We start from the raw sequence: 54,067 nt of genomic DNA on the forward strand, positions 1-54,067 counted from the left end.
ATCAAAATACAGGATTTGGTGTTTCGAGCATGATTTTTATGCTCCAAGTACTGAGCAAAGAATTATGTCTTAAAAAATAGAGGACGGTTGTCGTTCTCGGAGACATATCAGGTGAATGTCCTCAGTCTACTTGTTTTGGTAACACACAAGAAAAGACAAGATACCATCTATTTTGTATAAATTTGAAATTTATGTGACTTAAGGTAGATAATAGGTATATATTTCTTGAGACAGAATTTTCTTATACTTTGCCAAAATGAAGATTTCACTATGTTTCTTTCAAAAATATAATAAAAAGGATGGGTCACCGTACTATTATCCAAACTACAAGTCGTTGAAAATTGCCTAAATTTGGTTAGTTTGTTCATGACAAAACTAATTTTTGTGTATAAAAAAAAATCTATGCGATAGAATTTTGAAATAAATTGCGAGAAGATAGGTTTTATAATATGTTTTAAGAAATAAAAAGAAAAAATGGTGTCACCGAACTTGTTTTCTTGCTTGAAGTAAAAATTGAAAATTTTCCTGTCATTCCAGTATAATTTTTTTACTAAAAGAGTTATCTCCCCGTAAATGACATATTTGAAAAAAATGATTTTAAAAAAACACAAAATTTGATATTTGTTTAAATATTTTGAGTTATAAAAAAAATCACCAAGTTTTCTTTATATATTAAATAAACAGTGTAATCAATAAATTGCAAATCTGTCTCCAAATTTACAATGTAAATAAATACATTTCCCAGGAAATATTTTATATGTACTAGGTTTTCTGGACATTTAAATATTTACTTCCTTATTATTGAAATGATGGAAAAAATGTTAATTAAGGAAGATTTTGGTCATAAACGAAAGCAGACAAAATGTCTCATACTTTGTCAACCAGCTGGTTGTATCGTGCTATTTCGAAGAATATGATAGCATTTATAGGTCACTGAGTTCGGTTTCAATTGGCTGGGTTGCAAAAAATGACACAACTTGTACACGGAAAGGAATTATTATGCAAAAAGATAGAAAATTAAATGTAATCTATTCCGTTATATTTTGATTTTCCCTAATCTATTTCTATCTTTAGTAGCTGTGGTCAAGTTTGTTGAGCTAGTTTGAAGTACTATTTTTTTTATAAGTCTTTGGTTAGCAATGCATAGACATTTCTTAGGCGGTATTACGGGTTGGGTTCGATAGTCATATATGACATATATAAGTCCGATACTTGTATAGTATGTATCGAGGTGCTCACAGTTACTTCTAAGTACAACACATTCTGCATAGTATATTATTTGCATTACATTGTAATGATACAGTAGAATAGCTAGATGTGTTTGTTAAGTCAGAGATGTTTGTAATGTTCTTATTATCTTTATTTAAAAAAATGTTGCATCGCACAGAAAATAATAAGTTATTGCGAGCAAACCAAGCAACATCGTGTACAGGGAATAGGCATTGATATGTAAACAGATAGAACATTAAATGCCATTATATAAAAAAAAAAAACCATTTACAATATTAGACGATATCTAAAGTGGATTTCAAAATTCTTTAAAAATAATAAACAACAATGAATCATCATTATATTTTGCATGCAATGATATAACGTTAAAATCATATGATAATTATTTTTCTACTTTGGAAAGAAAATCTTACTAATGCATTGCTGTCTCCCGACTTTTCCTATTTACTAAACAATTATCTAGACCGGATGTTTTACTTTTTTACGATAAATGTAAACGGAAAATACAATCTCTGGACTATTTTAAAAGACTTTTAATAAAGATACGTATTGGTCTATCTAGTGAATATGACATATTTGCCACTGGACGTTACCTAGCAATACTCAATCATCAATCAATCATGTGGACAGATACCAACAAATGTTTTTTTTAACAGATACAATTTTTACAGAAACAAGCAGTAACTTTTGTAGGCTCCTGATTAACATTTGGTCAATCAAGTATTTCTTTCACATTTCTTCACAGTATATTTAATGTCCCTCTTTCAGAATGTTAAGGATGCCATTATAATTTGGAATCTTTGTCCAATTTTATAACATATGTACAAGAATTTTGTCAAAGCTCAATCCCGCCCCCTCTCCTCAATGATGTAGATGTTTGTGTCATAACTTAATCTCCCCTCTCCTCTATGATGTTGTTTATGTTTTTGTTAAAGTACAATCCCTTCCCCTGCCTTCTATGATGTATATATTTTAAGTCATAGCCACAATCCCGTCCCTCTTTCCCCGACGATGCTATTCTTGTTTTTGTTTGTTTTGTTATAGCCCTTATCCGTCCTCTTTTCCTCGTTGATGTCTATGTTTTTAGTCATAGCCACAATCCCGTCCCTCTTTCCTCGATGATGTATTATTTGTTTGTCATAGCACAAAACCCATCCCCCTATACTCGAACATGTATATGTTTTTGTTATAAACCCAATCCAGTCCCACTTTCCTCGATGATGACATATAAAAATGCATGATATGTCATTTATTGCTTTATACATTTTTGATAACATTCAAATATACGTGCAATGTCGAAAACACACAATTCAGTCAAAGTGCCATGCCAAAGTTTGCCTTTTCGGGTTTTTCATGCTATTCCGATGTTTCAATTGTTCATACTTATCAAGTGAATTTGGTGACCCATTAACATTTTTATCGATATAACTAAAATTGTAGAGGTACATGTATAACATAAATACATTGAAACGTTGTAAAGCGCTATTTCTGCTTTTAAAAAACGCCAAATTGTCATTGGCCTATTATCACCAATATTTAACAATTTTTAAATGGTTTTGCATTTTTTCCCAATTCACTTTGTGTTCACGTGTATAGGATCATTTATCAGTGTATGATATGGCACTATCTTCATATAAAAACTTCACATCAATTTTATACAGAAATATGAGATAACTTTTTGCTTTTAGTTGTATTTATGAGCAAGTGTTAGTTCAAATCATTGAACTTTTTTTAAAATGAGGAAAAGTAAACTCCTTCAGTCTTGTTTTATCTAATCAGTCTCCGTTGTATGAAAGCTAACATCCGCAGACAGATAAATCCACTTCAACATGAACATCTTTAAGTTTCTGATCCTGAGCAACACCCGATGATTGTAATAGATATCTCTTTATAAAATATGAAATCTTTTTTGAGTAGGGTTAAATTGTTTGAGATACATCTGTATAACAATAAGTTAGTTCGCCTTATCCGGTGTGACTAAATTCATATGTAAACATAATCGATGGTTACGTGACAAAATCTGTAGACAAACAATATTCAAGTTCTTAGTCATTATCTTTTATAACAAATTTAAGTCGAACATCGAAGTTCATTAAATGGAAATAATTGTGTTACTTTATATATCCAGATATGGAGAATGGTACGAATCTATCATTTCTTTTGCTACGAGGAAGCTCATTCAGGTACTTGCCTACTCATAGATTGCCCCATCCCCCCCCCCCCAAAAAAAAAAATTAATTAAAAAAATTGGAGTATGGTTTTGTTACCTATTCTGACATCGGACTCGGACTTCATTTAAAAAGAGTTTACTGTACGTATTGCTGTGTGTTTGTTTTTTCCACATTGGCTAGAGGTCTAGGGGAAGGGTTGAGATATCAAAAACATGTTTAACCCCGTCGCATGTTGCGCTTGTCCAAAGTCAGGAGCCTCAGACCTTTATTAGTCTTGAGTGATTGTTAATTTTAGTTTCTTTTATATATTTCGGAGTTAAGTATGACGTCCATTATCACTGAACTACAAATGTAGTAACATTTTTGTTAAGGGACCAGCTGAAGCACGCCTCCGGGTGCATGTTTTTCTAGCTGTTATCAGCTCTTTGGTCGGGTTGTTGTCTCTCTGGCACATTCCTCATTTCCATTCTCAATTTTATTTCGCCTGTTTCTCTTTGATATACAAATTGATATTGCAAAGGTAGAACCTTTTTATGTAAGACACAAAAAATCACATTGTGCTTAGCATACTGTTTGGGAAATTAGTGTATTTAAGTAATTAATAAATATTAAAAAAACACAAACTGTTTTACCAAATCTACTCACTATGAAACCCTAATCCCTCATGCCCCCACAATGGGTTTAATTACTATTTGATTTTTCTTAAAAGTTCTCTATTTTTGTGATTTTACTTTTTTTTTGTTAAATGCTAACAGTACATAAACATATATATCAAAAATTCTCTCATGACATTTCAAATACTTTAAGGAAACATTTTCAATTTCTTTGATTGATTTGTTGATGTTTGTGTTCGTTTCATGAGAATCATCACATTTTCTCGGATAGTTTGACCTATGAATCGTTAACCTAGATCTAATAACACTTGTCCACTTTTGTTAAACAACAATAAAACTTAATTTCCTGATCTTGAGGAGCATCCGTTGATATAACGAGATATGTAGATAAAAATAGACAATCTGTTAAAATCTAGAATAAGAGGACATAATGTTGTGACAAACACTGATGTCCCCCCCCCCCCCTCCAATTGTGTTGAGATTCGTGTTAACGTTACTCCGTCTCTATCTTTCTATGTTCTGTTTTGTGTGTGTTTGTCTCTTGTCCTTTGTCTTTGTTAGCCATGGCTTGTCAGTTTATTTTCGACTTATGAGTTGCCATTGCTATCTATCGCCTCCCTTTGTTTAACACTTGGTGGTAAACGAAGAGTTCCCTACAACTTTACTAAAACTTTCAAAATTCTTCATACCTAAGGTATCAATTTGATCGGTGCATAATTCATTTTCATACTGTTCAGGGTCACATGCTGTCTTCTATTTATTTTAGAGTTTTATAAAAGTAGTCAAGAATTTTTTCATAAAATATTGCTGTTTTTGTTTGCCACAAACTTTTAATTGACCTAAACTCTAACAACGAACTACGACCATGAAACCACTTGCTCAGTTTTTTTTTTAAACTTGAAAAGATTAAGTTTGTATTTAAAAACTGTATGTATCACTCCTTGTCTGTAGTTTTTATCGTTGGGTTGTTTTCTCATTGCTATTTATCTTATGGATGTACTTAGGTGAGGTAAGGTGGAAAATAATAAATCAAGAATTTAAATTTGATACTATAAGCTGGTAGAGCATTCTTTAAGGATAAAGATAAGCTAAAAATATTGATAGGTCATGGATCTCCTTTTCCAGATATTTGAGATTTAAAATATGTCTGGAAAAGGCTGAATCGGACTTTTACCTTATGTTTGCATTGGTATTATTTAGGTCCTAAAACAAAAGAAAGAAAATTAAGAATATTCTAAAATTTTGGTAAATGACCTTTCATGAGCTATTTAGTCTTATATGAAAAAATAAATGGGTGTTATGAGCTAAAATATTTTACCCTTTTTGTATGGAAAAACACCAAGAAGTCCGAAAATTTGACACAAATTCCAAAACTTCACCTAAGTACATCTTATACGAAGATATTGCGTCAGTATTGATTTATTTAGGAAACCCTTGAGATCTTATCAAATGGTTTGTGAAGTAAAAATGTAAAAAAAAGTAACAAATATTTATAGTTTCATCATCAAAAATAAACTATTATGCTTTAAATATAACCATAACATTTATAGATTATTGTTACAAAGACAATACACGATCATGTATAATTGATACTTAAACCAATATTAACAAACTATTTCCGCCACTTTGGAATGTCTATTTGAAATACATGTTGGTGAACGTTCAGTAAAATAGAAAGTTTTTGGAAATAGTTATTTTATTTTATTTTTAACTATTTTTGATATTAAAATGGTCTGTGGCAAAATATTTTGAATACACTGCTTTTAGCTTTTGACACGCCAGAAAACATAAAATCAATAGCACTTTTAAAATCGTCCATGAGAATATAATTTGAAACTTAAAACATAGTAAAAGTAACATACACGTATATTTTGTCTAAAATACTAATACCTGTAATATTTACAAGTCTGAGCAATGACAAAAATATGGACAATCATTCAAAAAATTCAAGACGAAAGTTCTTAAAAGCAGTAAAACATATATGTCATGTCCTTGATTGTCTATTTATAAAGTTACAAAAAAATACAAAATAAAAATGATAATATACAAATGAAAATGAAAAAAAAAGAAATATAATATATAATGAAATATGACTTCCAATGTAAACATTGAATACATTTGGTTATTCTTTGTATATCCCTGAAGGTCATAACGCTTATTTGTCCTCAGCTTTTGAAGTTTTAGATTTGAGCATTCCTGATAAAGGAAAACCACAAAAAGTGCTTCGGGCACACTGTATTTGTATTTTTTTATTTTTATTTTCTAGCACCTGGTCAAAACTCTGTTAATGAGCTGTAAGTCCCCATGTGTAAAATGAAAGCTTATTAGTTAATGTATCGGTACTTACACCATCAATAAAATAATTATCCTTATTTAATTTTCCATTGATAAATTAGAAAATTTGTCAAACTTCCACACAAAAAACAAATAAGGGCAACAGTAATATTACGATGTTTAAACCTCATAAATGGGTTCAAAACCAAACAAAGCTATACAAAAACGGAGGGAAATTACGTAAATGTGTGGTGATGATGACGATGATGAAGACGACGATGACGATGACATCGACGACGATGATAGTTAGGATGATGGACGATGATCATCGATGATGAATGATGAATGATGAATGGTGATAAGGGTTGATGAATGTTGGATGAATGATAAATGATGGATACTATTACTTAGAGACCACACACAGTAAGGCACATGTATCAACCACTAGCACCAATTCGGAATTGTTAAACAAATGATATCTTGCTGCAAATATATTTTCATAACATTTGTGATAAGTTATCTGGCCATTTGTCAGTCGCTTATGAAATTAGATCTCCATCTAATAACATAAAATCATATTATTTCATCTTGAACGTTTATGACACATAAATTGTTGCCATTACTGTTACCTTTCTGTAAAGCACTATGCTGAATGTATCCTCCGTTATTGGTGATATTTGTTATGTCATTGCCATTATTGTCATAAGATATTTCTGGAACCACTTCGGTATCACCACGCAAATTATCTAACACTGGAAAAATGATATTAGTCATCTGTTGTGATCTATTTTGTAGTTCGCCATCTGACATTTGCTTTAAGAAGTTATTTTGGATTGTTTGTTTCGGGTTGTTGATATCAAAAACATACCCATTAAAACGCATTCTTAAATTATTATTCATTAATACCGGTGGGGTATCTACGGGGGAAATACGAGGAGATGTAACAGTATAGTTACGTAGTAAAGAGTAGTCAATGCTGTCACTAGTTTTGAGCGTAGTATTACCATCAATGTATTTATCAGGAAAATCTATTCTTTCAACGCTTGATATGGATTCGGATGAACTAAGACTTTCTGGACTTCCCTCTAACGATTTATTCAAGTTAAAACTTCCAGGATAAATCTGTAAGGTAAGTGGTTTTTTATGCTTATAGGCCAAGACGGTATAACTGGTTGCCTGGATAGCCAATGAAGTGTCTGTTGAACAACTAAAACTAAAAGGATAGGAGCATGTTCCAATCCCAGAACTTGCGTTTTGGTCGCAAATAGTATTCATAGAAACATATTCACTATTTGAGACTATTACTGTTGGTGTTTTCTTTGGAATAGCAGCATCTGTGTTCTCGTCCTTATTTTTTTCTTCTGACATAGCTATCACTGACGTGGGTAAAGGATGTGATACATAGCTGTTTATATTCTCAGACTCCACTTCTGACATAGCTATCACTGACGTGGGTAAAGGATGTGATACATAGCTGCTTATATTCTCAGACTCCCCTGTAATATCTTTTGACACACTTGAATTTGACCCATTGAAATTGTTTTCAAGTAGCTCATCTAGCTTTATGGAATATTCGTCGGTCAGACAATCAGTTTCATTTTTCTCTTTAGGTGGACTGGCTGGATATGTAACAGTAATCAACGAAATCAATGCACTCGAAGAATTGTCTGGTGTTACATCATCTAGTGTTTGTGAAGTTCCTTAAATGAAAATAATATATCTACATAAAAAAGGACAATGTTTACAAGTTTTTTGTTAAATTTAATTGAAAAGGGTCAACTTGAACCTGAACGTATGTAATGTAGGAGTGGATATTCTGAAACCAAAAGACAACTGCAGAATCTTCAAGGAATTTTTGCAAGAGTTTCTTAACAATATAGTGAGAGTGGCATGTGAAATCGGACGAAGCACTTATATTTTCACTTAGTATGGCCACGTATTAATGGATATATCAAAGCTGAACGAAAATCCCTAGCATTTATAGATCATACTTATAGGAAAGGTTTTTATGATTTGGATGGAGAAATGTCTCACTAGCACTCACACCACATTTTCTTAACTATATTAGCAAATAATTGTTTTCTTGCACTTTAGTTTCGATGTTTAGAAAACACCTTCGAATAATGTGGAGATCTTGAAAAAGACATTTGTCTAGATCTTAATAACATAATGTGTTCTTCATTGAAAGATTATTGCTACTTTTTTTTTTTTTTTTTTTTTTTATGAAATAACAATATCAATACCTTAAAATGTCATCAAATGTCACCCAAATATGATTTAAATGGTTAAATTAAAATTCACTATTTGAAATATCTTATAGACAATCATAAATCTTTCTTATTCCGTGTGAACTAAGGAGTAAGGTTTTCAAATTATGTCTACATTATTTTTATAAATATGTTTGTGTTTAACAACTCTTTAGTAATGGACGTTTTCGAGTCTCCTTCTTTTCAATTAAGCTAATGTACCAGTTTCATACCTCCGTCGTATTAAAATAAAACCTACCTTGGTTCGGTATAGCAGAATCTATAGTATGAACTGCATGTAAATCTTTCATGGTTAAGTAGTCTGCCACAAGAATTTGTTCATCTGAGATATCAACCAGACTGTGAGAACTATTTTTATTCTGTTCTTCATTATACACACATTCACTAATTGCATTTACTGGATTCTTGGTTTGCTCGTTTAAAATGTCCTAAAACATAATTACAAGAGAACATATGAAACATTTTATCAATATGAAAGCGTATATTTGTAATTGGATTCATTTATTCTCACGGGTATCAAATTTCGTGGATTTGCAAAAATCTGCATATATTCCTATATCACAGTTTTTGTGATTTTAAATTCCTGGTTCTAAACTCCACCGACGAAATCCACGAGCATTTGGTATACATGAAGTTGATATGAATCCCTAGTGCAACATTTGCCATTAATTGACTAAAACCAAGTGATCATTAAACTAATATATATTTTGAAATTAAAGTAATTTCTGTACACAGGTTCACCAGTACTGTAGTATATAAACTTTAACATTATAAGTCTTATTAACCTTTTATCTGTTGGGCCTTTAGAATGAAATTCAAAACAGTGTGGCTGTGGCCATTGATTGACATACTAAATTCATCCATTGACGTAGACAATGTAGGTGAACGTTTGTATGTAACGACCACTGCTCATTATGTACTTTTTAAAGACACTTAAACTATGGGGTCACCAAAGGTTCTCAACACTTTAATAAAGTAATTCGAAAAATTAATGAGAAATAACACAATGTTTTGAATTATATCAATTATATAAATCAAAACATAAAGGTTATTCCTGATTAATTTTTCGAATTATTTTATAAATAAAGGCGTTAAGAAACCTTTGGTGACCCCACAGTTTAAATGTCTATCGTAGGTACGTCGTGAACAGTGGTCGTTACAGACAAACGTTCACGTAAATTGTCCCAGTCAATGGATGAATTTAATGTGTCAATCAATGGCCACAGCCACACTGTTTTGAATTTCATTCTATATATCTTTTCAATATAATAGATGTTGAGAAATACCTAAACTGAATCAAGGAACAGTTTTGCATTTATCAAGTGTATAAAAATTACAATAAAAAAAAATACTGGACTCCGAGCAAAAGTCATAACGGAAAGTTCCTATAATCAAATGGCCAAACTAAAAGCTCTTGGCATTTAATCGCATGAACAACATATGTCATATTCCGGACTCGGTACACGCATTTTTTCGTGTAGAAAGTTAGCGAATTTAGCCTGGGGTTTTAGCTAGCTTGTATGGCAGTCGCATACCATTCCATTATAAAAGCATCAATATTTGAACAAAAGTTAAAATAAACAATAAATGTGACGTAACATACCAGAGATTTATTGTCATGTCCATATAAACCTCTATTTATGCTACAGTGTTTGTATACTCCACCTTTGTCTCTCTGCAAGAAAAGTAGGACAAAAATGGGATTAACTTTCGATAACTGATAATGAAGGTCGTTTGAATTGTTGCAATGAAATGGTAGACTATAATGACCTTGGTAAGAGGTCATAATGGTAACTGAAAATAACGCTGTACTTTTGAACATTTTGAATAAGATGGTGAGTTGTCTCATTTACACTCATGCCACAACTTCTTATTTCTATAACTCATTGTATGTTCAATCAGTCTTTTAAATGTTTTAGAGAAAAACAAACCCCTTACATAAATACAACAGGTTACCTTATGTTATAATATTCATAAATGTCTACCTCATTAACGACAGGATGAAAATATAAACAGATACTGTCGTAACTTGAATAACTATATCACAATTTATATCCCAACTCTAATTTCAATAACCCTTTAATTATTAAGTTTAATGTTTGTATTTTTATTATACTGGTATTTTTATAATTCACATAACTTAAAGGTCAAAATGACCATTACATAAATACGTTATATTCTGCAATGTTGTATTTTTAATTATTTTCCATAAAGAAATTTTCATTTTAAGTTGTGTTTTGCTTGAAGCACACACATTAACACACATATAATAGAAAAACAAAAGTTTGTGTTACATCCATAACGCAAAATCAGTACATGTAAAACAAAAAACAAAACAAAAAAGGCAAAGGAATCACGGAGCAAAGAGAAACTCTCTCCTCACTGCAAGGCTTAGGCGGAATTCCCTGCAAAAATATTCGGATCTACCTTATAAGATTTTGTACCACCTAATCGGAAAAGAACATACTGGAAAATAGCACAGAGGAAAAACAAAATAGTTCCTGCGCACAGGTGTAAACCTTAAACTCTGAAGCATATATACGTATGAGCATATCTTTAGGAGCATTACATAATTGAGGAATCAGTTGAAAGGGGCAGAACTACTAAATAAATACTTGTTGAACATACATTTTCCTGATAATTTTGAATCCTTCAAAATACAAAATGAATTCTAAAATTGAGGGCATATATAGCCTGTTTCTCATAAAAAAAAGTGCCTGGTTTGGTGTATTCAAAATTCTAGTTACAACTACAGTATTGTATCTATGTATTTATATGGGAATCTTACCAAAGTAGTATCCTTAATATGAATGGATGGTACGTCTATCTCATATGGTCTTGACATTTCTTTGATCTTTCCACACATATGACACCTGTTAAGTACAATCCAGTATGTATGCATTTGACTTAGAAAGTAACGACTTTCAAATATGTGTAAGAACTACGAAAACAAACTCATCATAGATACCAGGATTGAATTTTTGTTTATGCGCCAGACGCGTGTTTCGTCTACAAAAGACTAATCAGTTACGCTCGAGTAAAAGAAATTAATAACGAAGTGAATAATAAATGGGTTGTAAAATGGTTGGAAATGTTTTGCAGTTACTTTCAGGGACATTCCAACAGTTAATATCAGCCTTGTTTATCGGATTTATATATTATAAACATTGCGCATTGCACTGTAACTTTCATATTTACAGCTTGCATTCGATAGCTTTTGGTTACTTATTATTCTTTTTTTCTTTTTCGAGGGAACAGTAAAAATTAAAATAACGAAAAAAACGAACTCCAAGTAAAATTCAGTTGGAAAGTCTCTTATCACACGGCAAAAATTAAAAGCTCGGACGCATCAAACGAATGGAAATTTACCTATGTGTCAAAGTTCAAAAAACACAAATCAAATTTTCAAAAACAAAACCTGAGAAAATAACTCTATTTCAACAGCTCTAGATTTATTTGTTGAGAAAAATTATAAAATGAATACCTGATCTCTGCTGTAAGTAGACATAGAACTATCACTAAAGCTATTATTGGTAAGACAATAGCAACTACTAAGTTGTTGTCACCTGTATCTGCAAATAAAAAGCTTTTCAAATAAGCTAAATCTACATAAAAAAACAGCTAGATTCATTAGTGCCTTATAATAGATATTTTGTGTTATACATAATTATGATTTTAAATGCGTACCAATGATAATTTTCTCTATACATATCTATGAAAATTGTGTATGATCGTGTATCAATGATCATTTTCTCTATAATTATCTATCAATACTGTGTATCAAAAATAATTTTCGGAATGCATATCTATGAAAAGTACGTACAATTTATCCGTTTCTGTACTTTTCATTTTTGGTTCTACAAATGTATGCAATGCTTTTTGTCTGGTTATTGGGCTTAGTGTGGTGATTTGTGGAATTTTATTTGACAATAAAAGAGGGACGAAAGATACCAGAGGGACAGCCAAACTCATAAATCGAAAATAAATTTACAACGCCATGGCTAAAATGAAAAAGACAAACAGACAAACAATAGTACACATGACACAAACATAGAAAACCAAAGAATAAGCAACACGAAACCTAAACTGTTTTTTTTTGCCATATGGTTTTCTATCGTACTTCAAGTGGGTTAATTCCTCCGGGAAATGAGTAAAATACTCTATCGTATTTTGACTAGCTGTATATGCAAAGGTTGTGAATAATTATAAGAAACTTACCAGACTGTAATGCATCCATTGTTGTAACATTATAGTTTTTCTCCCCTTCAAGACTTTGCTTTCCAGCAGACGACACTGCCATTAACCAAACGACATACCTCGTTCCACTTTTGAGGTTTCTTATTGTATATTGCATTTCTACTTTAATTATAGATGAGTTGATTCTCGTGGAGGAATTTGTACCTAAATAAAGCAAATATCGTGTCATTTCACTTTATTAACTACATTTGAGCTTGAGTGCATAGTTGTATAATTGTAAGCATACCAAATCTCCTCACTTTTGTATTATATAAACATTAAGCAGTAAAGTTTATGTGTGACACTATTGAGGTCTGGACGTAGTGTATCAGGTAACGACAATTCAAGGGTAATTTCCATGAAAATAAATGTGTGATATCAGTGAATATTTGATAAAAAATTCATTGTACTGTATGTAGTAAGGTTACAAAAAAATAAGATCATACTTCAAAAACAGCATAGCGTTATTATAAGGAGTGTGTTTCGTCTTTTTTTAGACATTCTAGGGTCATTGAAACGTAGTTTATGCATCTAGACAATCGAAGTTCACAGACGGTTTAATTCAATAGCTTTATAACGTATTATCTTTTGAAAATAATAGGAAAGTAAACTTGTTGTATCGAATTTTATAATTTCTTCATTTTACAATCGATAAACATTGTTCCTTTTAAATATTGTAAAAGCATGTCGTGTCAAAAATCAGATTCCCGTGCCACGTTGAATTTTCTCAATTGGAAAATCAGGCAAACTAGAGGCTGTTTTAATAGTGAAAAACTATTTTTGGCAACTGAAGATCCTTAAACAGTCACACCACCTTTATTGGTTCCATCTTTACGTTATTTACCATAATTTTATATTCTTACCCAATAAACATTCAGTGCCTTTTTCATCCGCTTGGCACCAATATAAAATATAAAATTCTACGAAAGGTGAACGTTCACAAGGTCGTGGTCTTGCCCAGACAACTGATATCAATTGTTTATCCCGATCCTGCACCGTTACACTTGTTGGCCTTTGAGGAACTGCAACGCAAGAAAATAATAATAAATTGTACAAACCTTCTTTAATTTTTAAGAACATGACACATATGTTAGAACAATACACTAAATATATCTTTTACAATAGCTTAAGAGAAGATGGGTCGACTATAAAAGATCATCAAAAGGTTCAAAAGCTGACATACTCATTTCCATTAGTTACCGGTAGTTTAATTACATGTTTTACATTACATTGTCGGTAATTTAACATTCATGATCAAAGTAAGCTCACAATTATAATCAAAGAAATACTACGATCGTTTGGTTTACATTGATTACAACTGATATTGGTTGTATTTTTTTTGTACAAATATGGCGCTTTAAAAAAGATAAGGAATGATTTTTTTAAACTTTATATATAAAACATTCAATGTTTCAAGATATATGAAATTACTTACTTTCATTTCGAATGAAATAACAGTTTTCCCACGAGAATCCGGTACTTTTGTTGTCACTGTCCATGGAAAGCCCAAATAAATAAATCTTTTCAAAATCCAAATTCTGTACAGTATAAGATTTTTCATCAACTGATACATGTGCCCATTTAAGTTGTTTCTATAAATGAGAACACATGTTTATATGAAGTATAATAATCGGTTGTTACTCTTTTATCAAACAAACACAATGGCTCTCTACAGCAAATATTCTTTGATAATCTCAAATATTAGTTGAACTTAACTGTTGAGCTAGTCTATCATTATCAAATAAGGTTTGTTATACAATTTGAAAAGATACTGTAATGCATTTATTACTATGCATTGCATGCAGTTTACTCAATATTCAGAGACGGGTAAAACAACATTTGTACGAAATTATGGGGAGCATGGCTCTTTGTTAAAATTAAAATAAAGAAAATGAAATTGAGTTTTAAAGTCCAGTGAGAAAACAATCAACCGAATACATTTTAGAATCTAACCGCTTTACTTTAAGAATAGTTGTTTTATAAACAATTTGAAAAACTTTAGCCTTGTTTGACTCATCAGTCATAGAAGTAATGCTTAACCAGATATAGGAAGATGGTGTGTGAGTGCCAATCAGACAACTCTCCATCTAAATAACAATTTATAAAAGTAAACTATTATAGGTCAATGTAAGGCCTTCAACACGGAGCCTTGGCTCACACCGAAAAACAACAAGCTATAAAGGGCCCCAAAATTACTAGTGCTAAACCATTCAAACGGGAAAACCAACGGTCTAATCTATATAAAAAACGAGAAACAAGAAACACGTATAAATTACATAAACAAACGACAACTACGTACATCAGATTCCTGACTTAGGATAGGTGCAAACATTTGCAGCGGGATTAAACGTTTAAATGGTACAAACCTTCTCTTTTTTTCTGAATATATAGCATAACTAGACTTGTTTGTAACGCATGTTTCAATTTGACTAATGAGAAAAGAAAAAAAATTCCCTCTCCTAAATAGCGGTCAAAGGAAACAACTAAAACCTAAATTACGTAATAGTGAAATAATCTATAATTGCTGTTTACTTTTTTTCTTTTACAAGGATGTCGTTATGACTTATCGACGTAGCTCAAAGTTGAATAATGACTCTACAAAGTGAGAATTATCCTTTAGTAAATTTGAAATTATGTTTATTTTTGAAGTTAAGTTGTGATTCCAATTTGGATACGTTACCTCGCACCCGTTAGTCCTTTCACACCAGTAGATAGTATAACCTTTGACCCCTTCAGTATTTTCTGTTTCCCATGACATCAAGATATCGCTGTTTAATTTTTCAAGTACAAAGTGAGGAGGTTTGTAGTCTCCTGTAAAACATAATTTTCACACCTAATGGTTTCATTCAAGAAAAGTTGTTTTCAATTGTTAGAGGTTGTTTTACATCCATGTTTCCCCGACTTAAAATAATGGGTATTTTTTCTTTAAACATGACGTTGTGTTTTCTTTCCTTTCAATTACAATAATTGTACATTGAATAAAAGAGGGACGAAAGATACCAGGGGGACATTCAAACTCAAAGATAGAAAATAACACGAATCTTAATAAAAACTGGGGGTGATCTCACTTAGTTATGTTTTAGGTGACACACTTACAAAAACAAGTTCAATTAAATTAATTATCTATATGTCTTTGCTTACATTTTTATGTCCCTTGATATCTCTTTAAAAGACACAATTCATATAAATTTTGAAGTAAGAATAAAACTCTTTTGACTTGAGTACAGATTTAAAGTTGTTAAATAACGGGGTTATTTGAAAATAAGGTTGATATTATGTAGATGGTGATCCATATGTGTCTTAAATTTCACCAAAGTTAAATATAGCTGTTATGCCGAAGAGAAAAAGTAATGATATACCACTCAAAAAATTTAACATTCATATATTGTATAGTCCACGAGGTTACTGATACGTTTAGAGGTTCAGGGACTGAATTTTCTCCCTTGACACCATTTGCAAGTATGGTCTTGAGAAAACGATGATAGTCCGTCGGGAGGGAACGATAAATGGCTGACCCGTGTTCAGAGAGAGCAATATATATTGCATGTAAAAGACACCCTTGTAGATTCCGCTGCAAGACAGCGCTCGCACCCGCAAAGTGGAAATAAATTAATATAAATTACACAACTTGTTATCCAACCCACTATAAATAAATATGTTTATACTAATGATTCGTTAGTGTAAGACAAGTCAATCAATCGTTTTGAAGAAATAGTTTACTTTCTAAGATGACCTACTTCAATTCAATCAATTGTACATAACTAAAAGAATTTACAGACACAAATTAAAGTCCTTAATAAAATTCAGAAATATTTGGCATTATGAAAACAATGATTTAATCTTATTGAAGCTTAACTCCTCCAAAGTCATCAATTGTATGAGTATATAATAACACAGTTTACATAAGATAATTAACCACAGGTTCAGGTTTGAATTTAATTAGTGGCCACCGTGCTAAGTAAGTATGATGTTTAAGATTAAATTAAATGAAGACATATATAAGTGTGTGTAATATTGTACACAGCACACCATACTACATTGGCCGAAAGACAGTTATTCTTTAGTAAATATAGGTACAAATGTGTATTTCAATAATTTGGCTGGAAAGGGCCAAACATCAATATATATATGTAGAACAGATATTACTTTCTATAATAGTTATTTACCTTTATTAATGTATATTGGAGAGCTAGCTGCAGACATTCCAACATTTGTTCCTGCCTTTATTCGTATACTGCCAGATTGTCCAGACTGAATGTTAGTGAATGTATGGTGTGATGCGTTGGTAGAATTAAATTGATGAGAAATAAGTTTATCTCCAGTAGATTCAAGATTGACTTCAAATTTTACGATCGGCCCATTTTCCTCCATCTCTTTGAAATTCTGAAACATTTAGTATTTATTTAGCAAAAAGTACTCTTTAAGGTTCCTTTGGAATATATTTAATTTTTATATATCTATTCTAGAAATCTATAAAGGATCAAGTAAAACTAAATTGACAGAGACAGGGAAATATTTTAAATGTAATTCCAAGTTCTTCTTTATATCTGTTTACATTTTCCCCGTCTTAAAGGATTATTAAGGTAGATCATAAGTAAATGTTTTTTGAGACAGAATTTTCTTAAAATTTGACAAAATGAAGATTTATCTATGCTTTTTTCAAAAATATAATAAAAAGTATGGGTCACCGTGCTATTTTTCAAGCTATGAGTCCTTGAAAATTGCCTAAATTTGGTTAGTTTGTTCATGAAAAAACACATAACAGTGCATAAACAAAATTCTATGAGATAGAATTTTGAAATAAATTGTGAGAAGATAGGTTTTATAATATGTTTTAAGAAAATAAAAAGAAAACATGGTGTCACCGAACTTGTTTTCTTGCCACAAGTAAAAATAAAAAATTTTCCTATTGGCCCAGTATAAATTTTGTGCTAAAAGAGTTATCTCCCCTTAAAGGCTCATTTGGAAAAAAATGATTTTAAAAACCAAAAGGGTTGATATTTGTTAAAATATTTTGAATAATACAATAAATTAACAAGTTTTCTTTATAGAAATAAACAGTCTAACCATTAAAAATTGCAAATCTCTTTCCAAATTTGCTGATTTTGGCAAATAACTAGACCGATTTTGTACTGTAATTGTACAATCCAAGATGGCGGTATACCATGTATCTACCTTAAGCGAAATAGACTTTTATAAACAAACAATACTACTACTGGAAAACAAATAATAAATGTTCATTCAGACACAATTGAGATTTGATCATTTATATAATGCGAATTACGTCAAAATGAAGATATTTTTTCTAGGAAATTGAGTAATTTTGAAAAAGACGATATAATTTCTGTGACTGAAAAATATATACCTTTGGTGATCAATATGGATGTCATAACTAAAGAAAAGGAAACATTTATTTAAGGAATACACTGTAGTCTGGCATTGTCAACAAATATTAGATTGTATTTATAAAACGTGAGCTTTATAGGTGACGCGTAGATTACTGCGCACGTTAAACCGATTAATTCTCAGCAAATGTTGCGCCTATAATAAATTATCTATCTGAACAATTTATTGTCCGTTTTTGTGTGTCTCTTTATTACCGAGAGAGATGGTTTCTAGTTTTTGTGCTCTGTTTTATCTCATTATTTTAATGTAATTCCTGTTACCCTATATATGCATACGTATCTCAGTTAATTCATCCCTGCCTTTTTACTGATAGGGTTTAAACTTTTTTTATGAAGTTAAGTCAATGACATCGCTTACGACTGTATTGTTTGTTATCATCTTTTCATTTTAACTATTAAATGGAACAACTTCATATCAAAATCATTAAACCTAATTTTTACCTGCCAATAAACTGTAATGTTTCGAACTTTTGAACGATCATCTTCTGCAAATTCAATAGCTCCCACAGTTACTTTGGGGGAAAACTTTGCAACTACAAGTACAACAATATAAATAAATCAATCCCTGTTGAAGAATAATAAAAGACGTTTATTATGATTTTCTGATTTCCGAAATTAAACCAAAATCTGTTTTTAAGCTAGAGATAACAATTAAAAATATTTTGATATTGTCATTTTCTTTAGCAGCTATTTTTGTATATTACATACCAAAAATAATTTAATTGTTCAGTCGAATAGTTGAAAAAAAAAGAGTTAGAGAACATTTTTCTTTGAGAAAGATTAATTGATAGTTGCTGTTAGAAGAAAAAAAAATGAAACAAATTAAAGATATGCTTGACGTATTTTTATCTTAGGTGGACAGCTGTCTATAAGCTAATGTGGCAATCATATCAAATCTCTGAAATTATATACTTAAATCAATGCTTACCATCTTGTGCTGTTCTTGCCTTTAGATAAACTGAATCACTTGATAAACCTATTGGTCTTGTGTGGGTAAATATGTCTGTATAATGGGCAAACACTTCAAACGTATAAAAAGTGTATGTTTGTAAGTCTTCAATCAGCACTGATGTATTAAATGTTTTCACCTAAAATTAGATATTGTCTTCATTTTACCAACTTGCATCTGTTTTTTAATCATTAATAAAGTTTAGAATGGAAATTGGGAATATGTCAAACAGACAACAACCCGACCAAAGGGCAGACAACAGACAACGACCACCAATGGGTCTTAAACGCAAATGGAAAATCTCGCACCCGGTGGTGGCCCTCATCTGGCCCGTAAATACAATTGTGTACTAGCTCTGTGAAAATGGACTATACACTTAACTCCACAACATATAAATGAACTAAAATCTAATAAACATACAAGAGTAACAAAGGTTACAGGCTCCTGACTCCTGGCGCGAAAATGCGGTAGGGTTAAACATGTATTGCATTACATGCACAACGGATATTAATTTAAATTAAAACAAATGATTCTGGTATATAAATGAATTGATATTTAGTTTACTTTGTTTCATGTTGGGTTTTTAATAATTTAATACTTTATTAACACGCAATAACTCATTGTCCCCTCTTAAAACAAAATAAATGTTTTAAGTCAGAATTATGATGTTTTTCTTTTTGATTGTTGGTTGATATAGTCGACCGATAATTTGAATTTTTGGTGTCTTAGCGCAATTGAGCGAAAATTCGTGGCGGTCCATTTTCGTTTATGGAGTTAACTGGATTATTTTAATTGACGTGACGCCAATTAAAGAAAGAGTTAAATAACGTTAATATACTATTTCTTTAATGTAAGTTATTTATAAAATATATTTCACAACTCCATTTTCTATGGAAAATTCTATCGTCATAACAGTTTACAATGCTGTTGAAGTTTGTTTTCTTGATAATCCCTTACTCGTTGGTATATTTGTACCATGACAGAGCGCCGGCTATCACTCTCTGTAATTTGGTTAATTGTGTTGATCAGTAGTTAATTTTCTTTGTGATATTTTGTGTACTGTCATTTGTTTTTGTTTTTTGTCATGGCATTATCAATTTGTTTTCAACTTATGAGTTTGAATATCCCTTTGCTATCTTTTGCAACTTTTATACTCTGAAGTCTCGAAGTTCGTGTTGTTGTACCATTTTTTAAATTGTAAATTCGAGTTCGTCGATAATAGTTATTTTAAACAATAATGAAAGTGACGAATAACATTTTTGAAGACTTGACTTACATAACAATGCAGAATATTTATTTTAGTTTAAATATGATAGTTTGAGCTTTTTTCCAGAATAGGGCAAGTCATCTGTAAAGCTTTACTTTGCAATTCATTTCTTTTTAAGAACAAGTTGTACTTTAAGTTTATGTATACTATGCATTGGTTCAAAATCAAAGACACAAGCTAAGAAGGCCAAACGAGCAACATAATGGTGCCTCACCCTTTTTAAATTGATACTATGCAACTGATTATTATTGTCGAGTAGAAACTCTATGGACCAAAATCTTCAGTCTTGATAATCATTTGGGCTGCTATCCATTATAGTTTACAAGATGCAAGCAGGTAACAAAATCATCAAAGAAGGATGATTAAACTATGATCGGAAAAAGACGAATAATTTCTGTCAATCGACTTATTTGTAGATCTTGTGTAAGGAATAACTTTGCCGCAAAAAGGTTACACCCGGGCTACTATAGTTTCTGTCAAAAATGAAAAATAGGTAGTCGTTAAAGACTATTAATAACTATCAAACACTTGATCAACGATTTTGGCTAAATATGTGTAGATATTTTTTGGCTGATTATCTGTTATGATGAATTTATTTATCTGAATCAATTATAGTTTTTTGCCAAAAACAACGCAAACAGTGATTCTAATTGATTGTAATGGATCCCATTATCCCGCTTAATCAGAAGAGTACCAAAACAGTAAATAACAAGAATGTATCTAAAGTACACGGATGCCCCACTCATTTTCCATGTTCAATGAACCGTGAAATTGTGTAAAAAATCTAATTTGGCATTAAAATTAGAAAGATCATACCATAGGGAACATGTCTACTAAGTTTCAAGTTGATTGGACTTGAACTTCAACAAAAACTACCTTGACCAAAAACTTAAACCTGAAGCATTCGTAGGTGGGGCATAAAACCGTTACATGTGAAGAAAGTAGCAAAGAAATAAAGCAATTTCTAATTCACAGAATTAACTTTGTGTTACTCATCACAAAGAGGAATTAGTACGTGTACGATCGACTGATCCGGCGATGAACATATAGATCAATATATATATATATATTAAATCAGAAAATATATTTTAAAAACTTGCCGTATTTGTTCTATTTGTGGTGTATTGGATTGTAAATTCCAAATCACGTTCTCTTGTGTCCCATGCCAGTTCAATCGCAGTTTTATCTCTTTCTCGAACTGTGAAATTTTCCATTTTATAAGGTTTACCTGCAAAATATTTATATGCTTATATTATTCTAGTAAATCAAATTATCACTTCCAAAGATAATTATATGAATTAATGTATGATGTAAATATATTGGTTCATCCAATCTCAATCTTTATAAAACAGATGATTTGAACTTTTAGAATATCAGTTGCCAAATTCTCAGCATGAAAACGAGAAACATATAGATAAAAAGTAAAACCCTTAATTGAACAATAAAAACCTGCCAAACTCATTGACCGTTTCCTACGTCTTCATCAAGAGTGGTTAGTAAAGGCAGCTAGATTTAAAGAAAGTCTATTAAATAATTCAATTATGATGACATAATTTAAAGATTTTGTCTGTTTCTATTTCTTTAAGGTCTTTTTTGTTGATCAATTTTTCTTTTTTTCTAATGACAGAGTATCTCTATCGTCTTTTAAAATGTTTAACAAAAAGCAACATTAATACATTAACACTTGGGTGGAAAGTTGTTTTATTTGCATTCATACCTCATTTTTTAAATATTTTTTTAGGTAGAATTAGTTATCAAAGTTACCAGGATTATAATTTAGTACGTCAGACGCGCGTTTCGTCTACATAAGACTCATCAGTGACGCTCATATCAAAATGTTCATCAAGGCCAAACAAGTACAAAGTTAATAAGCATTGAGGATCCAAAATTCCAAAAAGTTGTTCCAAATACGGCTAGGGTAATCTATGCATGTGATAAGAAAATCCTTAGTTTTTCAAAAAATCAAAATTTATAAAAATGACCACATTATTGATATTCATGTCAACCCCGAAGTGTTGATTACTGGGCTGGTGAGTAACTCCTGATATTTCGACCAAATACATATGTAGCATGATATGTAAATACGTGCACGTGATAAGCAAAACGGTTTTATCAACGCAAAACTAGTCAATCTTTTAAAAAGATCAAACATCTTATCTAAAAAGATATTTCAATTTACAAACTTATTTAGAAAAAAATATTTATGATTTGTTCATGCAATGATTACACATACCGCCCTCAATATTGAATATAATGAACTCTGATTTATGTAAATAAGAGTACTTTTAGGGACGTTTTATTTGTTGAGATTTACCTTTTGAAATTTTATTACTTTTTGAGATGACAAGTATTTTAAAGCCAATCAAAGGTCATATCAACATATCGTTCATACCTTATAAAGAATTAAATGTATTTGTACAATAAAATAATGATAATGTTATATAGCAACAATATGTAAGCACTCATGCTTTATATTGATAATTTTTTTCATCCCAAGTGTTCGACACTTTATTCAGAAGAGCTTTAGACACAAAATATCCGGCATTCTTTTTATTATAACATCATTATTGGCATACTTAGAATTATTTTAACGCTGTCTTGTTAGAGACCATAATGGTAGTCTTATGATGTCCAAGTCCCAACTGAGTGGGAATGTGCATTGAGGTTGATGTATTGCCACTGACCCGGTCTCAAACACTGTTGGTTAATGCGATTATCTTCGAATTCGTTCTGACGATACATGCTGAGGCGGCACGCAATCGAAAAAAAATGGATATGTGTATAAATATATTTTGATGGGTGTAACATTGGCCAAACATGCATATTATGTCATCCGAAAACGAAAAGTAGCAAAATCAAACAAATACATTTGTAATAATTTATTGATTAATTAGTTTGTTAATGAATTAATCTATTTAAAATTAATTACAAATTGAATCCAATAATTTACTTAAGGGGGATATGAAATACCAAACGCTTACGAATCCAATAATCATGGAAATGTTCTAAATCTGATTGATGTCTTCAGTTTCAAATATTGAAATACGCGCATCGTAACCGTATGAGACTAATACAGATGGTTTAGTATGTTAGACACACACTAATATTTCATTAACCTTACATGGACAGTCTTAAATTTTCTTTGCAATTAGATATGCACGCTCTGAACCAATTTTGAAATAAAACAGTTCTGCTGCAAATTCAAAAACCGTGTGTAAAACAAGGCTAATTGATTTGAATAAACATATTCAAAACAATAGACCTATACCAAATTTCAATAGTTTAGGGTCGAGATGAAAACCCCATAAGTTATTTTGTGTTAGGATACTGTATTTGTGTCCACAAGCGTAAAATATCAGAATACAGTCCTCTCATACAGGTGAGTTGGAAAACACGATATCATAGTTTATAGTTTACAAGTCATAAAATCTTAAGCATTGTAATCTAAGTCGAGTATGCAATCATCTTGAGAACACTATCGTGACATGCTTTTATCAGCTTATGATTGAATTCTCTTCAAACAAGGTGAATATTAAAGGTGTTGAAAACTTATCAATGTTGTCAATGTTTAAATGACAGAAATCCAATTTAAATACCTTTCAAGCAAACATGAATACATTCATTTTTTTCTTGGATTTTTATAAACAAATTTGTCATTAATCTGACAATTGCATAACAAAATGTTGTATTTTCATTTTCACATGCCTTGTAAATATTTGAGTACAAAAAACTCTAGCCAATAAATAAATTATATGATGTCAAGCATTTTATTAAAATTAAGTCAGTGTTTCTCAGTTTACACATTTTTACTTTTTTATAAACAGTATTTAAGGGACAAATAAAATGCACGAAACCCATAACGTAATTTAAACATTCTGAATATGTCAATTTGACATTTTTTTTACCTTTCATGGTAATGAGTTTTATATCTTTTGTTAAACTGTTACCAGAAATCCGCCTTATATACAATGATTTATGATCATTTCAAGAATTTATATGTTTTAATTATAGCTGAAATCAGAAACAGATAGTTATTATGAAATTATTTGTTGCGTAGTACAAAGCGTTCAGCTCTTTTGTACTATCAGTTTTTAATAATTGTAATGCTAATTAACATAAGATAAATGGAAAATTTGTCCAAGGGACTCAGATGATGCCCCGCTTGCATAAAACGTGATAGAGGGGCATAGTTCCAGAACAGTAAAAGTGACGCCACAAAATTTCACACTTGGTCTGTGTTTTGTGATAATGAGCATTATGTTAAAGTTTCATGGTATTTGGTACACGAGACGCGCGCTTCGTCGTTAAAAATGACTCAAAGTCATTAAAACCGATGACCTTTGAACGCATGTGCTATATGTTTCAAATATCATAAATTAATTTGAGAACAGCAAATACATTACCATATAAATCTCCAATAAAATCTGTTTGTATCTCTGTAGTCGTTGTTACTTCCATTCGTTTGTTTGTGACATTTATTCTGAAGAAACTGGAGGGTCCATGTACATTCCCTGTCATGTTTTCACACTTCGTGTTCTCGAATATTTTAGGACAAATGTTTTTGTAAGGTTTATTGCTACTAGTTTTCCTGTTCAAAATAAAACATGATATGATCAGAACCAATGATACGCAATTATATTCATTTGTTTCTATGATGAATAATACTTATACAACAGGTAATAAAAGAAATAATATTAATAATTGGTCATTTTCCATTCATATATGAACAAATAAGATGTGGTATGATTGCAAATGAGACAACTCTCTACAAAATGACACAGAAATTAACAACTATAGGTCACCGTACGACCTTTAACAATGAGCAAAGCCCATACCATATGTTGAAGGCCGTATGGTGACATATAGATGTTAATGTCTGTGTCATTTAGTCTCTTGTGGAGAGTTGTCTAATTGGCAACCATATCACATCTTCTTTTTTTATAAAGGTAGTCGAAAATGGAAATTTATTGACATATAACGTAATTGAAAAAAAGTAAAACAATAACCAACAAACCACTTGTTTTTAAATTCTATGATGAAAGACAGTTATACAACATGTAATAAAAGAAATGCTAATAATAATAATAATAATAGTTGGTCAATTTCCACTCATATATAAACAAAATAGATGTGGTATGATTACCAATAAGACAACTCTCTATAAGAGACCAAATGACTCAAAAATTAACAACTATAGGTCACCGTACGATGGTCACTAGGTTGCAATATTAAATTTGTCTGTTTAGAACCTCACATGATATGGGTTCAGATTCAAAGTTTTGTTTAAAAACTGTAACAAGTACACATCATAATGAACAACATGCACACTAAGTTTCAAGTAGATGTGGCAAATAAAGGCAACAGTAGTATACCGCTGTTCAAACTCATAAATCCATGGACAAAAAACAAAATCGGGGTAACAAACTAAAACTGAGGGAAACGCATAAATATAAGAGGAGAACAACGACACAACACTACAATGTAACTAACACACACAGAAACGGACCAAGCATCAGACAAAATCCCACGAGAATAACAAATATAACATCAAAACCAAATACATGAATTTGGGATAGACAAGTACCGTGACACGTCTTATCGCAATGTCAATTTACACTCAAAAATAAGAGAAAACAAACGACGCAACGTTAAATTGTAACACACACAGAAACGAACTATAATATAACAATGGCCATATTCCTGACTTGGTACAGGACATTTTTAAAGGAAAAAATGGTGGGTTGAACCTGGTTTTGTGGCATGCCAAACCTCGCACTTTAATGGCAATGTTAACTATAACATAGAAATGACAACATAATATTACTAGACTACAATACAAATAAATAGGAAAACGTATTAGACAAAGAAACACATGATTAATGAATAACAAAAAACATCAGGTTTAAAATTTTAATACGCCAAAAACGCGCCTCGTCAACACAAGACTCACCAGTGACGCCCAGATATAAAAGATCGAAAGCGAAAAAAAGTACAAAGTTGTACAGCACTGAAGATCAAAAGTTGAAAAAGGTTCTGGCAACATATTTTTGGTAAACTACCCTAAATGGATTTTACAGTTATTGTTAAGGCAGTTTTGGTTATATAGTCCTTGCTAAGGTTTTGGTTCTAACACATCATTGACATTTGAACATACAGCGATATGCGTTCTTAAATTCTAAAATCCGGAAAAAACACTTCAGACGAATAAATTTGTTTGATCCCAAAATCAATACGCATTTATCTCTTTTCCAAATCTTGTAGTTATTTAAGTTTCTTTACAATCAAGCAAGGGGAAGGTCTAGTTACAATCCATTGTTTGTATGTCCTTGTCTAATTGTATCAGCGATGAACTATGATCAGTTTCATAGCTACCTGTTTCAGTTTCATTCCAATCTATAAAAGGATACTCAAGTGACGCACACGAAAAAAACATTCGAACACGAACGGAAGAATAACGGATGGACAAAGAAAGAAACAGAAATCAATAACTTAACTACTGCCGAAAACATTCAAGTAGCTTCTGATGTGTAAATCTTATGATTAAACGTTTTCGGTGAATATTGCAGTTGTTATCGAATAGTTCGATTCTCATTATGTCGGCATTTGTTTTTGTTGCGCTTCAGTATCCATTTTGTTCCTTTGTTTCCCTCTTATAGTTGATGTGTGTCCCTTGGTTTTAATTTGTAATCTGAATTTGTTTTACTCTCAATCAGTTTATAACTTTTGGTTACCACTATACAACTATGGCCTTTATTTATCTCTGATCTGACTCATTTGAAAGAATGTTTTGATAGATGGACGATTGAATTTTACCAAAATATTACTGACATTGCGGTTTAAAATATCAAGGGGAATGATTATAAAAATAAGAAGATGTGTATGATTGCCAATGGGACAATTCTATTAGATACCTAATGACGAAGAAACACGTTACTAAAAATCACCGCATAGGCATTAAACAATGATAAAACTAATACCACCTAGCAAGTAAGAACAATATTGTTATCTTTCGTTTGATTTCGATTTAACAACACTTCATCTAGTAGATATTCATAATCATTTGGGATTTGTATATAGTAGTGACTGTGGGTAAATAAAACATACTGATCAATTTATTGTGTCAGTTTCAAACAACTCAATGTATTTTTGAGCTTTCATACCAAAAAAAAATCAGCTGTTTTTGCTGAAAAATTTATCTAATATAAAATAAAAACAATTACCGGTTGATTATTTTTTCAATTGGTACAAATAATCTTCATATGCTATCAAACCTAATATCAAGACGGACCATGTGCTCGGTTTCCATTTTGTTTCAGATTTTTTTTTTTAAATCAATCGAAAATTACATTTTTTCCACAGGCTTTGAAATTGTTTTAGACATACAAAAACACTTTCATAAACGCTTGTACTGTAGTTTGTCATAACAATCATTGAGACAAGGGTATTATCGCTTTTTTGGGGGGACGGGGAGATTTGGAATAATGGCAGCAAGAACTAAAATACGCTAGTAAGTAAATTTTCACTAAAAAACTAATTCTTATTTGAACCTTATCTTGATTTTGATACATCTTTGAAATGTAAATATAAAAAAGACCATACCGGGCTTATCTAACCTTCTCCTTGACCATACGATAACCACTAAATCGCTTAGTTGCTGTCTATATATCAGCAGTGTTCTGCTATGTAAAATAGATAGATGTAATATCACAAACACTGAGCATTATATATCTTTAATTCTAACTAATGAACGCATTGTATAGCCTTTGTTTGTAGCATCTTTGACTTATGTATGGGTTAGAAACAATATTGATTTCTTTCGATGTAGATACACCGATGCCATTAATAAAGAGAAAACCAGTCTCATCACATACAACATCATTTGAGCGGTCAATATAAATAACGAACGTCAAACTTTATCTACACGATATAATAATGAAATAATACTGAAATACTGAATGAAATTTATACTACTACTTGGGGGAAATGGGGAATGTGTCAGAGACAAAAACCAAACAAAAGACCAGAAACATTTTATTGCATATTTGAAAATGGAAATAAGATAATATTATATTATTTTTAAAGGTCATAAGTAAACAAGTTTAGCGATAACATATTGGATCTTAATTAGAAAGTAATTAGTCTTACCATTCCAATGAAACATCGATGAAGTTTGGGTGTCTATATTCAACAGGGTGTTCCCAGAAGCACTGCAGTGCACCTGCCGCCATACCCTCCCAAATACATGCAAAATTTACAATTTCTTGTGGATAATCTGCAAAAGTATAATTAGGTAAACATGTTACACATATACATGGAAAAAAGACTATTTGCAAATGTCTCGTATGTACTTGGTTGTATAACAAATTTAAAACATATATATATATATTTATGTATGCAAATTAAAATAGTTTGTCTCTTGAAGTTTTCATGTTTTGGTTGTGTCACGTTATTATTGTAGAACGTTTTGGATTCCTGTTGATGACATTAGTCTTATCTAGTCTTTATTGAATGGTTGCCATAACGAGAATCAAATCTACATTTTGAATAATCAATGATTCAGAATGCATTTTTGAATATGTTTGAATATTTTTAAATATTTTTATTGTCTGAGTGATATCGAATTATAGCATTAAACATGTAACTACTATATTCAAGAAAAAGTCACATGACCTTAAACAAAGAAAGGTCAACACATTGTATAGCATTGATCAATGCCAAAATTATTACCACCAGTGAGTATATTTACAGTTCATGATTTATCTATGTTTCTGTATGTGTTACATTTTCAAGAGAATTCTTGCTCACATTACTTGTTATTTAAATTACTTTAAAATGTTTCTTATGTATTAAAGAGACACTGACTAGCTGTCAAATTCATTTTTACTGATTTGACTCAAATTCTCATATTTGATTTACAACGATGTAAAACATTTATCCAAATTATAAAGAAGTTTAAAATATACAATTTACAGAGCATTGGATCGAGTATATGTAGCTTCATTTCGTGTGTATGTAACTCTATATACAAATGTACCATCTTATTAACTATCAAGTTGACCTCCGAAAACCTCCGATAGTCATATATGCGATATAAACATGAATAGAGATAAAACAATATAAATAGATAGGACAATTGTGCAATTAGATTTGTTTCTAGGTCTGTTTAATTTCGTATTATAGATTTAAAATAAAAGGTTAATCATCGTGTTTACTTGTATAAGAATGATGTCTTGTGAATCGAATAAGTCAATTAAATGATTTACCTTTGTTTCGCTTTCAATGGTGACACTTTTATCTCTAGCTTAGGGGTTAAATTGAAGTTCGCATGAATACGGATTCAATGAGGTCAAATTATTCAATTCGAGTGAATGTTTCATCATCAATGTTTCGTATCTTATTTTGACAAAATTGAACCGTACTGGCCGCTAAAATCGATTTTTTTCTCACTATTTCCTTTCATTTATGATTGAATAAAAAACACCTCATATTTTAGATTTTTTTATATATTCCAAAGGAAGCTAGTGCCCCTTTGAACCTATTTTCCTTTCGAATAATTGATGTATCTACTTGAGGCTTTTATTGAATATTCTAAACTAAATTCAGCAATTTTGATTTTGCTTGTGTTGCGCCTACTTGCTGATACGTTTATGATAGTCTGAGTGAATAGCAAAACACAAAAATATCTAAGAACATTTTTTTAAGAATTAAAAAAGTGATATTTGGTTATTGGCGTTTGGAGGCAGGTTGCACAAAATGACAGCAGCCATGCAAAACAAGCATTAGTTGAGATTCAACAATAAAATGCTCAGTAATTACTCTTCAAAACAGTCGAAAGAGGTAACGTTTGCCATTGACACGTCTCGGAAAACAGTCGATACAAATGCTTTTTATATAAATTTCTCATGAAAGTTGACCACTCAATTTCATTCTGATTTATTTTCATTAATTGGTATAAAAACCTTTCTTTCAAATACAGTACCCCAAGCATACTTACAATCTATATACAACAGTTCAATTTTTCCAAGGATTAAAGATGTATTTGTTCTTGTTTTGCACCAGAAATTCTTCCTGATGTCATCAGTTGTAACAACATGTTGTAACACTGTTGTTGATTGGTCAATTACTATCAGATTGTCGTTTTCCAATTTGTTGTCTTCTCTTACGAAGTATAAGTGGCTGGAATTAGCTTCTCCATAAGATTCATGAAGCTGACATGTTATATCAACAGTACTGTTAATAAATACACTACAGCTTTCTACCCAAGATTCTGAAAAGAAACTGTACGTGTCAATTCAAATGCATCAAAGTTATTTGGATCTATGATCTTTAAAATATGACTAATATATAAGAAGTTGTTGACATGCGGAATAAGATATTTCGGCAAAAAGAAAAAACAACGAAAAATACGCATACTTGAGTGTCTGATCTTCAAACTTTGTTACAGATACATTCAACAACAGTAGCAGAAAGGTTTACAGATATATACTGCCACGTAATTTAAAAGTAAAATAAATGTTAATCCGCAAAACTGATATTTGCAAATGAAATGTTTCAGATTAAGGAAACCATTACATTTTGTTATCTATAAGCAACAACGTTCATAGTATGCAGTGAGACACATTCATGGACCAAATGACGATAATGAAAGACTTGTGATGAGAATTGATGGACCAAATAACGATAATAAAAGACTTTTGATGTGAATTCATGGATCAAATAACGATAATAAAATACTTGTGATGAGAATTGATGGACCAAATAACGATAATAAAAGACTTTTGATGAGAATTCATGGATCAAATAACGATAATAAAATACTTGTGATGAGAATTGATGGCCCAAATAACGATAATAAAAGACTTTTGATGAGAATTCATGGATCAAATAACGATAATAAAATACTTGTGATGAGAATTGATGGACCAAATGACGATAATGAAAGACTTTTGATGAGAATTCATGGACCAAATAACGATAATAAAAGACTTTTGATGAGAATTCATGGACCAAATAACGATAATAAAAGACTTTTGATGAGAATTCATGGACCAAATGACGATAATAAAAGACTTTTGAAGAGAAATCATGGATCAAATGACGATAATAAAAGACTTTTGATGAGAATTCATGGACCAAATAACGATAATAACATACTTTTGATGAAATTCATGAACCAAAGAACGATAATAAAAAACTTGGGATGATAATTCATGGATCAAATAACGATAATAAAAGACTTTTGATGAGAATTCATGGACCAAATAACGATAATAAAAGACTTGTGATGAGAATTCATGGACCAAATAACGATAATAAAAGACTTTTGATGAGAATTCATGGACCAAATAACGATAATGAAAGACTTTTGATGAGAATTGATGGACCAAATAACGATAATAAAAGACTTTTGATGAGAATTCATGGACCAAATAACGATAATAAAAGACTTTTGAAGAGAAATCATGGATCAAATGACGATAATAAAAGACTTTTGATGAGAATTCATGGACCAAATAACGATAATAACATACTTTTGATGAAATTCATGAACCAAAGAACGATAATAAAAAACTTGGGATGATAATTCATGGATCAAATAACGATAATAAAAGACTTTTGATGAGAATTCATGGACCAAATAACGATAATAAAAGACTTGTGATGAGAATTCATGGACCAAATAACGATAATAAAAGACTTTTGATGAGAATTCATGGACCAAATAACGATAATGAAAGACTTTTGATGAGAATTGATGGACCAAATAACGATAATAAAAGACTTTTGATGAGAATTCATGGATCAAATAACGATAATAAAATACTTGTGATGAGAATTGATGGACCAAATGACGATAATGAAAGACTTTTGATGAGAATTCATGGACCAAATGACGATAATAAAAGACTTTAGATGAGAATTCATGGACCAAATAACGATAATAAAAGACTTTTGATGAGAATTAATGGATCCTTTAGGGATTCTCTTTAGCATTAGATTTATTGTTTCCTTGAGCCGCAGTGGTTAAACTATGTCTATATATTGTTTCCTTGAGCCGCAGTGGTTAAACTATGTCTATTTATTGTTTCATTGAGCCGCAGTGGTTAAACTATGTCTATTGATTGTTTCCTTGAGCCGCAGTGGTTTAACTATGTATATTTATTGTTTCCTTGAGCCGCAGTGATTAAACTATGTCTATTGATTGTTTCCTTGAGCCGCAGTGGTTAAACTATGTCTATTGATTATTTCCGTCTATAATTCTCATCGTTTGTAAGGCTAGAAATCAAAATCTGGACAGAGATTATGTTGCTTCAGAAATAAGATTACTATTATTTCATCGATGGGGCATTAACTACGAGATACAAATAAATATAATATGATTGTTTTTTGTTCAAATTAATAATGAATTAGTAAATAAATGTCACCTTAATTAATAAGTTTTAAAGATTCAAGCTGTTCTGTGTATGGCAAGGCTACCGAAAAAGTGTCCTCTTTGCAGAAAACATGCGGAAGATACCAAGAGACATTCATAGTCTTAAGTCACAAAATAAACTGTAAACGCAATGTCTAAATAGGTAAAAGACAAACAAACAGTACACAAAAGCAAAACACAGAAAGCTAAAAACTGCACAACAGGATTTCCAACAAAACCTAGGTGATCTCAGGTGCTTCAGAATGGTAAGCAGATCCTGTTTCACATTTAGTATCCGCCGTATTGATCATGCAAGTTCAAACCCGTTGATTACTTTAATTCAGGAGGTCATATTTGGGAAAAGGGTACGGCACACTCATAGATAAAATAATAATTTGACTACGCCATGGCTAAAAACGAAAGACAAACAGACAAATAATAGTATACAAGACACAACATAGAAAGTTAAGGACTAAGCAACACGAACCCAACCAAAAAGTGTGGGTGATCTCATAACGATCAACCACCTTGCGATGGCGTTCGTCAAATTGATGAAGGAATTTTCGGTTTAGTAACTTCCTTGTAAACAGCAACTCATTTTGTCAATTGAAAGCATTCAAATTCTAAATGCAGTTTTGATTACATATTCAAAGGAGCCAGATAAGTTATCATGGTTGATATAGTTAATCAAATCACACTTGTTCACACAATTGAACTTACTGAAGTCCATTGTCGAATGATAAATGATATCGAGTTAATAACAGATTGTCATAAACTTTTTATTTCCACACAAAACCAAACCTGAAAATTTTAATCGTTTTCCTTTTAGATATCCTTGATTCCTTCATCATTATATTACCAATTTTCTTAGTCATATTGCAAAAGAAATCCAATTTTACAAGTCATATTGCAAAAGAAATCCAATTTTCCTAGTCATATTGCAAAAGAAATCCAATTTTCCTAGTCAAATTGCAAAAGAAATCCAATTTTCCTAGTCATATTGCAAAAGAAATCCAATTTTCCTAGTCATATTGCAAAAGAAATTTCCACTAAATATTAATTCATAATGTTTATCATGTTTTTTTTTTCTTTTTTTTTTTTTTTATAAATTTTAACAACGTCTTTACGATTTATTACACGATGACTTGATTAATTAATTTGATTAAGCTTTAGTAAATCCTACATAGTTAGTTTTACATAGTTCTGTTGTGACATGTTTTTTTAAGGTCAGAGACTAACCCTTGTTGATCGAGTCTGTGTCATGTGAGTATGCACGAGCTTCGCGCGTTATATGATTATATGGGTATTAACAATTGGATTTAAAATTCATAACGTTTGTCAAATATTCAGTTGAAACTCGTGCACTCGGTATCACTATCAAAGGAAGGATCAAGATAGGAATATGCCCTTCCTATTTCGGTAGTATTCTCAATTTAAACTGCGTTGGAATTGATGAAAAACAAACACTCATTGAAATGTATGTTAATGGGTGACATAACTTTCGGGTAATGAAAAACAGAACTTGCAAAAAGACAAATAATACCATCTAATATAATATCAGCTCGTTCTAATATCCGGTCCTAATTTAAAAACCACAAAGACTCGGACTATTAAGTACAATTGAGGCAGTCTACCATTTCGTAGAAAATCCTGCTTTATTATTACCCGATTACATCTATATCTAATGTTACCTGCACATGGTTTTCCATTTAGACAGCCACAATAATAACACTGTTGTTTGCAGACAGACGCAGCCATATGACAATACAATAAAACCATCAAGCAAGTGTACATGTCCATATTGCCTTTAGATTTTACATACACTTCCGGCCACAAACAATTCTTATAGAGTCTATTCCATCTTTATGTGTAATCTACACCTAGATAACAAAAATATAAATAGAGAAAAAAAAATGGTATTTATTCGATATAAAACAATTTTGAAAAATTTGTGCAAACAAAGAGGGAAATGAATATAATAACAAAATCAAATAACACAGATTAAAAATGCCAGAAATTTATAAGAGATATTCTCTGTGAGTTCCAGAATTAGTTTTCCACGGTTAACTTCAGATTTCATTCAGATTATGTAATTAAAAATTTGTTAACTTTTCAATGCAATTCAGAATAAAATCCATTTAAAATACTGTCCTTGGTTATCATAGCACCACACAAATATTTAATAATAATAAGTTTGTAAGTTTTAAAACAATTGCATAAAGTCATGTACACATACATTGTATAAACTGCTTGAAAAGAAAAGAAAACAACAGCGAAGGAAATAAAAACCACTTGTATTGATGAATTGTTTATTTATTTACCTTTCAAATAATATATTGTAGTATTGAAAATTCTGTCAACTGGATATTGCAAACAGTCTTTTTTATGCAAATAGCTGCTGAAACTTAGTTTTTGTAAAAAAAATATAAAAACAAATCACATTTTTTAGAAATTTGTTTCTATGCTATAGGACTGATATGAAAACTTATGCAGTTTTAGTTCAATATAATATACTATGATTCCACATTGGTTCTTAATTTCAAATTAAAAATTACGCAGTAAAATGCTGAAACTTAGTTTTTGTTATTATATAATAAAATAAATCACAAATTGTTGGAAATTTGTTTCTATGCTATAGGATTGATATGAAAACTTATGCAGTTTTAGTTCATCATAATATGCTATGATTCCACATCGGTTCTCAATCTCAAATTAAAAATTACGCAGAAAAAGAATAGTATTTAGAAACAAATTCAGATTTGAGAAACATCTTTATTGCCTAGATGGCAACACAAATTTATATGTAGATACATATTTTATTTCAAAGAGATTCCCGGTGTCAAACTGTAGAATATTGGTGTCTATAAAAAATTATAATAATTTAGAAATTGAAACATTTTTGCTGGGTTTTAATGAAAATTTATATATCTGTATAAGATGCTATTAAAATCCACTTTCTTTGTCAAAAACTATTCTACGATAGACAGTCTACGAATGGCTTTCATTTTGCAGATAAATATACAAGTCAGCTCAAATTTTATGAAACTTGATATTTATTCGTATCCTGGAATTTTTCGGGATGTCAACACTTACAAAACTTGAAGCTCTGTTAAATGTATTGTTTGTTTTGTATTAGAGTTAATTATGTGCCTCGCATAAAATGTGCAAGAGCGGCCCAACCGGAAACCCTCAGTTTTCTTTTTCTTTCTGTATCTTTGAGATTTTGAAAAATAATTTGTCAAAATTATTTAAAATTTTGCATGCACAAATATCTAACCTTCAACATTGTATAATATAATGTATATGACAATCTTCATGTCACTCTATCAAATGGTTCTAGGGGCCAAATCGTTAACAGATCAACCAAATTAAAGATTTGTTTTGACCAGAAACAATATAAAAAGAGAGATAGGATATGATTGCCAATGAGACAACTATTATACATCAAAGTTAAAATGAAGTGGGTGTTAGCAGTAAGTATGTTATGAGATGCTATCACAGCTTCAGTATATATATATCGTCTATATTGCACTTTTAATGGCTTCGCCCCTTTTATTTTGTTTAAACTGAGTCTAACATAACATTTTATTTGAGCCAAACTTTTTACTCCCCTGAAAAGCTTTAAAACAATAAAATGAAAGCGGACTTCTAATTATTATAAACTAAGCAAAATATCAGACCCATCATACAAATGTGTCGACACAGAAAAAGTAGTCACCTATACTCATCGGTTAAAAAAAATTTGTTTGAAAAAAATGTTATTTAAAACGGAAAACTTGGTCATATATTGGAGCTAAAGCATGATAGTTTAATTTTTCGTAGAAGGCGCATATATTTTCATTGTTTTTTTTGTGTTTTTTTTTAAAGAAAACTTACCTTTTATAATGCAATTATATTTCAACAAAAATACGTTACGTGTTAACTGATAACTTACATGTAAATGTTGCATATAAAAACTTAAAAATCAATATATTTAAAATGTGTTAAGGGACGACATCAAAAGATCAATGTAAGAGAAAAAACTTAATTCAAATAGTTTGGGGTGGGGGTGGGGGGGGGGGGGGGGGGTGGGTGGAGGGGGGGGGGGGTTGAATTGCTGCAAGATTTGGTTATCCGACATTGATTTTTACATATATCCATATGAGTCAATCAATTTTTCCCAAATTAAGTTAATTAGGGGGGGGGGGGGGGGGTAGGGGGGTCAGTGAAAAAACTATTTGAAATAAGTTTTTTATCCTTCATTGAACTTTTGATGTCGTCCCTAAGTTTGATGGCCTTGTATTGATTTTTTTCTCTACATTTGCTCTCATTCTTTTCAGAAATCGTGATGTTTTATATTCCATTTGTTCCAAACAATTAACATTAAGGATGTACGGGCGTTTTGCGCCGATTTAAAAAAAATTGATTCTTTCATTTGCGCCGATTTCATTTTTTCATTTGCGCCGATTTTATATTTGCTCCTAATTGGATTTACAGGTAAGTTAATACTTGTACATATACTACACCGTGCAGGTATATTGGTAAAATCTGTTTATAAACAAAGGTTTTAGTTAATTTTGATTCATATTGTTCTGAACTTTGCTGTAATTGATGGACATATTGCACACTGCAACTATCCTAGGAGTCAATTTTTATAACCATCGACGGCCATACACATAAGTACGTTAATAGCAAGACAAAGAAAAGATGGATTTCGTTATTGACAATTACAACAAATATAGACGAAATCACAAAAAAAAGAATATATTAGATATGTTGCCTATAAATACTCAGCAATAACAGATTTATGATTTTAATGTATTCCGTTTTTATGGATTTAAATGCTGTAAATAGATTTTCAATTCGTCATTTTAGTATAAACCAGAGTGCTTTTATCTAAGGTTTTTACTTCTTGATTTTAAAGTATGTGAAAATTGACTAGCATTCCAATATAGTGTACAACTTGAAGACGGAATTAAGAGGTCTATAATGATAAATGAAAAATAACATGACTTGGATGGAGAGTTGTCTCATTTGCACTCATACCACATCTTCTTATATCTATTCACCTGTAATTAACCTGTAATTTACCTGTAAAAAATCGGCGCAAATGAAAACAAAAATCGGCGCAAATGAAAGAAAAAATCGGCGCAAATGAAATGCAGATCGGCGCAAATGCAAAACGCCGGGATGTACTTAGGTGAGGTTTTGGAATTTGTGCCAAATGATCGGACTCCTTTGTGTTTTTCCATACAATACAATGTAAAATATTTTGCCCCATAACACCCATTTATTTTTTCATATAAGACTTAATAGGTCATAAAAGGTCATTTATCAAAATTTAAGAAGATTCTTGATCTTCTTTCTGTTGTTTTGAGATCCAAATAATACCAATGCAAATATAAGGTAAAAGTCCAAGTCAGCCTTTTCCCGCCATTTTTTAAATTTCAAATATCTCGATAAGGAGGCCCAAGACCTATCAATATGTTTAGCTTATTTTTATCCTTAATAAATGCTCTACCGGCTTAAACTATCCATTTTAAATTCTTAATATATTAATTTTCACCTAATCTCACCTAAGTACATCCTTAATATACATAAAAACTTACATTGTAATGTAATTACGGACTCCCAAAATACTAGATAAAGACCAAATTTGATGACCAAAGTCCTGACCACAATATTTTGAAGAAAAACATCATTAAATTTGCTCATTCTACATCTTTGTTTATCATTCTATTTTTGAATGTCTTGAATGTCTGCTGATTTTAACAAATTGACTGGAAAAATCGCTGAATAAAAATGTTTTTTTTATTTGGAAATGTGACATTTCATTTTGAAAATCTTAAAAGACGTCTTAATAATAATTTCAACTTTCCGTATTTCTAATTGTTTTTGTAGTAGTTCGGATTTCATACTGTTTGTGTAAACAATTTGTTGACATTACAGATCAATTAAATATGATTTGTAAATCACAAAAATACCAGTTTATATTTAAAACTCTTTCGTCCAAGCTATGGGAGATGGCAAAATAAGTGACTTTGTTACAATGATAACATTATTTATTTTGTTCTAATTCAATTATTTTTTTATTATAATAGTGTTAAGTCCAACATTTATAACATGATAACTTATTTCTGAACATATGAGTGGATTCAATATTCCATATCATTTGATGATTATAAAGAATGTTTCTTAATTTTTAGTAGGTCTATCTTCCTTGAATCTCAAACAAAAATATTTTTCGAAAGCAAAATCTTAGGATATGTATATTTAAATTGCAACAGGGTTTATGTGGTTAAATTATCTCCTTTTCAAGTACCTATATATGACATGTACAAGAGGGTATAAAAGGGACATTTATCCTCCGTCAAATTAAAGCATTTATTATTTAGTTTTATTTTTACAGCTCCAAGAAAGATGGTATGATAGTTATAGTTTCCATGAATTTTTTAATTTTTACAAAATTCCCCGTATGAACAATAATAATGCTCTACTTGCTTACCTGTTCATATGTATAAAAACACTCCAAAATATTCTATTTTAAACTACGTTGTAACCTGGATTTAAATCGGAAGTCGATCAATGTAAATAGCTGCTTAAAATAAATAAACAGGTACAGCAAGTCCACACCTCGTGTTATTAAAGTTATTACAGAAAGAAAGCATTCTGAAATTCCGAGAAAACTACCGACGTCATGATATCTCAATAACAATCTTGTCGGTGGTTTCCTATCTCCCACATCTAATTTAATTTGAAGTTCATTTTCGAGTAAATTTTAATTTTTATTGATTTAAAAAAAATATGTGATAAAGCCTCTTCTATTGTATTCAGAGGAGGATGTACACGTAGGAGGGGGTCAGTCCCTCGCTATGGGACTAAATACAAGTTTAATAGTCAAGAATATTTACATGCATTACTCCTACCAGTGCGTAGTCCCCCCTTTCAATATCCAGAAATCAACAGCACTGTTTCTCGAACTTGCCCGAGACATTGTTATTATAAACCTAAATTATAAAAGTAATAGATCTGGGAAGAATACACGAGAGCACTAACAATAAAATTATTCAATTTTCTGTATAATTTTCCAAATGAGCATGACTCTTAAAAATTGTTGATCGACATTGAATTTCGCAATTTCAAGACCGGACGGACGGACGGACTGAGGCGCTGGTGTTGATTATGTGACTCTCACAAAGCATTGCACGGAGAACAATCAGAATCTAGACCAAATAAGAATTAGGAGATTTGTTTTGATTGCAAATGAGACAACTCAACACAGAAGTTCAAATGAAATACTAGTAAGCTCTTATATGTCAGCGTACGGCCTTTAACAATGAGAAAAGCTTATAACGTATATTCGGCTATAAAATCCAGCAATCCAAATGAGAAAATAGAAAACAAAACAACTTATGGAAAACAAACAGACAAGAACAAACTACAACACGCTTCAAACGATAAGGATTTCAATGTCTTCCGATAACTAATGTTTGTCTGTTTCTGGAAAATTGTCTCCCCTTTTCGAGTTGTCGTCCAAATTTTCTGGACGTACTCCTCTCTAACTTACGTTACTAAAGCTCACTTTTAATTTCTTTGGGCAATCTTCCTCGTCCTGCAGGCACTATTTGAAGCTATCAATAATTGACTATTTAATATTTTTATGTTTTATATGCAATTACCTCATATGGGTACATTACGGATGTTTGATCATAATATTAATTTAGCTCTTGATTAGTAAAGCAGTTGAAGGAAACACAAATCCGATTATTTTTATGGTTGACCGTTTTGTCCCCTGTATCGTTTTAATTGATCAAAGACTCTTTTTAAAAGCTAGATAACTTAAAGACCTTGATCAACATTTTTATCGCTTTAAAATTAAAAGGAGCGGAAATGTTTAAAATAGTTAAAAATTTATTTTGTGCTTATGAAATGAAGTGTACGCCGTTTCCTCTGTTATTTAAGAAGCAAATTCACTGAAGTAATCTTGTTATGTTCAGTATCGGATTTCAATTCAGTTTTTATTGAAACCTAATTATTCAGTAGTGTTCTCTACGGACATTTTCTTCAGTATGTGAGGTACAGTTACGAAACTTATAATTTCCCAACAAAACTCCTTTTGTGGATCCCAGTATATAATAGTATATCTTTAAACAGCATAGAAAGGACAATATGTCAGTCTATTCACCAGATATTAGGCATGCAGTTACTTCCCAAATTTTAATGCGATTATCAAAACAAATTGTGTTTACTGATCTTTTTAGGTGCAATTCCACGAAACAGGGTCGGACAAATATTTCCCTTGAATTGGCAGTTGTAGGAAATTATTCCAACATTTCATAATGACATTGCAGTAAAAATTGACCATAAACATATAACTTGGGTGTTTCAAAGCACCATTTTTTTTATTTGGTGTTACTATCGAATATTTTTGAAACTTGAGGTTACATGGTACAAAATGTAACTAAAGCGTGTACACAGATAAAAAAGAGGTGAACATTTGATTGGTCAACTTCGAGTGACGTTTGTTTTCTTATATGCCCGGGTCACACTGTCCCGATTTTTATATACGATGGACACCCGAATGCGAAAATTGTAAGTTCGTGCGAAGTTGGTCCCGATCTCGTTAAAATACCAAAAAGTGCCGGAAGCAAGTACGATGAATAACGAAGTCTATACGATGGTGCCGAAATTATATACGATAGCAAAAGATGGACATACGAAGGTTAACCGAAGACGGGTATTTAAGCTACATATCTCAGCCGACACCTACACGATGGATCACGAAGGCTACACGATGGATTACGAAGGCTACACGATGGATTACGATGATGGCGCGATGGCCATACGATGTCTAAAAGACGTCGTGTACAGCTTACGATGCATTAAAATTATATGACGAAGGCATTACGCGTTTTAAATTGTTTGATCAATATTGAATATATATTATATTGTACATTTAATTTCTGGTTTAATCATAAGACGGAAGACCGTGAGCTTGAAGGGCCATGCATGGCGGGAAATCGATCTTTTTGTCTAATTCTTATAAAACTTAGTTTATTATCCCCTCGCCTACTACATGTTAGTTGCGTGAAGATAAAATTGTTATGGACACTCTAGAACCAAAATGCTCAAAACTTGGTATGGTGTTACTCGTTAAGAATATCTTAAGCGCTATTGACTTTAAAGTTCAAAGGTCAAGGTCACAGTGGCAGTTGTAATACAAGGCAATATCACCCTTGTGGGCACTCTAAAATAAATATGCTTCAAAAGATTTTAACCACATTTGGTATATTGTTCCTCCTTGTAATGATCTGACATTTTTTACGTTCAAGGCCAAAGGTCAAGGTCATGCAGATGGACTTGTTTTTCTCCTTGAAATAGCATAATACACAGGAAATTGGTTGCTCATTTTTTTTACCTGCTGGTCCTAAAGACAATATTAAAGGTATTTCCAGTTACTGAATGTTTTGGTTGATTTCTAAAAAAATAGTTTATGTATCAAATATGCATATTCAATTTACCACTTTCTGCATGTGTCATATATACAAATATAGTGTCCATATTTGTCCCCAATATGTTACATACGAGGGGATGTCACGCTCGGCATTGCCTTGGTTGAACTATAAAATGTGTGCCCTTGTCTAAATAATCACCCATAATTATGCCCATGTTAACTGATCTATCTTAAAGGTAAGGTAATGGGTTCGTTAATCCCTTTTATTCAAAAAGAGCTCTTTCCAGGAGAATATCATAATAATATAGACAAAAGGAAGGATGTGGGGAAAGCAACAAATGCGGCAAAATATGACATATAGAAAACAAAATGGTTATGGAGTAAACATTCGTGTGACAACAACTCAGACGATACATAAAAAATTAGAGTAATGAAGAAAAAGTTTGTTTCCCTATATACGTGTACCTGCAGTGTTGGTGTACGAGGCGCGTTTATGATTTTCATTATGTTACTTGATATGAAAAATTGACAAAAAATAATATTTTACTCGTAAAAGTAAATCCTTAGCCTGTAATAGCTGCTCTTCTTGTTCCATTTGAATTAATAGAAACAACGCTGTCGCCTTTCTTGTTCTCATAGAATCATATGATATGACCTCCATGTTTTGTGAACGTCTTTCTTAACTGTCGTATTAGACTGACCAGTGCATATCGTGCATGGCACTTTAAATGTATTTTAGCGCGAAAATTAACTTAAATTTAGCTGGATTTATTGCCGTCGTAGTTCCATCTTGTCGCCTTCGTACTTTTATTCGATGGAAACACGACGGGATTACGAGGTCTTCACGAAGTCGTGTTGCCATCGTTAAACCTTCGGGTAGCTTCGTGATTCATTCGTGTAGACATCGTAATGTCAAAACTGCCCGATGGAAACGATGGAAACACGAATGTAATACGATGTCCAATGATGCATTCCCGGTGACATTACGATGGTGAGGATGGTGATACGAACTCGATACGAACCCTCAACATCGGACGCACCTTCGGGGATTTTTTAACATGTTAAAAAATTTAGAACCCTTCCCAAAGTTGTCCCCGAAGGCTAGAAAAAGTGGCCGATAGCTCTACGATGGTTAAAGATGGCACTACGAATAGCCCGATCTGGATACGATCAGTCCCGATTTTGAAAGTTTCCATAATCGTGTTGCCATCGACGTAAAAATCGGGACAGTGTGACGCGGGCAATATGCAATGACATTTCATGTGAAGTTTTGTTTATAGTACTGGACAGGATAACATTTTACTGGTGTCAAGTAATTCTTTATTTGAAATAATAAAACAATTGTTTGAAAACTGCAAATTTAACAAAGATGACACCTTATATTTTTATTGTGGATAAAAAACATAATGTAACTTCACGAAAATTATTGATGCAACTCTCTAAAATCTAATTGTTTTGTTTATCATAGTAAAAGGTTTTGTATTAACCTGATGTTGCTGTTCTATTATTGTTTTTTTTTTATCATTCGTGGATTTTCTAATTACATCTTCTTCAGTTTCATCTGTATCACTGTGTTTTTGTTGGAGAGCAGAATGTGAAACAGATCTTTACTGTATGGATTGCTTCGATATATGTATGTTAGAAACCGCATGTCAAGTATTCATCATGGCATTTGATCAACTAATGAAACTCGAATCACTATAAAAGACCAGACTTAATTTGGTTTGAATAGGTTCAGTAAGGTAAAAACAATTGTATTAAAATGTGTAAGATCTTTACAAAATTATCTCGTTTACTTGTGATTGTTATTTGTACTTAGATCACACTACAGGAACTGTATTAATCTGGTATGTTTATATTCAAAAACTTCCAACTGTTTCGTATTTGTTTGAATTTTTAAACTATGCTGAAAATGTAAATGTTATCAGCTACGGTGTTGAGGCATTAGTTTTTAAAGTATGTACACAGACATGTAGATACAATATAAAGACAGGAGATTAATGTTTATGTTACACGTCCTAATTGTGATATCGGCTCTGTTATTGTTTATGGAAAGTGTTTGATTGATTAATTATTTGATTTGCACCACCCCAACAGCCATTTCATTAGTTTTGATGGAATACGAATGCCTGGAGAAAAACCTCGATCTTGGCAATCAATGGCTAAACGAGATTGATATTCTATAATTTTAATAAATGACTGCATAATCGATTTTTTTAGGCTTTAAAATATTGCATTACAATTCATAACATTGAGACTATAATTTGACATATGGAGAAAGAAAAAAACCCAACAAATATCCCATTATGACAGAAATAATTAAAAGTAAAAGGTGAATGACAACGAGACAAGGTGTCAGGTAACATGGCGTCATAATGATGCGTGATAAACAGAAGCATTGTGAACCGAATATTTTTATTATGTAATAAAAATGTTGAGTACATGCTTTCGATAATCATAAAGAAGCAGGTGCATTTTGGAAACTCATAATTTTGTGTTTCAATTGTTTAATCACGTCTTATGTTTTCTATGTTGTGTTTTATAAACTTTTTGTCTATTCTTAGTTTTTTGTCCATGATATATTCAGTGTCTTTTGACCTATGACTTTGAATGTCCTTAGTGTATTGTTAATTATATGCATACATAAAATATAAACTATTTAGCAGAAAGTCCTTTTTTGTATATTTATTAGATTTTCAGTTATTTTATTTTTCTCAAAAACATAATTAGTATATTTCCAAATTGAAGGGGGAAAAAACGCGTTTTTGCTAATTCAAATTCCGAATCAAAATATAATAATTGTTCAAAGGATACCACTTCGTAGTAATCTTTTGGTAAATGAGGTCATCGGACTCGTGGTTTACTGGAATAACAAATATGAAAATGGTACATGTATGGTAGATATACAAAGATACTACAGAAAGAAAAATATTATGAGTATATATATACAATATAAATATATTTCTAAATGATCAAATGTAAATTAATATAATAACTCGATGAAAAAGCTCTTTTTTGGGTATTTATGTTGTAGTTTTTATATTGTTATTAAAAATATGAAAGTTATCTATGCATTTAGTACTCAGAAGTCTGTACTTCTGTGGTTGTCGTATATGACAGTTGTTGTCCATTTGTTTGATGTGTTTTGTCATTTGATTTCGCCATTTGATTAGGGACTTTTTCCTCGGAGTTCAGTATTCTTGATATTTTACTTTTTTCTATCATGTTTGCTTTTCGTATTTCGAATAATTTTAAAATGTTAGCCGTCAGGTTTTTTTCTCGATTGAATTGTTTCCCATTTTCCATATTGGGGCATTGTATAGCTAACTATACAATAAAAAGTAAAATCACAAAAATACTGATATCCGAGAAAAGTTCTTAAGGAAAGTCACTAATCGAAAGCAAAACCAAAAGCTCAAAAACACATCAAACGAATGGTCAACAACTGTCATATTCCTGACTTGGTACAGGCATTTTCTTATCTAGAAAACGGTTGATAAATCATGGTTTTATAGCTGGTTTAACCTCTCTCTTATATGACAGGCGCATACAAATATGTGCTTTCTTGTTGTTTAAAGTCGTACGGTAACCAATGTTTGCTAATAGCCACGTCATGAGAACCTGGGTGGATAGATATCTCAATTGCACATCTCCTTGTTATGCATAACGGAAAAGCATTATATAAATTATTTAGGGTAAACAGGAAGTAAAATGTAATGATTCAGGTAACATCATATATCTAGATATAGGTTCTAAACATAGTATTGCTAATGTCAAACCATATGGTCAAATTATAAATGCATAAAAGAGCTCAAAAAAGTAATTTTGATAGATTTTTGGAGTTTTAATTGCTAATTTAAATTAATAAATGTTAATAAGATGATGGATGGCTGTTTAAATTCCAGTTGAAAATGAGAGGCATATCCGAATGAAATGATGTTAATATTTCATGAATATGAACCAGCTTTGTACTAGATCGATAAACTGGTCCGTTTGTAAACGTGCTAGTTCACGAGGTGCAGGAAGAACTGTCATTCTACAAGAACACTCTATTTTGACATCAAGTCGACCAGTATTGGTAGTTACTTCTTATTGCAGCATAGCAGAATAGCATCCAAAAAAGTGTTTTGTTTGTCCCGGTAGGCGATCACCAAACCTTTTTATTTGAGGCAAATCGCCTTGGCACAAAAACCAAAGACGCCGACAGGTCGAACACGTACATGTACACACAAAAAAAAAAACATTACGTAGAAAATTAAAGACTAATGATTAAAGGTTAATGTATAACAAGGATATTTCTTATCAAAACAAACACTACATTAAAATATTTTGTCTTATGAACAATACAACGGTGTCATGCCTTCTGTAAAAAAAAATTGTTTCGTTTTTGCGAATCTAGCTAGGGTTATTTTTTTTAGGCTCTGCTTATTCTTGAATGTTGTACGTTAATTTATAAATGTTTCATTTTGGGTAATTTGGTCACTTGCTGAGAGCTGTCCTAATGACAATCATACCATATTTGTTTTATAATTCAGCGAAAATAGACAACACACTAAACTCCAAAACTGTATCAAAAATACAAATGGGATTCAACAGCACCAGGAGGTTCTCGGTTGCCGAGTGTTCGACGAAGTTACCAGTCAACACTGAGGTTGTGAGTTTGAACCCCGAACGTGCGTGTACACACGACTCCAATCTTAAGATAATTGACCAGGATTGTCAGTTTTCCTATCGAAGGTCAGTGGTTTTCTCAGGGCACTCCGGCTTCCTCTACCGATAAAAACTGACCGTCACGAAATAGTCCTAAACCGGTGCTTAGAAGTGGCGGTAAAACAAAAACAAAAAATCAACAGCACCAGGTAGGACTAGAACATTTTGATTTTACGAAATATATAATACTTTTAAATAAATGAAAACAATATCAAATAGCCACTTTATGTTATATTATAATATTATAATTGAAGTAGGTTTTTAAACAACATTCTGAGTTTGATCCTTTTAATGAATCAAAGGTCAATTGACAATAATTATAGTTTTCATAGAAACAATTAAATATTCTGAGAAAAAAATCGTGAGCGATATAAAACTTCCTCATTTAACTCAATGCAAAGAAAATTAAAAAAAACAATTTACGTCCCCTTCATTAGAACTGTGGTGATTAGTTGTATTATTGGCGATTGTACCCCTTCTCCTTAGTTTTTATATAGATGTCAGATTGAAAGATATGAAATCGTTGCAATTTCGACGATTGAATTTTTCTGAAAATACAATTTACAATATAATATGTCGACGTTTAAACTACATTATGACACCAAGAACAAAAGTCATGTTTAATACAAAATCTGATAATTTTTATTATCATTCTTAATCCAGGAAAAAGTTTATAGGTAACTTAAATGGAAAATGGATGACACAACATTCATAGCATTCTTAGGGAGTAATTTTGTTCTTTGTATGATTTATTCAATGTGATGAAATAAAAAATTTTAAAATGATAAAAAATTTTGTTTAGTATCATCCCAATTTTGGCATGGGCTTAAACATAAAAAGTTCAGAAGAAAAAATAATATGATGAATAAAAAATGAAAACATAACAAAATCAAATTAAATCAAATCAAATTTATTAAAAAAAGTTGATAATACAAATAAAAAAAAAATTAAAAACAAATAAACAATAAATAGATAAAGAAAGGGGAAACAATAGAATGAAAGAAAGAATGAATGAAAAAAAGAAAGAAATTTAAAAAAGAGAGAAAATAAATAGATAAAAAGATAGACAAACGAGCTGTTTTCAGTTACTGACAATATCTGTTTTCGAGTAGATTTTATTTTGTCTGCACCGAGTCTGTTTTAAAGGCACAGGTTGTTAAAATTGACAACGCTAATAGGAGAAATAAGATATCTATCATTACATTATCCTGTTTTTAATGCTTAAGCCCTCCCCTTTTCCAGAAAAAAAATACACGCACACACAAACAATATTCCAACAAAAACCAATTTAGAGGGACAACAAAACTTTATACAGACACACACCGTTTATCAAAGCTACATTTCGACTCGCTAACTGTTTTTAAGCCTAATTGTTACTTGAATGTCTGCTTCGTGTCTTGGCCTTCCCATCGAACTTTACACATGTGATCGACGTAAAAACGAAAATCTGTAAAACAGTCTTATTTGCAGCACTTTTTCTACTTTCTGCCATTTTTGATTTATACAAAAGTTTGTCAAATTGATTGTACATTTTAAAAAGAACCGAACAAAAGTTCCCTCTAATCTGTTTGTATCTTATCTGTCCCCGTTTTGTGACAAGTAATATCCGCTGGTAATTATAACCACTTCAACAGTTATGCAAATAACAATATTACTCATTTGATGATCTTGAGCAACATCCGTAGTTGATAAGAGATATCTGTTTACTAAGCGCATACGATACAGTCCGACCCCCGCTGAACATTTGACGAACATAATATGCATACGTCATATATTTTCACCACGTCCATTTTAATATGTAATAAAAAGTATAAACTTCATGTGCTACCTTATTTTAATATTTTATTTTATTTCAAATTTATGACATTTACTTAAAACTTCAGTAACATTCTTCCTTATATCAGTATACTTTTAATTTGTGCAACAATTCATTAGAAATAATTCATTTTATTTAATTTTTATGAAACAAAACTGCATAGAAAGTTTTGTTGTATATTTATTAAAACTGGTAAAAATAATCTTTATTCTTAATCTTTCAAAATGTACATTTTAAGAAAAAGGGTCCATGTACTGGTTTTGGAGTTATTGATTACAAATGTCGAAAGAACACCTTTTAAAGATATATTTGACATCACATTACATATTATTTTATGTTACCTACACAATGTACGTCATTACCATCTTACTATCCAAACCCTTCCACCCCTGATACTGTATCGTTTGTCCTTCAAAGTCCTTCAATGTCAAGGACATAATTGTATCACATTTTGTTTTACGTTAAAATACGTTATCCGGTTCATAGTATAATTAAAAAAGTATTTTCTGACTCATTATGTTATTGACAAATTGTTATTAATCGATCAATCAAAATTTAATAATTGATAAGGCTGTGTCCGTTTAAGGCACATCGTATCAGGTTGAATAATGGTGTAACCTCATAGTTCAATATGTGAATAATGGTATTCATCTATCTTCTTTTGAATCAATATCAAAACATTCAGGTATTCGGTCATTGAAATAATCAATAAATTTAAACTTGCTTTCGCTTAGATTATTCTAGACTCCACAATTCACAAATGGTTTCTAGCAGGGTTGTTATTGTTCAATTTTCAGTTGCCTATGTAGTGTTTTGTTTTTGTGTTGATTGTGTCTTCGTGTTGTTTCGTTATGCTATATGCTATGATATCGCCTGTCTGTGAATAGTTGTATTGTCCCATCAATCAGTATTTTCTATTTAAGAGACGTTTAGTTAGACCTTTTGGATTATAGCTCTTCATCTTTTATATAAGCTTTGGATTTCAAATATTTTGGCCACGAGCATCACTGAAGAGACATGTATTGTCGAAATGCGCATCTGGTGCAAGAAAATTGATACCGTTAATTTTATTACTATCACTGGGTCGATGCCTCTGCTGGTGGACTATTAGTCCCCGAGGGTATCACCAGCCCAGTAGCCAGTACTTCGATACTGGCATGAAAATACGGATTTTTTTTTTGTGTTATTAAAATTTGCTGTTACAAAATGATAGAAATTGTTATAAATTAAGGAATGTATCTCCCTCATGCAAAGCTCTGATTCCTTTCACGGATTTGGCTATACTTTTTGGACCTTTTGGATTATAGCTCTTCATCTTTTATATAAGCTTTGGATTTCAAATATTTTGGCCACGAGCATCACTGAAGAGACATGTATTGTCGAAATGCGCATCTGGTGCAAGAAAATTGATACCGTTAATTTTATTAATTTTATTAGTTAGATATGCAAAGACAACACAGTTTTATATTCAAGTTTTCATATAGGAACCTATATTGCAAAACTTGGTCTTATTATAAACATTTCAGAAACCTCTAATGAAACATTAAAGGCTGTTCAAAAACTGTTTGAAACAAAATCACTGAATATGAAACGCCATTTCCTCATGTTTTCTCTTTTAGCACAATCGACTTAATTATATTGGATACACCAAACCTTACATACTATATAAATTCGATTGCCGAGTAGTGCATTGCTGCAGGAGATGCATAACATGTTGATTCATTCGAAGGGTCTTTGCATCGGAAACAAACACATTTGTTCTCAATTCAGTTGTTGGCATGATACAAGTTATGTACCTCTCATATATATTATAATGGTATGATACTAAACCTCTAACGAGATATACTGTGCTTGATGTTCATACGATGACGACTTAATCTTTAAATAAGTTAAATTGAAGTTTAGAGCTGGCATGTCAGTAACTGCTGGAAGTCCTTATATAATTTATGTATCATTGACATTTTGTTATAGTTTCTTTTGTTACTTATTCTGACATCTGACTCGGATTTCTTTTAAATGGAATTTTACTGTGCGTGTTGATGTGTATTTGATATTTCTATATTGGCTAGAGATATAGGGGAGGGTTGTCCCAAGTCAGGAGTCTCTGGTCTTTGTTAGGGAGCTACCATTTGATTTTTATGGGGGGGCTAGGATGAAAAATTTTGTCCTGCTTTTTTTTTAGTTGTAATCTCTGTCCTGCCTTTTTATTTTTAACTCTATTCGGTCCTGCCTTTTTTTTTACTAGTTTATCCTGACTTTTTTTACACAAATTGTCATCCTGCCTTTTTTTTTTACCAAGTTGCTCATCCTGCCTTTTTTTTTACTCAAAACTCCTGTCCTGCCTATTTTTCTCAAATTTCATCCTAGCCCCCCCCCCCCCCCCCCCCCCCATAAAAATCAAATGGTAGCTCCCTTAGTCTTGTTAGGTTTTTTTTGTGTTCAAGTTCATTTATATGTTTTGGAATTAGTATGGCATACAATTTCCCTAAACTAGTACACAATTTTATTCAGGACCCACTTGATTCCTACATTCGGGTGCTGCATTGTCTCTCTGTAGGGAAGACTCATTGGTAACTCATTGGTAACCTTGGCTATTTCCTCCTTTTGGTAGGGATGTTGTCTCTTTGACATATTCACCATTTCCATTTTCAATTTTATTAAGCTGATATATCCTCCTTTCGCTAGTATTTTTGTAGCATGGTATATATAATATGTTGTGCTGTTCATATTGTATTTGGTGTTTTCTCTTTTCATTTCTTTGTAAAACTTATTTTGAAGCGTGTGTGGATGGTTTTGTTTGATAATCTTTTATTTGTGTAATTCCTAAGAATGTCCATTTCCTGTTTATAATTATACCCAAATTTCTCTCACGGTGTTGTATTTCTATTTAAAGGAAAATTATTATAAGTCTTTTTAATCTATTTGTGTCTCGCCAGCGTTGTTTACATGGAAAATCTCACATTTCCATAAATCGAGTACTTTGACTAAGTTACTTCCGAACTATAAAACTATATGTAATAGCACTTCAACAATTATGCAAACAGCAATACATTTCAATTTCCTGATCGTGGGCAGCATCCTCTTATTATAAGATGTCTATTTTTATCTGTCATAAAAGGACTTAAGTGTTGGTTTTAAATTGAACTACTGAATACAATCAGAATTAAAAAAAAACCAATCAATACAAGGTCTATTCAATCAAAGGTAATCGCTTGTCCTAATTCCGATAAAGATATGTAAAAATTCATTGGCTTTCATACCACATCTTCTTTTTTTGTATATCAATACCAGAGAGCGTTGATATTCAACTGCTAATTGAACATATACTGTCTCTCTTGTGTATTTCATCATATTTTTTTTTTTAAGTATTTACAATATTGATTGATTGTAGAATGTTTAATGCTGCATCAGCACATATACAATACTATCAAACATTATATAAAGTCATGGACAATAGTATAAAACAATGTATAAAGTTCAATATGATAAAACATAATATCAAGTTATGAACACTATTATAAAACAATACACACTATATACATAGTATCACCGCATAAGTACACATTGTGTATTTTGAATTACAAGTTCTATGAATACAAAAAAAAGAAGATGTTGTATTATTGCCAAAGAGATGACACTTCACAAGAGTCCAATTGGCACATACATATATAACTATAGGTCACCGTACGGCTTTCAACAATGATCAAAGCCAATACTGCATATTTAGCTATAAAAGGTCCCAAAATCACAAGTGTAACACAATTCAAAAGAGAAAAAAGAACGGCCTAATGTATGTATAATCAATGAACGAAAAACAGATAAGTAAAACAACAACAAAAGCCAACCACTAAATTACAGGCTCATGACTTGGGACAGGCACATACAAACATTATGTGGCGGGGTGTAACATGTTAGATGTATCTCAATCCTCCCCTAACACGTCCAAAAATACATAAAATAGCTACAAGTGAGATAACAAAAATACATAAAATAGCTACAAGTGAGATAACAAAAATACATAAAATAGCTACAAGTGAGATAACAAAAATACATAAAATAGCTACAAGTGAGATAACAAAAATACATAAAAAAGCTACAAGTGGGATAACAAAAATACATAAAATAGCTGCAAGTGAGATAACAAAAATACATAAAATAGCTACAAGTGAGATAACAAAAATACATAAAATAGCTACAAGTAAGATAACAAAAATACCATGATGCAAATGACACTCAAAACGACAAGTCCTTTATAAAATAGCATAATCAAAAGATTCATAGGAAACAACTTTCATATTTCTGACTTGGTACATGCATTTCCTTATGTAATAAATGGTGGATTAAACCTTGAAGGCATAAAACTTTGCTCAGTGCTCGGAGTACAAAAATCATGCTCTAAACATGTAATTCAGCAATTCGAATGGTTGATTTTTGAGTCTGAGTACAAAAATCATGCTCGAAAGTGTTATGACCGTGAGGCCTGGTGTTGCAAGTCGCATTGACTTCAATTATATTGACAAACATTAATGTGTGCGAAAAACAAACAGTCATAATTAGTTAAAACGTCAAACATTTGGGTACAGCAGTCAATATTATAATATAATCTTAATCACTATAAAACAAATAACTGTATTAACAAAAACACACAGAATGTATATTTAATTTGTAATTGAAAAATATACAAAACATAATTAATACCTGGAAAAAGTAAAATACAACTTTATATTGTTAACGATTATACATGCAATATTTACATAGCTATGGGTTACAGGGTTAATAACATGAATAACACATAATATCATCTCACTTAAAAATTAAAAACAGCCATTCATGTCCGTTCACCATGGTATAGATACATGAGATGTCCGACTATCTCCTACTAGTTTTTAACTACAGTAGAATGTTTAATCACATACTAGATGTGTTGTCCACAGCATTTTGATATTTTTTTTAAAATACCAATTATTTACTCATTCAGGTGGAACCAAAAACACTGAATACGATTATTTGGCTTGTTTGATTTTCATGTAATTTTGACAAAATATTCACTTTGACATTTTGACAAAAGATAAAAAAAAAACCAACCACTTTATCAGAAAAATATCACTGAATATATAGCAGTTTGAGAAATAATATTTTTTATATCATTGAAAAGCTAAGTATATTCTCAACAACAGAGCGTGACAGTTTTATTTATACATCCTTGGTTTTCAAAATTTAGGAAGTTAGCATTTCCTTTCTGATCGGTACCATGACAAATGTACCCGTAACTGTACCTACAGA

At 31.2% G+C, this 54,067-nt stretch overlaps 1 protein-coding gene across 1 annotated transcript; it reads right to left on the reverse strand.

Annotated features, from left to right (window-relative positions):
• Positions 1-5,825: 5,825 nt before the first annotated feature.
• Positions 5,826-39,544, reverse strand: LOC139524330 (oncostatin-M-specific receptor subunit beta-like). Its single transcript, XM_071319087.1, has 18 exons — positions 39,310-39,544; positions 34,517-34,705; positions 30,408-30,680; positions 28,559-28,685; positions 24,817-25,001; positions 21,514-21,641; positions 19,126-19,285; positions 18,639-18,730; positions 16,959-17,175; positions 15,473-15,603; positions 14,228-14,384; positions 13,656-13,814; positions 12,775-12,957; positions 12,041-12,128; positions 11,345-11,429; positions 10,160-10,231; positions 8,795-8,984; positions 5,826-7,989 (listed from the first exon to the last, which is right to left on the reverse strand). The coding sequence occupies exons 2-18, from the start codon at positions 34,623-34,625 to the stop codon at positions 6,863-6,865; spliced, it is 3,483 nt and encodes a 1,160-aa protein (XP_071175188.1). The 5' UTR covers positions 34,626-34,705; positions 39,310-39,544; the 3' UTR covers positions 5,826-6,862.
• Positions 39,545-54,067: the final 14,523 nt, after the last annotated feature.

This window comes from Mytilus edulis, chromosome 1, assembly GCF_963676685.1.
Source record: "Mytilus edulis chromosome 1, xbMytEdul2.2, whole genome shotgun sequence".
NCBI classification, from domain to species: domain Eukaryota; kingdom Metazoa; phylum Mollusca; class Bivalvia; order Mytilida; family Mytilidae; genus Mytilus; species Mytilus edulis.

Coding starts and splice junctions, on each gene's coding strand:
- LOC139524330 (XM_071319087.1), bottom strand. CDS start 34,625: ATGGACATGTACACTTGCTTGATGGTTTTATTGTATTGTCATATGGCT. Junction 28,686..30,407: donor TGAACTGTTGTATATAGATT/GTAAGTATGCTT, acceptor ATACTTTTGCAG/ATTATCCACAAGAAATTGTA. Junction 11,430..12,040: donor CTACTTACAGCAGAGATCAG/GTATTCATTTTA, acceptor TGTACTTAACAG/GTGTCATATGTGTGGAAAGA.